The following is a 72,089-nucleotide window of genomic DNA, read 5'->3' on the forward strand; positions in this document are numbered from 1 at the left end:
AACCCACGGTGGGGGCTTGCCTTCACAGGGACTGGAAGCTACTGCCAATGGGAAGGGCCAGAAATCCCACCCAATGTGTTTCACACGGTAATACCACAGCAAAGAAGTTACCCTCACTCATCAACCAATGGCGTGAATGTGACAGGGATGGACATGTGAGAGAGATCCACACTGTCTATAATTCACAGGCTGCAATCAGTAATAATGCCCATTAATGATGCGTATATGGAGATTCTCCCAGTGTAATAAAGCAGTTGAATCAAGCTTCCAGGCATGGTGGCACAGTGGTTAGCACTGCTGCCTAACAACGCAAGGGACCCCGGTTAAATTCCGACCTTGGGTGACTGTGAGGAATTTGTACTTTCTCGCCGTGTCTGCGTGGGTTTCCTCCGGGTGCTCCGGTTTCCTCACATAGTCCAAAGATAGAAGAAGGAGAAGGGTGATTGAATACCTACAGTACAGGAAGAGGCCATTCAGCCCATCGAGTCAGCACCTACCCTCTGAAAGAGCACCCTAACTAGGTTTCTGCCCTGACCCTGCAACTCCACCTAACCCACACAACCCTGGACACGAAGGGACAATTTATCATTTGGTTACTGGGTGACAAGGATAGGGTGGGGGCATGGGCTTAGGCAGGGTGTTCCTTCGGAGGGTCGGTGCAGACTCAATGGGCCAAATGGCCACCTTCTGCACTGTAGGGATTCTATGATTGAATTCTTGTAGCATGTGCTGATGTTGTCACACACACCGAATCACACAAGGAGGCTTCTCATTTCATTGCCAGTGTGCTTTGATGCAAATTCAACCATCCTGCGCTTGTCCTAGTTGGCATCGTACATTGGCCACCGGAAACATTGAATAAATCCCAGCTCAATCTGGACCATCTTCGCTTTGCTGTGAAATACTGATTGAACCATGCTACAGCTGAGCGACAGTGTGTGTGATTCGTACAAAAAACAAGTATCTCGAGAAAGAAATTGATGGAGGGCATTGTGAACTAGTCTGGCAGTTCCAAAAGGAATCTCAGGAGCAATTCCTCGCTCAGTGAGAGGGGAGAATGAGGAACTCGCTAACACACGGGTCAGACAAGGCGAATGGCAGGAATGCCTTTTCGTGAAAGCGGGATAAGCACATGAGGGAAACAGGAATCAAAGATTGTGCAGATAGGGTTAATTGAGAGCAGCGGGTGGAGACACAGGCAATGCATAAATATCTGAGCCAGTTCGGCAGAATGATCCACTTCTGTGTTGGGCATTCTATGCATTTCCTCGGCTCTTCGACCTGGCTCTCTGCATTCCTCTGTTACTATCTTGGCTCGCACTCTCATGCTAGATTCCCCAGTGAAGGTAAAGGAAAAGACAATGAACTCCACCAACATTCGGAGCAGAATTTGGAATCAAGAATTTTTTTTCTCTACTCCTCCATAGGGCAAACAGATATGGGCAATAGCCTCGTGTGATATCGGTGCAAATCTCTGTTCTGTGTTGATTTTACTTGAATGTTCTTCGAGTGTTACAATTGGCCTCAGCACCCATAGAAGAGAGATGTGGAGAGTAGTCTTGTTTCTCTTCTACATGGATAGTGGGTGTTAGTTTTTAATGCAAATATTAAGAGAAATCAAGTGCAAGGGAGAATATTGGTCCATGAACGAGGATGGTAGTGACTCCAAAATAGATAATAAGGAGGAGATGGCAGTCTTATTGGGCGGGATTTTATGCCCCACACATTTTCAATTCTGGCTAGTTTGAATGCGAGATTGGATTTATTGAAACAGCGGAGGGGTGGAATTGGGCAATCCACACACCAATGGACCAGTTGAAACCCTAAAGTGAGAAGTTATTTGCCAATTAAGGTCCTCACCCCACTGCCACCGAACTTAACCAATGCCGCACACCAAATCTCAATACTGGCCTCTGATTGACTGATAGCTTAATACGACGGGAGCCCCTCTTCCAGAGGGGTGGGAATTCCACCTTCAGCCGAGGCTACAAGGAAGGCGATGCTCCCCTCGGAGGACTCCCCACTGACTTCTTAGTTGTGGGGGTATCGACCCGGAATCTGGTGCCTCATAAAATTCAGCCCCTCAAGTGAGTATTTTGTGCCTGTTTTTACAACAGAGAAAGAGACAATACTTTAACAATACTCGGGAATCAAATCATAAATCAAGGTGACGAACCTAGTGAAATTACTATAAATTATTGGCATTAAGCTACACAAATCTCTAGGATCCAATGGCGCAGATTGAAAGGTATGAAAAGAAGAAGGTAAGAAAATTGCAGATGCGATAATCACACTTTTGCAAAAGCTCTCTTGATTAAGGAACTGCGATCATTGATTGAAAAATTGCAAATGCCACTTGATTCTTTGAGCAGGGAGGGTACGAGTCTAAAATGCCAGATCCATCAGCTTAACATCAATTTTGGGAAAGTTGCCAAAATCTGTCATCTGAGGCAGAGTGTTTGAGAACGCCTGCATCTGCTTTGGTTCTGTCGGCAAACACACATTGGCATTTATATTCCTCCAATATTCCTATGGTAATGCCAGCTTTACCAGACATGACCTGCTGATATGGTAGCCCTGATAATGAAAAACTTACAAATGGAAATAATCTAGTAATGGATCCTGAAGATTTCAATTGATGGAACTGTGAATATTTCCTTTGGCTGTTTAATGTATTGTGCGTTGTCCTTGGCAAGAAAGAGACACCTTTATTTTATTTTATTTCATTTTTTATGATCTTTATTGTCACAAGTAGGCTTACATTAATAATGCAATTAAGTTACTGTGAAAAGCCTTTAGTCGCCACACTCTGGCGCCTGTTCGGGTACACGGAGGGAGAATTCAGAATGTCCAATTCACCTGACAGCACATCTTTCAAGACTTGTGGGAGTAAACCAGAAGCACCCTTGGAAACCCACGCAGACACGGGGAGAAGGTGCAGACTCCGCACAGATAGTGACCCAAGCCAGGAATCGAACCTGGTGCTGTGAAGCAACAGTGCTAAACACTGTGCTACCGTCCCACCCAACTAGCTACAAAAGCTCATGAATGGACTTAAGGCCACTAACTTTCAGTCGCGAAGAGTGCCCAGTTTACCTCAGGTTACCCTCGAAGGTTATGACATCCCAAAACATTGAGTAACAGGTGAAGCGAGCCATTCCAAGCTGCTACAATGCAGTGGCAGGACAAGTGATATTCTCCACAAAAAAAAGATGCTGCCGTCAAGTTAAAAAGGCCTTCTGCACATCATACAAATGAATAATGTGGCATATGAATTTCAGTGTTGGAGTGATGCCAGGTTTATAGGTCGTATGTCCCAACAACTGGTGGATTGTACAAAACAGCACATCCCATCATCTGTTCGCATCAAGCAAAGTACGGAATGTACTCAACGTGCTGGCAAAACCCAGAATATAGTGCCTAACATTTGACGTGATTCCATGATCTGACAACACTTCTTAATCATTCCCGATTGTGCTCAGAGTTGCACTATCAACCAGTTTAAGATTATCAGTTGGGCTCGCAGTATTGCTCACTTATGCATGATAGAAGCTCCATATATTCCCACACAGGACATTGTCCTTTGCAAACACCAGATTGTACATCCCAGTTAGATATCTCTCAGCTTTCTAAACACAAGGGAAGACAGACCAAATTTATGCAACCTGTCCTAAAACAATTAATCTCTAACCGCGAGAACCAGGCTGCAGTTGAGACCAAACTCATTATGGACGGATGGTGGAACAGACACCACATCCACAGTAAACTCGACAGATAATTGCTCCCATGGGGTAGGTAGCTGCTTCTGTAAGACAACCAGTGCACAGCTGTTGCATCTCACCGTCCTGTTATCTGTTGAGATGGAAAGTGGATGTCGAGTCTGTTTCACCATTTGTCACTGGTAACTTTGCTCTTGGCTCCAAATCTGCTTTCCTGGCTCGAGGTTAATTTTTTTAATGCAGGTCTTTTCTTGCATTTGGAAAGTTGCGGGATATCCAATTGAGATGTTGAAAATAATAAAGGGATTTGATATGAATCAGGCCATTTTGGAGTACAATCAAGAAGCGCATTCCCATTCCAAGGATAGTGGAAATCTGTTGCCAAAAGACTGTGAATGCTCGGGAACATTGGAATATAGAATTAGGTGCAGGAGTAGGCAATTCGGCTCTTCGAACCTGCTCCACCATTCAATCAGATCATGGCTGATCTCTTCCTGGCCTCAAATCCACCTCCCTACCTGTTCTCCATATCCCTTTAACCCGTTTTTAAAAAATCACAAAAATGCCTATCTCCTTCTTGAAACTATTTAATGACTCAGATTCCCCCGCACTGTGTTCCACAAATGCATCACGGAGATGAGTAGTTCCTCCTCATCTCCGTTCTAAATCTACCACCTCTTAATCTATATCTGTGACCTCTCATTTTAGATTGACCCACAAGGAGGAAAATGTGTTCTACATTTACTTTATCAATCCCTTTAAGCGTCATATATATCTTGATCAGATCCCCTCTCAACCTTCTAAACTCCAGCGAGTATAAGTCCAAACTGTTTAATCGCTCCTCGTACGTTAACCCTTTCATCCCCGGAATCAATCTGGTGACCCTCCTCTGAACTACCTCCAATGCCCCCACATCCTTCCTCAAATAAGGAGACCAAAACTGGACTCAATACTCCAGATGAGGTCTCACCAACACCCTATGGATTTGCAACAACACTTCTCTACTTTTATACTCCAGTCCTTTTGCAATAAACACTAACATTCCAGTTGCCTTTTTTTAAAAACAATTGACATTTTCAAGTCTGAGATTGATAGATTTATTTTCGGGAGGAGTATTAATAAATATGGGAAAATGACAGATAGATGGAGTTGGGACATAGATAAGCCATGATCCAAATAAATGATGGAACAAGCTTAAGAGACCAAATAATCCCCTCTCCAAACAATAATCCCATATTAAGAACATTCTTAGTCCACGCTCCTACTAATTTATTTCTTCTCAGTTTGTTCGTCGCCAGAAAGTAATGGTGGGATAACAAAAAGCCCCCACTCTGCTACTTTGGCTAACCTCAACAAATTCGCACCAAGAATTGATCCGTTTATTCCCAAACTGTCATCCTCATTTTTCCACTGGGATGGCCATTTATCAACTGAACTTTCCTATTCATAGAATTTACAGTGTAGAAAGAGGCCATTCAGCCCATCGAGTCTGCACTGGCCCTTGGAAAGAGCACCCTACCCAAGCCCACACCTCCACTCTATCTCCGCAACCCAGTAACCCCACTTAACCTTTTTTGACACTAAGGGTAAATTTAGCATGGCCAATCCATCTGAACTGCATATTTTTGGGCTGTGGGAGGAAACCGGAGCATCCGGAGGAAACCCACGCAGACACAGGGAGAACGTGCAGACTCCGCACAGGCAGTGACCCAAGGCCGGGAATTGAACCTGGGACCCTGGAGCTGTGAAGCAACTGTGCTAACCATTGTGCTACCTTGCTGCCCACATGGTTACAATTTTAACTTACTTAGCATGTGCTGTGTGCTAATCGGCCAAACTGTTGTGGAGTGTTAAAATCAAAATCAACAACTTACATTTAGAGAAACAAAATTTGACATCACGTGGAGCCACATGAGGATGTATTAGGCGGGTTGAACAAAACCTTGGGAAAAGATTTGGGTTTTAAGGAGTGTCTTCAAGAAGGAGAGAGAGATGCGCGATTTACCTGCCTCGTCCGCTCAACGTGTGACAGGTCCTTCACTCTCGGGATCATTCTTGTCAGTATCTCTGGACCCCTTCCAAGGCCAGCACGTCCTTCCTTAGATAGGGCGCCCAAAACTGCTCACAATATTCCAAATGTGGTCTGACCAGAGCCTTATACAGCCTCAGCAGTACATCCCTGCTTTTGTAGTCGTAATCGGGGATTAGTTAGGGACATAGACACTGTTCGCTGTGGTGAGGATCGAGAGTCCCGAAGGTTGTGTTGCCTATTTCGTGCCAGGGTTTGGGACATCTCATGTGGGCTGCAGCACAACTTGGAGTGGGAGGGGAAAGATCCATTGATATGGTCACCAATGATGTAGTTGGAACAAGCACAGAGGTTCTGCTGAGGGAATATGAGCAGTAGGGGCGAAATTAAAAAGTAAAAAGCTAATAATCTCTGGATTACTACCTGAGCCACAAGTTAATTGGTCCAGGGTCAATAGGATTAAATGGATAAAAGCGTGTTTCAAAGATCGGTGTGGGAGAAATGGGTTTGAATTCATTGGGCATTGGTACCAGTACTAGGAAAGGAGGGAGCTATTCTGCTGTGCTTCCTCCCAGCTCAACGAATTGTCAAGTTGCAACAGCTGACAGAGTGGCTCATTCATGACAGCTATTGGGGCAGAAACTTTTCGACTTTGTTTACCGTACCGATGAATCTCTGGAGCGCAGTCATGTTCTGAGGAGACTCCTTGATCGTTCTTGTCTTCTCTGGATCAACTCTGGCACCAGATTTATTCACGAAATGCCCAAGGAACTTGACAGTTAGCTTTGAAAATCCACATTTGTTGTTGAATGTAACTCCTGGGACCGATCGACTTTCCCAGCACAGCCCACATTCCAGTGTCATGTTCTGTCCGAGTGGATCCTTGCATCAAGACCTTATCCATCTGACATACGACTGCATCCAGACCTTCCAGGGTGCTTAACATTGGCCTCTGGAAGATTTCTGGCACTGATATGATGTCAAAGTGTTGAATCAAAACCTTCCAAACGGGGTACTAAGGTTTGTGAGCAACCTTGACTCTACACCAAAGGGGAGTTGCCAAAAAACGCTATTTGCACATGGCTTAGTGAAGATTGAACTCTACCAAATGTAGCTTTGCTCTTATCAAAAGATGGATAAGCCCATGGCCGGGATTCTCCCTTCTGGGGATTAAGTCCCCACATTGGCGGGAGAACCGGCGCCATCCACTCCGGCGTCAACAACCCCCGAAAGTGCGGAACTCACTTACATTAATAATGCAATTAAGTTACTGAGGGATGGGGCGAGTTTGCGTTTGCGCCGAAAGGCCAGCATGATCCCGCGCGTGCGCGGAACCGCCGGTGTGGTTCTGCGCATACGCAGACCGACCTGCGTATTTTGCTGCATGAGCGGGGGGGTTCTCTTCTCCGTGCCGGCCATGGCGGAGCCCTACAGGGGCCCGCGCGGAAGGAAGGAGTGCCCCCACGGAAAAGGTCCTCCCGCAGATCGGTGGGCCCCGATCGCGGGCTAGGCCACCGTGGGGGTCCCCCCGGGGTCGGATCCCCCCGCGACCCCCCGAGGACCGCCCCCGCCAACTTACCTGCCAGGTCCCGCCGGTATGTGAGGTGAGTGATTCACGCCGGCGGGATGACCAAAACCGTACGGCTGCTCGGCCCATCGGTGCCCGGAGAATTGCCAGGGGGGCCGCTGCCGCCGTCGGGGTGGCGGAGTGGGATTCTCGCCGCCCTCCGTGGATTCTCCAACCCGGCGGGGGTCGGAGAATCCCGCCCATTATGTTCAACTGTGTTATTCAGCTAAGCTATGGAAGATCTAATCAAATTCTGATAGATCAGTTGGACATTTGCACCAGGACCCTCACTCCACACCAGCTTTATCATCATAGAATTTACAGTGCAGAAGGAGGCCATTCGGCCCATCGACTCTGCAATGGCCCTTGGAAAGAGCACCCTACCTAAGCCCACACCTCCACCCTATCCCGATAACCCAGTAACCCGACCTAGCCCTTTGGACACTAAGGGGTAATTTAACATGGCCAATCCACCAATCCATCTTTAGATTGTGAGAGGAAACCCACGCAAACACAGGGAAAGAATGCAAACTCCACATCGGCAGTCACCCGATGCTGCAATTCAACCTGGACCCCTGGAGCTGTGAAACCGTAGTGCTAACCATTGAGCCAATGTGCCGCCCTTATCCCTGTCATCATTTAATTTACGAAAATGCTCTGACACAGGTGAAATGGTTCTGTCACAGGTGAAATAACTTCACTCTCGCCCAGAGGTGGTGGCAGAGCCAGTCAGAGCTACCGGTGGTACCAGCCACACCATGAGGAGACAGCTGGTGATCCTGTGGGGTGGGGGTCACTGGTACTGTGGGGTGGGGGTCTGCCTCTGTACTGACAGAGGCAGAGAACCAGCGAGTTTTCCAAAGGCCATGGTGCAGGTGTCCTCTGGTTGGGGTGAGCATGAAGTGTCCAACATCCTAATGATATTAAAATCCATGCAGTTTTTGCATGGTCCTGCGGCGATACTGTTGGGTTGCGTTCAGTTCTCCAATAATCTTCAGCTATGTTCCTCCAGCCTGATTTTTACACAAACGCTGAGGAGAACCTGTCTCCCACCGAGGTTCAACATCAGAAAGATGCATCTTTGTCTGGCTTAAAGTGTGTCTAGTTTTCTTCTATTAGGGTATCAGCACTCCAGTAGCATCTGCTTGGTACCTAGATCTCTCCAAGGAAAGGCATCTCAATATCACAGAGACCATCTACTTTATGGATTTTGCACCTTTCAAAGGATTCCCTTTGTACAGATTCTGTACAGCCTGGACATGATCCATATTTCTGCACCAATTGTACTCGATGGTCGCAATCTAATGGCCGCACCGCACTCCAATTAGGAGAGACCCCTCGTGAGATTTACCCGGCTCACCATGGCTCACGAGATCTCTTGAATTTAGGTTGTGAGCGGGACCTAAATTTGCATGTTAAAGTGTGCAGTAAGGCACACTTGGATATGCAATACGCAGAGTCACCCAATGCGTAGGTTCTAACCCCCGTGCCTCGGAGACCCCGAGCGAGCGCCGGTTGGCATTGGTCTCCACAAACGTGAACCAGGCGCACTGGCACCTGGGGGGGGATGTCTCCCAGATGATCGGGAGCCCTAGGGTTTTCAGGCTCTGGGCAGAGTGGTTCCCTGGCAGTGCCACCTGGGCACCGTTGAAGAGCCACCTTACCAGGGTGCCCGAGTGTGGCAGGGGTATTACTAAGGATTGGGCCTGGGGCTGCCTCTCCACCATGAGGACTCGAAGACCCCTTATAGGTGCGCTGGGGCATTGGGGATTCTGGAGACCGTGGTGGAATCTCTAGAGATCAGGGGGTGATTTTCAAATGACGCCCCATTCCCTTCCTGCACTAACAAGCTCTGGGACTGAGTCTGGCCTCAGCGGGGCATTCCTCACCGAGGCCTGACACAGTGCAATATCTGACAAATGTCCAATAATAATTCAGCCACATTTCTGCTTGGTTGAGGCTTGCGACATTCTCAAAGCTTTCCAGGAAGGGGGCAGACTTACATAGAACATTACAGCGCAGTACAGGCCCTTCGGCCCTCGATGTTCTCCATCACTATTCTTTCATGCGCCCCATCACACAATATTCTTGGTATTGTTTGGCTAATACAGAACATATAATGAGTCTGCAGAGGTATATAAAATACAAGCTTTATTAGAGAACATCTCACTGCTCCGGCTGTACGAAAGAGAGCAAATCTTGTGATTACCTTTCTCCGCTCACGCCATGTGGCTGTCACTGGCTAAGCCAGACTTTATTGCCCAACCCTAATTTCCCTTGAGATGTTGGTGGTGAGCTGCCTTCTTGAACCGCTGCAGTCCCTATGCATGTGATTATGCACACAGTATATGATTGGCATATTAAGCAATTAGAATTAACCCCTTACACTACAATATAGTACACCTGAGGCATTAGAATACAAAATATGCCAATGAGCCACATGAGAAGATGTTCGGTCAGATATCCAAAAACTTAGTCAAAGATAGATTTTAACTAGAGACTTAAAGGAGGAAAGTAAGGTTGAGATGCAGAAAGGTTCAGGGAGGGAAGGCAGAGGCAACTGAAGACATAGCTACCAATGATGGGGCGATTAAAATTTAGGATGCTCAAGAGGCCAGAAATAGTGTCATGCAGATACCTCTGTAATGTTCTTTGATTGGGCTGATGTTGAATCTTGATATTGTAGTGTGAACAAAGAACATTAGGCTTTGTTTTATAAACAAAGTTATTTATTACGAACACTAACAAATTGCTAAAATGTCTAAGATTAATGCAGTTGGAAATAATGGTCTTCCCCAAACTTACACTAAGATTCTACAGAGCTACTCTAATATGCGACTGCTACAAACTCCTTAATTACACCTTCTCCCAGAACACATGGCCCAGGATTCTCCGACCCTGCGCCGGGCCGGAGAATCCCCGGGGGTAGGCGCGAATCCCGCACAACCGTCCCGCCGCCCCGACACCGGCTGCCCTATTCTCCTGCGCCGTTTTTCGGGGGCCGGCGGGATTCCCCTCACGCCGGTCGGGGGTTGTTGACAGCGCCTGCCCCCCCCCCCCCCTGCCCGGTGATTCTCCGGGCCCCGATGGGCCAGTCCCACCGGCGTGAATTACTCACCTCACACACAGTGGGACCTGGCCGGTAAGTGTGCGGGGGCAGTCCTGTGGGGGTGCGGGCGGATCCGACCCCGGGGGAGCCTCCACGGTGGCCAGGCCCGCGATCGGGGCGTACTGATCTGCGGGCGGGCTGGTTCCGTGGGGGGCCTTCTTTCCTCCACGCCGGGCCCCTGTAGGGCTCCGCCATATTGCCTGGGAGCCAGCGTGGAGAAGGGAACCACCGCGCATGCGCGGAAATACACCAGCCTTTCTGCGCATGCGCGGAAATACACCGTCCGATCCGTGCATGCGCGAACTCGCGCCGGCCCTTTGCCGCCAGCTGGAGCTGCGGGGATGACTCCGGCGGCAACCTAGCCCCCTAGAAAGGTGAGAATTCCTAACTATCGAGGGCTGTTGACACCGGTGTCATTGGCGCCGGTTTTTCCACCGGTGTGGGGGTATAACCCCATTTTTAGAGAATCCCGCCCAAGGTGTGTCCGGGTCACATGTCTGCATACTCACGTCACCTGGCGGTCGGATGCTGGAACTACAACAGTTATACATATATTATTATTGACATGCAGATGATAATACAGATGACAATCTCCTTATTATCACAATCTCAGAGGATTTGTGGGCTGGAGGAGATATAGAAATAAGGAGAGACAAGTGAAGGGATGTCAAATCAGGGATGAGAATTTTAAAATCGAGATTTTGCTCAACCAGGGGCCATCGAGTGAGGGTGAATGGAATGGGAATTGGTGTGAGTAAGGATGCGAGAATCAGAATTATGTACGACCTCTCAAGTTTACAAAGGGTAGAATGTGGTTGGCCAGCCTGGGGTGAGATAAAACAGCCGAGCCTGAAGATAACAGATTACACTTGAAATTATTTTATTTAAAGTGCTTTCAGAGATGTGGGAAGGTGCCATCATTAATGGAAAACCAGCGAGCTGGATGTACAAGTTGGCTTTGTAACAGAAAGATGTTGGACAAATTTCTCTTTGCAAGTGACATTAACAAATTGAGTTGTGCCCGAGTAATGGTCATTTGGCACTCACATTTTCACAAACAATTTGAAGGAGAGGACGATAATATTGGAAAACTTGCTGATGACATCAAACAGTGTAGCCAAATGACAGGGATAAGAGAAATAAATGGCACTGAAAAATACATGGACCTATTAAGTAGGTGAACCTGGGAATAGCAAGTGGCTTTTAGAGCAGATAAATACACAATTGAAACATTTAAAACTCAAAGAGATCATTGCCATCTACTGGGCTTGTCCCACAGTGTGAAAAGCCCATTGCCCTCCAGTTTTTTTTTTAACCTGCCTCAATCATTTTCTTAGCCAAATGCCTACTTAGCTCATGGGCCGTGCTCAGACTTCAAGTCTAACAGGTTTTGGGTTCAAGTCCCACTCTGGAGACTTAAGTGCAAAATCTAGACTAAAACTGCAGCGTTGGGATGTTAAACCAATGTGCCATTTTCCCTTCGAGGTGCAGGTAAATGATTCCATAGCGTTATTTTGAAATTCTCACCAGTGTTCTAGCAGATATATTTGTCCCTCAACCAACTCACTGAAAATGGATTAATTGACCGTTAACTCGTTACTGCTTGTGGGAGCTTCCTGTGCCCAAATTGGCCATTCTGTTTCAATAGCGACTCCACTTCATCGTGCCTAAAGCACATTCTGAAGTCACGAATGGTGCTTTAGAAATGCAAGTCTTTCTTTTCTTTACTTGAGCCCAGAATCTCGGTTGACAATCAAGTATAGTAGTGAGAGAGTGCTGCTCTGTCACAGTTGCCGTGCTTCGGTTGAAACGTGAATCCAAGATCCTTTTGTACTCTCATACAAACTTACAAATGATGTACTGCAGTCTCCAATACAGTGAAAAGATTGCCAAGCACCACTTGAGGGAAGAGTTGTCTTTGGCCATCCCTTGTCCTTCAGCCAACTTCACCAAGAGATTAATTGGCCATTTGCAGTTCCTGTGCAAACTGGCTGTCACATCTTCCAACAGTGGCTGTGTGTCAATTGTACTTTGTTGGCTGTGGGGTTCGCTGTAACATCCTGCGGTGATGAAAAGTGCACGCTAAAGTTAAAAAAAAAATCAAAGCAGAAGGTAGACACTTGGCCCATCGTGTGCATGTTGGCACTTTGAAGGAGTCGTCCAATTATTCCCTTCCCTGATTGCTCTTTCCTCGCCGCCCTGTTGAATTTTGCCTTTTCAAACGCTCATGCAATTCAGATTGAAAGCTATTATTCAATCTGCTTTTGCCACCCTTTCAGTCGGCGCATTCCTGATTTTAAAAAGATATTGCAAAAAGAAAAAGCTCTCCTCATCTCTCTCTGGCTGTTTTGCCAAGTAACTTAAATTTGAGTGCCCTGGCCAAGTGAAAACTGTTTCCTGTACAGTTTCCGTCAGCGTTGGCTGAGAGATACGATCCCCTCTCCAATTTTGTCCTTTTTCACCATGTGCAAACATCTGCTCTCACTCGGTGCCACCTCTTAATACCATGATTACAACTGTCAATTTACTGTGGCAGACAACAAGAGCATGATCCCAACTCCTAGCCCTCTGTGCAGCCCAGTATTAATTGCACCAGTTGAAACAGTTTCCAATGAGGTCTTGCGAGGAGCTGTGTAAAAAAAACACCTTGGGCTGGATAAATTCACTGGGATATGTCATCTATGATTTGCACATCAGAATCCATTTGGCACATCTTCAGGTGATGAGTGCAAATGTGTTTTTCCAATCTATTGCGCTGTTAAAATGGAAAGACTACTCCAGTTAGTCACTGTTCGGATTTGACAGGAGTGAAAGGTGCAATGTTGCCTGCACGGAATGATGCTCACAACCTTCCTAATATTGAAACACTGTCATCCACTTTCAGTTAACCTCAGCGATCAAACCATCCGTGTCTGCATTAGGCATTCCAGTGTTGCCCAGCAGTAATAGTATTCACTCCTGAATCAATGAGCATTTAAACTGTGCATATTATTTCTGCAGTCAGTCCCTGCAAAGTTCTGCTCCACTTCACCAATACTTTTGGTGCTGCACGTTGAGTCACAAGATGCCATGGGCGGGATTCTCTGATCCTGAGGCTAAGTATTGACACCGTCGTAAACGCCGTCGCGTTTCTCGTCGGCGTCAACATGGCCTCAGGAACAGCGATTCTGACCCTCTACAGGGGGCCAGCACGGCACTGGAGCGACCCATGCCGCTCCAGCTGCCGATCCTGGCGTCAGATGGGCGCCGCGGGTCTGGGCACGCACAATGGGACCGGTGCCACCGCGCGCATGCGCAATGGGACTAGCATGATTGCCGCACATATGCAGCTGGCCCCGACGCAACATGGCGTAGGGCTACAGGGGCCGGCGCGGAACAGGCCACAGCGGAGGCCCTCCCCGGGGTCGGACCCCCCTCCCCCCCCCCACCAGGATGCCCCCGGACGCATTCACGCCGAGGTCCTGCCGGGTAAGAGCAGGTGTGAACGAGGCCGGCAAGCCTCGAGTTTTTTGCGTGGCTGCTCAGCCCATCTCGTGCCGAGAATCGCCGGACGTGGCTGTCGCATGCGCGAGATCACGCCGGCCCTTTGGCGCATGCGCAAAATCGCGCAGTCCCTTTGTCGGCAGCTGGAGCGGCGCCAAACGCTCTGGCGTCCACCTAGCCCCCAAGAATTCCTCACCTTGGGGGACCCGTTGACGCCGGAATAGTTGCCGCTGGTTTTCCCGCCGGCGTGGGGACTTAGTCCCCAGAAAGGAGAATCCTTGCCTAATGTTTTTCCAAGTTTCTTTCCAAATGCCCAGTAATTTTCTTCAGCTCTGCAGTCTCTTTCCTGTACCTGTGTAACCCCTCAACATTCATTTGTTCAGATCTTGAACAGTTTGGTTCATCAGTGACTTTAGTGACTCATGTGATTCCAAGTAAGAAGTCTTACAACACCAGGTTAAAGTCCAACAGGTTTGTTTCAAATCACTAGCTTTCAGAGCACCCAATACAGTCCAAATGCCACTTCTAAATAAAGTCAACAAACAGATTACTTGCTTAGTTATGTGGAGACCTTTGGAGTGATAGACCCTTTCAGGAGCAGAGCCTGTACACTTCTTCTCAACTTAGCAGCATTTGGCAAAACTGCTGTTCAACTCCAGTTGAACAGCACGACAGCACGGTCGCATTGTGGTTAGCACAATTGCTTCACAGCTCCAGGATCCCAGGTTTGATTCCGGCTTGGGTCACTGTCTGTGCGGAGTCTGCACATCCTCCCCGTGTGTGCGTGGGTTTCATCCGGGTGCTCCTGTTTCCTCCCACAGTCCAAAGATGTGCAGGTTAGGTGGATTGGCCATACTAAATTACCCTTAGTGTCCAAAATTGCCCATAGTGTTGGGCGGGATTGCTGGGTTATGGGGATAGGGTGGAGGTGTGGACCTTCGGTAGGTTGCTCTTACCAAGAGCCGGTGCAGACTCGATGGGCCGAATGGCCTCCTTCTGCACTGTAAATTCGATGAAAACGTAGAATCCTTCTTTGCTGTCAGGCTCAAATACTGCAAATTTACAGGCAGACCTAGCTCCTCCCATTAATTACATCATCTGTATCCCACTAAGATGTCACAAGACCTGCTTAGCTAGCGCTAGGACGATCACTAAATACAAACCCTCATAAATTATCTACTTCCCGGGTAATCTACAGCAATCAGAACAATGTTCCTTTAGCCCTCTATATGTAAACTATTGGAATCTCTATTTGGAATCGATCATGACCTCTCATTTTATGACCTCTCAATTACAGCTTTAGAAAGCACATAGACTGGAAACTTTAACCTAGGCTCTTTAATAATATCACTGCAATAGATATGTACTTTAACCCAGGGTTTTAAAAACATTACTGCCACAAATATAAAATACAATATATAACAATTTCTACAATCATTGCAATATACTCAGCTTGAATCTTGAGTTTTGATTCTGAAACAAACATTTTCTAAACTTATTTCATTTTCCTCTACCAGGGTTTGTTTATTTTGGGTTTCATCAGAAGGCTTTGCTTCATTTATAGCCAACTGCTGTTGCAGTTTAGGTAATATGCCAGGGTTTCCAAAACTATATATGTTTGAGACTTCCAGGAAGTTCCCTGTTTTTCTGGTGCCTTGTGTGGTTTACTTCAGTATTTGGGCATTTACTGGGTGAGGGTTTCTGTGCCTATTTTTAATTTCAGTGCATTCTACATCTTGAAGGTTAAAATATCCATCAAAGGTTTTTAATATTTCATCAACACCGATTGAGGGTTCATCAATGTATTGCATTAAGATTACTTAATCATCAAGTTAACCAAACCAGTATTAAATAAATGTACTAATCAGGACATGTTCTGACTTTCTACTTAGACCTGATGTACTATAGCCATTTAAAAATTATCTTCTTCAGGGTGCCCATTTTTCCATCAGCTCTTGGATGTGTCCAAACTGACCTGCTAAGTTGGGTTTTTGGTCAATGATTTTTAAAAATTTGAAGCGTAGCTTCAGCTTTAAGAAGTTGCTGAAATCCCAGATGACGCTGCTCTTCATTTAAAGACAAATGGTTCACCCGCACCTCCTGACCCTGGAGGGCTTTCGCTGCTCTGGTTCCTTGGTTCTTCCATTCAGTCTTTGAAATGTTTTGGATAATGGCTGCTTGGCTCGACAAGCTGCAGACTTCTATGTTTCAATGCTCCCCTTTAGGGTCAAACTTAAGCCTTTTCTGATCTTTAAAGTTGATTCTTTAGTCACAATTCTTCTGAATTAATGAATTCCTTTTTTTTCGCTTCTCCACACGACCTCGGATGCTGATTCAGGTGCCGATTCGGAAACCTAGTGCGGGATTCTCCACTCCCACGCCGAAGTGGCCGTGCCATCGTGAACGCCGTCGAGGTTCACGACGGCGCGGAACGGCCCCGGTCCCGACCGATTCAGGCCCTGACAATGGGCCCGGATCGGGGCCGCGTCATTTACACGCGCCAGGCCTTGTCGCCCGCATAAAAGCGGCGCCGCATAGATGACGCGGCCGGCGCCGCATAACGGGCGTCATCCGCGCATGTGCGGGTTGGCCGACACGTGGTTACATGCGTGGTTGCGGTCCTCTCTAAGTCCGCCCCGCAAGAAGATGGGGGACGGATCTTGCGGGGCCGCGGAAGGAAGGAGGTCCTCCTTCAGAGAGGACGGCCCGACGATCGGTGGGCACCGATCGCGGGCCACCCCACATTCCAGGTAAAGCCCGGTGCAGGATCCCCCCTCGCCCCCCCCCACACAGGCCGCCCCCCCCCAGCGTTCACGCACCGCCCACGACTGCAGCGACCAGGTGTGGACGGCGCCGGGGGGAACCCGCCATTTTGGCCTGGCCGTTCAGCCCACCCGGGTCTCAGAATAGCGGGGGTGCCGGAGAATCGCCATTTTCGGTGTCTCCGGCGATTCTCCGGCCTGCGGCCCGCGAAACTCAACCGGGCCGTTCCCGCCGCTTAGGAGAATCGCGGGAGGGCGTCGGACCGGCATCCCCGGAAATTTTGGCGGCCCAGGCGATTCTCCCAACCCCCTGTCTTTCCAACAGAGTTTTAAAATTGCAATTTCTAACCACTGAACTATTTACGTTTCTGAGCACTTGCTTTACCCTGGAATTTAAAAGCTCGCCCTTGCTAAGTCTGCTGAATTTGGGTATTGACGCCAACCTTACATGGAATGCAATGAATTCTTCTGCTCGAGTGAGAAAATTTAATAATCTGCCTTGAGCTTCCAAGCCTTTCTTTGGAGCTTCTCTTTGCGATTTTCCACTGTATATCGGTATCTTGATTTTCTTCAGGTCACTATGCTTCTTTGAAGTTTCTTTGTTCTTGCAGGATTTTAGTTTATATTTTGTGACATTTTGGGATTTTCCATTAGCTGCCACTATGTTGGATACTATTCGGTTGGTCTTAATGATGTCTTTGTAGTCGGATGTAGATCAACTTTCTGTATTTATTAGCTCCACAAATCATTTACATATAGATAGGGTTCAAGTTAGGAGCTGTCTCTATGATTGTTTGTAACTAGACTGAACCCTCAGTGCAAGTCATGTGTTCTCTTACATCATTGTATGGGTGGCACTATTCTCAGTCCCATACTAACCCTCTATATTCCAGACCCTTATACTACACTTACTATGTTGCCAGATCAAATTAATGATCATGACCAATGTTAATTATGCCCATTCATGTTTTAGATGCAAGGACATTAACTTCTTAGGTTCACCTATAAGTTTCCCTCCAAGCCATAAATTAGTTTGACAAGGAACTATATCGCTGTTCCTTCACTGTCGCTGGGTCAAAATTCTGGAACTCACTGCCTAACAGCACTGTGGGTGCACCTGCAACTGCCCCGGAAAACACGTTGGTTAGCACTACTGCCTCACAGCATCAGAGACCCGGGTTCAATTCCGGCCTTGGGTGACTGTCTGTGTGCACTTTACACTTTCTCCCCGGGTCTGCGTGGGTTTTCCTCCGGGTGCTCCGGTTTCCTCCCACAGTCACAAAGATGTGCCGGTTAGATGCATTGGCCATGATAAATTGCCCTCAGTTGTGGGGATAGGACAGGGTTAGGGGGATAGGAAGGAGGCGTGGGCCTAGATGGGGGTGTTCTTTCAGAGGGTGGCTGCAGACTCGTTGGGTCGAATGGCCTCCTTCAGCACTGTAGGAATTCTATGGTTCTATGGATTGCAGCGGTTCAAGCCATCTACTCAACACCACCTTCTCCAGGGCAATTAGAGATGGGCACTAAATGCTGTTCTCGTCAACAATGCCCACCTCCCATGAAAGACCTTTGAAAAGAGTTAATTATGAAAGATTGTAAATATTTAAACATATTTAATTCACTGAGAAATGTTTTACTATGCACCTATGATAAGTGCTTTGAAGCAATTTTCAGGTATTGAAATCAAGTTAATCCAGTTCTGTACTCTAATTAAAAATGTTTCTTTTGTGAATATCCGATTTCCAACTGCAATAGTCAAACTGTCCCAAGTTACCATTCTTAAAAATAAAAATTAGCGGTGATTAATGTGGCTTTTAAAAAAAAAATGAAATGAAATGAAAATCGCTTATTGTCACAAGTAGGCTTCAAATGAAGTTACTGTGAAAAGCGCCGAGTCTCCACATCCCGGCGCCTGTTCGGGGAGGCTGGCACGGGAATTGAACTGTGCTGCTGGCCTGCCTGGGTCTGCTTTTAAAAGCCAGCGATTTAGCCCTGTGCTAAACCATGACCGTCTTAATTCACTGCCTGAGTGTTCTGGTTCAGGGAAGATAATGCGGGTTTTGGGGGTGGGGGGGGGAGGAATTTTGTGCCAGCGTTCCCATGACCACAAATAGCAATGGGGGTACAAAACCCCATGAGAGAAAATGAGAATCTCGCCGGTGGGATCTCATTTTCCTATTTTGCCTGTCCCTCCCGCAAGTGTCAAAATGTCGGGGACCTCATTTTAATGCATTTAATTAGCGGACTTCCCCGCTGCATCGCCTCCGCTCCATCCCCCAACCGCACTTTGGAAAATCAGACCATAAGACGGTGCTCCTTCTCCCGGCACACAAGCAGGAACTTAAGTTCGGCTAAATACGGCTAAGAAGGTCGTACAGTGCTGGTCCGAGGAAACAGAAGAGCTCCTACATGACTGCTTGGAGACAGTGGACTGGTCCATGTTTAAGAATGATGTGGAGATGCCGGCGTTGGACTGGGGTGAGCACAGTAAGAAGACAATTCACATCATTTTAACCTGGGGTTATCCCTCTCTCTGGCTCTGTAAAGGCTAAATTACCCGCAAATGCTCGCATTCAAAATATTGTCTTGCATCTTTGACGTTGTCCATATAAATGTTTCTGGAACCTTCCTCTCCATTCACCTGAGGAAGGAGCAGTAATCCGAAAGCGAGTGATTTGAAACAAACCTGTTGGACTTTAACCGGCTGTTGTAAGACTTCTTACCATGTTTAAGAACTCAGCGACCAACCTAAACCACTGTCACAGACTCCATCCACAAATGTGTGTACGACTGCATTCCCCACCAGAAACCTTGGCTTAATCGGGAGATTGACTCCCTACTGAAGGACAGATCTGATGCGATCAAGTCAGGTGACCCTGACCTGTACAAGAAATCTGCAAAGTCATCCAGGATGCCAAGAGACAATATCAGACCAAACTAGAGTCACAGACTAGCGTTACAGACTCTCGTCGGTTCTGGCAAGGCCAAAACAACGTAACAGGCCACAAAGCGAAGCCGAGCAGTATCTCCGGCAGCAGCGCACGCCTCCCCGATGGACTCAATGCATGCTATGCTCGGTTCGAGCAGGAAACCATCAATCCGCTGTCAACTGTCCCGGCAGCACCGGACTCAGCCATACGCACAGTGACTGGGTCCCTGGTCGTGCACTCAGAGCCTGCACGGACAAACTGGGGGGTGTTCGCGGACATCTTTAACCTGTCCCTACTCCGTTCCATGGTCCTCACCTGCTTCAAGAAGACCACCATCATACCAGTGCCAAAGAAGAACCAGGCAACGTGCCTCAATGAAGAACCAGGCAACGTGTCTCAATGAAGAACCAGGCAATGTGCCTCAATGAAGAACCAGGCAACGTGCCTCAATGAAGAACCAGGCACCGTGCCTCGATGAAGAACCAGGCAACGTGCCTCAATGAAGAACCAGGCACCTTGCCTCGATGAAGAACCAGGCAATGTGCCTCAATGAAGAACCAGGCAATGTGCCTCAATGAAGAACCAGGCAACGTGTCTCAATGAAGAACCAGGCAATGTGCCTCAATGAAGAACCAGGCAATGTGCCTCAATGAAGAACCAGGCAACGTGTCTCGATGAAGAACCAGGCACCGTGCCTCGATGAAGAACCAGGCAACGTGTCTCAATGAAGAACCAGGCAACGTGCCTCAATGAAGAACCAGGCAATGTGCCTCAATGAAGAACCAGGCTACGTGCCTCAATGAAGAACCAGGCAACGTGCCTCAATGAAGAACCAGGCAATGTGCCTCAATGAAGAACCAGGCTACGTGCCTCAATGAAGAACCAGGCAATGTGCATCAATGAAGAACCAGGCAACGTGCCTCAATGAAGAACCAGGCAATGTGCCTCAATGAAGAACCAGGCACCGTGCCTCAATGAAGAACCAGGCAACGTGTCTCAATGAAGAACCAGGCAATGTGCCTCAATGAAGAATCAGGCAATGTGCCTCAATGAAGAACCAGGCAACGTGCCTCAATGAAGAACCAGGCAATGTACCTCAATGAAGAACCAGGCACCGTGCCTCAATGAAGAACCAGGCAACGTGCCTCAATGAAGAACCAGGCAATGTGCCTCAATGAAGAACCAGGCACCTTGCCTCAATGAAGAACCAGGCAACGTGTCTCAATGAAGAACCAGGCAATGTGCCTCAATGAAGAACCAGGCAACGTGCCTCAATGAAGAACCAGGCAACGTGTCTCAATGAAGAACCAGGCAATGTGCCTCAATGAAGAACCAGGCAACGTGTCTCAATGAAGAACCAGGCAATGTGCCTCAATGAAGAACCAGGCAACGTGTCTCGATGAAGAACCAGGCACCGTGCCTCGATGAAGAACCAGGCAACGTGTCTCAATGAAGAACCAGGCAACGTGCCTCAATGAAGAACCAGGCAATGTGCCTCAATGAAGAACCAGGCTACGTGCCTCAATGAAGAACCAGACTACGTGCCTCAATGAAGAACCAGGCTACGTGCCTCGATGAAGAACCAGGCAACGTGCCTCAATGAAGAACCAGGCAACGTGCATCAATCGGAATGAAGTGCTTCATGAGACACATCTGCCGGGATTCTCCGAAATCCTGGCCAAGTGTTGACACCGGCGTAAACACCGGAGTGGTGTGCTCCGGCATCAACGGGCGTCCTGGCCCAGCAATTCAGCGGTCTTCATGGGGCTAGCACGGTGCCAGAGTGCTGCGCGCAGCTCCTCGCCGAACGGCGGCCCTGCACGGCCGTCGCGGGTCCGCGCATGCATGCGATGGCCGTCTCCTCGCCGGCGCATGCGTGTGGTTGCCGCCTCCGCACCGGGGCGGAGCAACATGTCGGAGACCTACAGCGGGCCCACGTGGAAGGAGGTGCGCCACCTCCAGATCGCGGGCTCCCCCGATCACGGGCCTGGACCCCGTGGAGGCCCCCCACAGAGTCAGATCCCCCCGCACCCCCACAAGGAAGTCCACCGCGGCCGCGGGTCCGAGCTCCCGCCGGGTGGTACCAGGTTGAAACCATGCCGGCGGGACTCGGCGGGACTTGGCGGGGGTTCGGCCAGTCGCCTGCGGAGAATTGCGGCGGGAATTCTTTCAGCAGCCCCCGTCCGGCACCGCAGCGACCGCGTGTGCGCGATTGCCGCCAATTCTCTGGTCGGCGGAGAATCGCGTCCCGGCGTCGCAGTGGCGTGGTGGGAATTTCCTGCGTCCCCGGCGATTCTCCGACCCGGCACGAGCTCGGAGAATCCCGCCAATGAACTCCAACCTTCCAGATTGCCTTGATCCACTGCAATTCGCATACCGCCATAACCGGTCCCCAGCAGGCGCCATCTCCCTGGCCCTACACTTATCCCTAGAGCATCTCGACAACAAGGTCTCCCACATCAGACTCTTATATATTCACTACAGCTCTGCCTTCAACACCATAATCCCAGCCAAGCTCATCTCAACGCTCCAAAACCTAGGACTTGGCTCCTCAATCTGCAACTGGATCCTCGACTTTCTGACGCACAGACTACAATCAGTAAGAATAAACAACACCTCCTCCACAATAGTCCTCAATTCCGGGGCCCCGCAAAGCTGCGTACATAGCGCCCTACTATACTTCCTGTACACTCACGACTGAGTGGCAAAATTTGGTTCCAACTCCATCAACATGTACGATGACATGACCATAGTGGGTCGGATCTCGATGTGTCAGAATACTGGAGGGAGATAGAGAACCTAGTGGAGTGGTGCAACGACAACAATCTCTCCCTCAATGCCAGCAAAACTAAAGAGCTGGACATAGACTTCAAGAAGCAAAGTATCGTACACACCCCTGTCAGCATCCACGGGACCGAGATGGAGATGGTTGACAGCTTCAAATTCCAAGGTGTGCACATCTCCAAAAATCTGTCCTGGTCCACCCATGTCGACGCTCCCACCAAGAAAGCATAACAACTTTTACAGATGCACCATAGAAAGCATCCTATCGGGCTGCACCACAGCCTGGTATGGCAACTGCTCGGCCCAAGACCGCAAGAAACTTCAGAGAGTCGTGAACACCGCCCAGTCCATATCACACAAACCTGCCTCCCATCCATTGACTCTATCTGCACCTCCCGCTGCCTGGGGAAAGCAGGCAGCATAATCAAAGATCCCTCCCACCCGGCTTACTCACTCTTCCAACTTCTTCCATCGGGCAGGAGTTACAAGTCTGAGAACACACACGAACAGACTCAAAAACAGCTTCTTCCCCACTGTTACCAGACTCCTAAACCTTGTGTTGCCCTATTATGTATTTCCTTTTCTTTTCATGTACTTAATGATCTGTTTGAGCTGCTCGCAGAAAAATACTTTTCACTGTACCTCGGACAACGTGACAAGAAACAAATTCAATCCAATCCCGGCATTGGGTACTCCCCCCTCACCAACGCTTTACAAAAACGGGAACCAGGCAAGCAGGGAATTATTTCCGCCAAGAAGAGAGCGACCTTGCTGGGCAGGCATTGCCTGGCACTGCCCCGGCATTTACCCCCTGGACATCTTTGGACTGCCCCCTTCCCCCAGCACAGAACATTAGTACTGCTTGGTGGTGCCATCATGCTGGGGAAGTGCCGGGGTGGGGGGCGGGGGGAGGGGAGTCTCTGGGGCGTTCCAAGGGAAGGAGGGGGGGGTGGTGGAGTTCCCCTTATCCGTGGCGTCATTTCCCATGTCCATGTATTCTCCCGTGTGACGGGAACGGGGATTCTGTTTTTCTCCCTGAGTTTGGGGGACCATTTTAAAAGGATGCTGTGATCTTAGGCCGTGACGTTGCTGGCTTTTCCCAGCCCTGCCCCACCAGCGTGCCAGCGTGGCAATGCCTCACAGATTACTCCACAATTTGGCAGGAAAGGTCGACTGTGCCGCGATCAGCTGAACGCCAGCTTTCTCACCTCGCCCACTGTGCAGAAATGGAAAAGCTGTTTTATGCAAAGTAAAAATGTATTTGATTGGAAAGCTGTGCAAAATATGCAATTCCAGAAAATTAAAGCAATTTTGATTCTAAATTGTGGCTGGGCCGAGTAAGAGAGTCCTGGAGTTGTACAGCACAGAAAGAGGCCTTTCGGCCCAGCGTGTCTGTGCTGGCCATCAAGCACCTATCTATTGTAACCCCATTTCCCAGCACTTGGTCCACAGCCTTGTGAGCTATGACATTTCAATTGCACATCTAAGTGCTTCTTAAATGATGGGAGGTTCCTGCATCTACCATCCTTTCAGGCATTGAGCTCCAGATTCCCACCGTCCTCTCGTTGCAAAAGATATTCCTCACATCCCCTCTGAATCCCCTGCCCCTGACCTTAAATCTGTGCCCACTGGTTATTGACCCCACTACTAAGGGGAAAGCTCCTTCCTATCCACTCTATCTCTGTCTATCATAATATTGTAATCCCTGATCAGACCCCCCGCATCCTTCTCTGCTCCAAGGAAACAACCCCAGCCTAACCAGCCTCTCTTCACAGCTGAAACACTCCAGCCCAGGCAGCATTCTGGTGAATCTCCTCTGCACCTTCTTTAGCGCAATCACATCCTTCCTATAGTGCGGTGACCAGAACTGCACACTGTACTCCATCTGCGACCTAACGAGCATTTTATACAGCTCCACCGTAACCTCCCTGCTCTTACGTTCTATACCTTGATTAATAAAGGCAAGTATCCTATAGACCTTTTTAATCACCTTATCTACCTGTACTGCTGCCTTCAGGGATCTTTGGTCATGCACCCCAAGACCCCTCTGATCCTCTGTATTTCCCAGCGTCCTCACGTTCATTCTGTATTCTCTTGCCTTGTTCGTCCTCCCAAAATGCATCACCTCACACTTTTCAGAGGTAAATTCCATTTGCCACTGTTTTGCCGATCTGACCAGTCCGTCTATATTGCCCGGGAATCTTGTGAAGGATTTTGGTTGTTCCGGACCTGATAATACTTTATTAATAACCTATGCTCTAGGTTAACCCACCTAAAGAGGGAAACCTGTTTTCCTGCCAAGACTCACGAAGGGAGAATGTGTTTCCGGGTCTCAGACAGTTAAACAGCATTTCAGTTATTTTTTATGGGGAAAGTTCAGATGCGTCACTCTTAACTAAATATTTACCTCTATTGTCGTGGGTCCTAAGTCATTTAAGACTTCCTAAATGAGTGTCTGGGAGTTTAAACTTTGAGAGTAATTCTTACACAGTATAATTTTAATTAAAGTATTTTATTGTGAAAATACTCCCAATAGATACATACAGAATTGCAGAGTTAAAAATATAAGTTGACTAATAGTCTTTTTAGTTATCTGTTATGAATACAAAATTGTTAACAGTCCTATGTTATCTGCTAACACACTAACTTCTCTCAATGGAATGAGATATCTGAAACATGGAAAATCCTAAATTGTCTCCTATCAATTTTCTAATACATTTCTAAGAAGTTAAACAAAAACATACTTACAAAACCTGAGGTTTTGTCTGACGAGGCAAGCTTGAAGAACTGAGCTTTGACCCACACTCCTGCAGGGGAGTGAGAAGGCACCCCTCTGCCAAAATGCCCCTCTTTTTATACATAAAATCTTCTCATCGGTCAAGGACTGCTTCAGGTATCTTGTCACTTATTGTTGATTAATTGCCAAATGGCTAATTTGATGTATTATCATCAATATATGTTTTGATAATCTTAGTGTCTGTGTGAATGCCAGGTGTCTTAAGATATATTGGCAAAGGGGACTCGTATAGAGGCCTGTCTTTTCTCAGTGTTGTCATGTTCTTCAGATACCATGTTCTTTGAGGGTGTTTTTCTAAGTGCCAAGAGTTATATAGTTAGGAAGGATTAGTGTATTATTTATCTGAAGAATTTCCTGTCCTCATGGTTTGAATACTTATAGGTTCAGGGGAGTGATCCCAAAGTATTTATGGTGTGGCAAAGGAAGGTCTTTCTTATCCTGTAATTGTTTGTATTAATGCTCCTTTGAAACCAGCTCCGAGTTTCTCACAGCAGGTGGTAACCTCTACATGACCTTTCGCTGAAATGGTTTTATTCCACTTTGAATAAAAATGCTGATTGTATTAATTTATGTTGCCTTATTTCAAACTGAATTTTGCGACGAATGCGATATTCATCACAATCGAAGGTTTTCCACACAACCAAATTTTGTGTTTGGATTGCCAATTGCATTCAAACCTAGAGCTCTACATGGGGTATCTAGTGGAAGATATGATAACTTATAGAGTTAATTGCGTAAGGTAACATTCAAATCGCTTCAAAATCAAACAAACCAGTGATATAGAGGTAGGTTAAGACAGGACTGAAGAGGTGGTTTTTTAGAGGGTTTTGAAGGTGGGGAGTTTGTTAGGTGAAGTAATTTCAGGAGAGAATTGTAAAGGACAAGGGTATAATGCTGAATGACAATGGTGGAGCAGAAAGCACAGGGAGAACACAAATAGCAAGCTGGATTACAGATGTGGCGATTGTACGACAGGACATATGGGCAGGATTCTCCATTTTTGGGATTATGTCCCCACGCCATTGTGAAAACTGGTCTTTTACGCCAGGAAAACCGGCGTCAAAAGGCCACAGATTCACCATTTTGCAAAGGGCTAGCAGGCATCTGTCTTGGAGCTTGCAGCTCCAGCTGCAGATATGGCCCCCATGCACCTCCGGGTCAGGAGCCGCGCATGTGCACAGCGGTGGCCTCCAGCGGCCGCACCGTGCTCCATGGCGGACTCAGCCTGCGAACCTGAACCGCCGAAATAGTGCCCCGCATCGGCCGCTCGCCCGACCCAGACTGCCCACACACATAGCCCCCAGTCGCGAATGAGGCCTCCCCTGCCCTCCGATCAGCCCTACCCCGACTGAGGCAGTGGCAGACTAAGTCCACAGCCGCCGCACGAGTTTCCAGAACGGCAGGACCACATTAGAACCATGCTGTCGGAAATTCGGCTGGTCGGGGACGGAGAACAGCGGGCGCGCCTCAGGCAATGGCCTGAGATGGTGGATACTCGGTACGGAGTACGCTGCTTTTCGGGGGCTGAGAATAGCGGAACTGGCGCCGGTCCCGATGTCGTGCAGGAAAACGGATTCTCCGCCCCATCGCCGAACGCGATTTCGGCATCGGGGTGCGGAGAATCCAGCCCCCTATGACTGGGGCAGGGAAAGGTTTGAAGATTGCAAAATGCATTTTCCAGGAGCGAGTGGAATGTGGAAACATGGGTAATGGATTGGGAGGTGATGGCTTTTTCTTTCTGGAAAAAACACAAGGAAGGCAAGAATAGAGGTGCGAAAGGAGAGAAAGAGAGAAAAAGGAACAAAGAGAAATTGTTTTAACTTCAATTGAAATTAAGCCTCAAGACATCTAAAAGGGTTTTACAAGCACTGTTATCTGAATAAATGTGTCAGTCAACAACGAACAGCAAGTAAATGAAACAACCAGTTAACTTGCTTCTGATGGTATTTATTGACCAGAGTGTTTTGATCTTCAAATCACAATATAGCGATCTTTACCACTCCCGTGACCAGTCAGAAAAGGTGGTTAGCATTGCTGCCTCACAGCACCAGGGCACCTGGGTTCAATTCTGGCCTCGGGTGACTGTCTGTATAGAGTTTTACACTTCCTGCCCAGGTCTACGTGGGTTTCCTCCCACAGTCTAAAGATGTACAGGTTAGGTGGATTGGCAATGCTAAATTGCCCTTAGTGTCCAAAAGATTTGATGTTACTGGGTTGCGGGTTACGGGAATGGTGTGGGTATGGGCCTAGGTAGGGTGCTCTTTCCAAGGGTCGGTGCAGACTCGATGGGCCGAATGGGCTCCTTCAGCACCATAGGGATTCTATGATTGATGGAGAAGAGTGGCTGAATTTTACCTGGGGCTTCGGGACCCCCCTCTCGAGGTGAAAAGAGGGTCTCCAGCACCCATTGGCCGTGGACCATTTTGCCACAGGCAGCCTCTTAATTGGCTGTCTGTGGGCTCACCATCCAATTAAGGGTGATTGGTGGGGGCGGGGGCAGGGTGGCGGGTTGGGGGGGGCGGGCGGTGTTCCGCTGCTTCTGGCTCATGGATTTTGAAGCTTACAGGACTCCCTCGGTGTGGTGTTGGAGTGCCTGAATCAGATAAAAGTGTTCTGCACACTGTGCCAAGAATGGAAATTAAAGTTATATGTGAAGCATCGGTTGAGTTATTTTGTAGCCAGGGAAATGTAGTTTCTGTGTAGTTTGGCCTCCTCCCAAGGTCCTCAATATTCGCAGATGTCAGTTTTCAGCCAATTCAATACAGTGATATTAAGAAAGGGCTAAAGGCACTGGACATTGCAAAGTCTATTTGCCTTGGCACCAATTCAGCAATATTATTGAAGACTTGTGCTCCAGAACTTGCGGGGCCCTAGCCAAGCTGTTCCAGTACAGCTACATCCCTTGCATCTACCCGGCAATGTGGAAAATTGCCCAGGTATGTCCTGTCCACAGATACAACCCAGCCAATTGCTTGGATGAGTGCAACTCCATTGGAGTCCAACGCAAGAAGCTCAGCACAATCCAGGACAAGGCAGCCCGCTTGATTGGCACCTTATCCAGTACCTTCAACATCCACTCCCTCCACCACCGACGCACATTGGCAGCAATATGCATCATTTGCAAAGTGCACTGCAACCACTCAACAAGGCTTTTGCAGCAGTTCCTTCAAAACCTGCGACCTCTACCCAAGAAGGACAAGGGCAGTAGATGCATGGGAACACCATCATCTGTAAGTTGCCCTCCAAGCCACATACATTCCTGACTTCCAGTTGCAGACCAATTTCTCTTCTATCCCATGTGTGAGAAGCTGCTGGAGAGGATCATTCTGCACCGCATCCAACCATCTGTGGAGGATACACTATCTGTAGACCAAGCTGGATTCCACAAGGAGCACAACATAGAAGACCAGGGCCATGATTCTCCGTGATGCCGGCGCCCGGGGGTTTCCCGACGGCGTGGGGCTGCCCCACAATGGGAAACACCACTGACCGGCCGGCGTAACGGAGACTCCCGCCGGCCGGTCGGCGCAGAAATGTGGCGGGGCGGAGAATCCCACCCCAGGTCCTTGCCCTCACCACCCACATCAAAAATGGCTTTCAAAAGGGCCTGGAAACTGGAGTCATCTACCATGGCACTGTGAGGCACAAAGGACTGGCCAAGCTTTCAAGGGTCCTCCCACCCTGTTTGCTGATATCTTTGCTTCTCTTCTTAAACACACTACTTTTAGCAAACACGGAGTCCAAAGCCAACACATGGAAGAGGCAGCAAAATGGTCAACCTCAAGGATTAGCACTGGCTCCTGGGCTGTTCAAATTGAACAGAAATAACCTGCCAGCCACAAGCAGCATCAAGATCATTGACGCAGATGACACCTGCTGTGCTTGCGAAGGGAGAGATTTCAAGGACACTAACAGTGCTCTTAATGATGACCTTTGAGACATAGGCCAGGATTCTCCCCCAACCGGCAGGCGGGCCATACTGGCGCCAACGTCTGGCGTGAACTGCTCCGGCGTCGGGGACTAGGCCGGTGCTGGAGTGGTTGGCGCCGCGCCAACTGGCGCCGAAGGGCCTCCGCCGGCCAGCGCAAGTCGGCGCCTGCGCAGAACCGCTGGCGTGATCCCTGCGCGTGCGCAGGGGGTTTCTTCTCCGCGGCGGTCATCGCGGAGCTTTACGGAGGCCGGCGCGGTGGGAACGAGTGCCCCCACGGCACAGGCCCGCCCGCAGATCCGTTGGCCCCGATCGCGGGCCAAGCCACCGTAGGGGCCGGATCCCCCCACGTCCCCCACCCGAGGACTCCGCAGGCCGCCCTCAGAGCCGGTATGGACCTTCTGTATTTCACACCGGCAGGACCGGCTGAAAACCGGCAGCCGCTCGGCCCATCAGGGCCCGGAGAATGGCCGGGGGCGGGGGGCCACTGCCAACGGCCCCCGCCCATAGAGTCTTGAAGGTCTACAGCTCAGAAAGGTCCCTTGGACACATTGGGCTGGATTCTCCGTCTCGTGCACCAGATTTCTGGTTCAGCACACCGGCGGGATGCTCCGTGATGCCGGCTGGTCAATGGGGTTTCCCATTGTGGGGCAGCCCCGCGCCGTCGGGAAACCCCCCGGCTGCCGGTAAAACGGAGAATCCCGACGGTGGAGTATCCAGCCCGATGTGCCTGCGTCGGTCAAAAACAACCACCTAACTATTCTAATCCTGCTTTGCAGCACTTGGTCCATAGCCTTGTCTGCCTTGGCATCGCAAGTGCACATCTAAATACTTTTAAAATATTATCGGGGTCTCTGCCTCCACCACCCTGTCCGCCAGCGAGTTCCAGACTCCCACCACCCCCTGGGTGAAAAAGATTTCCCTCACATCCCCTCTAAACCATCTGCCCTGACCTTAAATATATGCCCCCTGGTCATTGATCATTCACCAAGGGGAGAAGTTTTTTCCTGTCTACTCTACCTGTGCCCCTGATAATTTTATACATCTCAAGCAGGCCTCCTCCTCAGTCTCCTCTCTCCAAGGAAAACAACCTCAGTTTATCCAATCTGTCTTCATAACTGTTAGAACCCAGTGCGGGTCTTATGGGGTAGGGGTGGTTAACCACCCCGTGGAACTCGCAGAACGCGAGCTCCCCCGATAAGAGGGCGGGGATTACTTAAGAATACTTGGTTTCGTATCAATAGATTTGCCAGTGAAGCACCGACTATAGAAGACCCAGTAGGGAATTACTGGAGCTGTATATAATAATAATTGTAAATAAAACAAGTTTTGTTTCTACCCACTCGGTGTGAACTCTTCGTTGCCCTTACGAAAGAAACTAAAATTCTCCAGACAGGCAAAATCCTGATAAATCCCCTCTGCACCTTTCCAGTGCGATCACATTCCTCCTATAACGTGGATTCCAGAACTGCACACAATACTCTAGCTGTATACAATTCCCTGCTCTTGAACTATATGCCTCAGCTAATAAAGACAAGTAAACCATATGCCACTAAGGCTAGACCGGGTGCAGCATGGTAGCATGGTGGTTAGCACAATTGCTTCACAGCTCCAGGGTCCCAGGTTCGATTCCCGGCTTGGTCCACTGTCTGTGCGGAGTCTACACGTTCTCCCCATGTGTGTGGGTTTACTCCGGGTGCTCCGGTTTCCTCCCACAGTCCAAAGATGTGCAGGTTAGGTGGACTGGCCATGCTAAACTGCCCTTAATGTCCAAAATTGCCCTTAGTGTTGGGTGGGGTTACTGGGTTATGGGGATAGGGTGGAGGTGTGGGCTTGGGTACGGTGCTCTTTCAAAGAACCGGTGCAGACTCGATGGGCCGAATGGCCTCCTTCTGCACTGTAAATTCTATGTAGTTTCCTAGTTTATCCCTTCCTCCCTTCTTGAATAATGGTACCCCACATTGGTTATCCTCCAGTCCCCTGGCACCTCTCCTGTAGTCAGAGAGGAATTGAAAATTATTGCCAGACCCCCTGCTATTTCATCCCTTGTGTCACTCAACATTTTATCCGGCATTGAGAGATTTATCTACTTTAAAACTTGCCGGACCACTGAGTTATTATCGCTGTCTGCTAAGTGCTCCCCCACTGACACTTCAACCACTTTCCCAGCTTCATTACCCCTAAACTTGAGTCCAGGATCTCCCCCACTCTTGCAGGACCTTCTACGTATTGGCTTAAAAAGTTCTCCTGTAAGTATTTTAAGAATTCCACTTCCTCTAAATCTTTCACACCATGTCTACCCAAGTTAATATTGGGAGTTTGAAATCCCCCCCCATTATCAGTATCCTATTACTTTTATACTTCTCTGAAATTTACCTGCATAGCTGCTCTTCTATTTCTCTTGGACTGTTCGGGGGCCTTCAGAACACTCCCAGCAATGTGTTCGATCCTTTTTGGTTGTTAAGTTCGACTCATATTGCTTCATTTGAAGAGTATTCGAAGATGTGTTCTAAGGTGGGTGGCACAGTGGTTAGCACTGCTGCCTCACAGTGCCAGGAGCCTAGGTTTGATTCCGACCTTAGGTGACTGACTATGTGTGTCCGTGGCTTTCCTCCGGGTGCTCCAGCTTCCTCGCACAGTCCAAAGATATGCAGGTTTGATGGACTGGCCATGCTAAATTGCTTCTTAGTGTCCAGGGGTGTGCAGGTTAGGTTATGGGGGTAGGGGGTAGGACAGAGGAGTGCATCTGGGTAGAATGTTTTGTTGGAGGGTCGGTGCAGACTCGATGGGCCTCCTTCTACACAGTGTGTGTTCTCTGATTCAATGTCGTTCCTCCTTACTGCTGTAATTGATTCCCAGGTCATAATTGTGACACTCCCTCCTCTTTCTAATTTTCTGTCTCGTCCAAAGATCCTACATCCTGGAATATTGAGCTGCCAATCCTGCCTCTCTTTCAACCATTTCTCAGACAGCAATGACACCATACCCCCATGTTTTAATTAGTGCCCTTAACTCATCTACTTTGTTTGTCGAATCCTTGCATTAAAATAAATACCATCCACTCTCAGCAATCTCCCTTGAGACTTTAACGTCTATGCCTTCCTGACTCACTTGCTGTCTCTTACAATTTTGGCTGTGCATCTCCCCCTGCTGAATCATCTCACATGATCCCACCCCCATGCCAAGTTAATTTATACCCTCCCCAACAGCATCAGCAAACCTCACTGCAAGGACACTGGTCACATTTTGGTTCAGGTGCAATCCATCCGCCTTGCACAGGTCCCACCATCCCCTAAAAGAGTCCAAATGTCCCTGAAATGTAAAGCCCTCCCTCATGTGCCATCTCTCCAGCCACGCATTCATCTGGACTAACCTTGTATTTCTATCCTCACCAGCACGTGGTACCGTATAAACTCTCTGGCTACTGTCAAAACTGGTGCTTCAAACCAAGTGCTGCCAAAACGTTATCATGTGTCTATCACCTCGACAACGCAGGAAGTCACCAAGACCTTGACCTCCACCTAAACAGCAGCCGTTTCAAACAGCCGTTTCTTTCAGCTAACTACCTTAGTGTTGTTTTGAAGCGCATGCGGGCCTTCAAGACGTACCTCCAGGAAGCCTCAGGTAAACTGAAGACTCAAAACAATCCCATCAGCAAACTAGTAGGAACTTCTTGGGAAGCCACCACCAGTAGGAACCTCCCCTATGGCTCCACGGCACTCGGTAGCTGAGCATTGCGCTTCTGTCTGGAAGAACTCTGCACAGTGCAAACTGCTAGATGTCCGCTGAATGAGACCACGAGGAACGTCTGAGAAGTAACCCGGTCAACAAACACAAATTTGTGCAGCACGGTAGCATTGTGGATAGCACAATTGCTTCCCAGCTCCAGGGTCCCATGTTCAATTCCCAGGTGTGTCACTGTCTGTGCAGAGTCTGCACATTCTCCCTGTGTGTGCGTGGGTTTCCTTCCACAGTCCAAAGATGTGCGGGTTAGGTGGATTGGCCATGCTAAAATTGCCCATACTGTCCAAAATTGCTCTTAGTGTTGGGTGGGGTTACTGGGTTATGGGGATAGGGTGGAGGTGTGGACCTTGGGTGGGGTACTCTTTCCAAGAGCCGGTGCAGACTCGATGGGCCGAATGGTCTCCTTCTGCACTGTAAATTCGATATTTTTATATTTCTAAATTGGCTACCTGTGCTCTGCAACATGGAGCCTCCACAAATCCGACATGTAGCTAGCACAGCACGATTGCTAGGAAGTGCACAAAAATCCAGACCTGCGACTGGTAGAAGACATCACCCACCCACCCAGCAAACGCCTCATCTCAAGGCAGTCAAGCTGGACCAACCTGCCCGAGCTAGGTAGTTCAGCTGCGGACCTGTGGCTCAAGAACTAAAACACAGCCCAGAATTAGCACGTGTTTGATAATCCCACATTGGAAATCGCGGGCTTCGACTTCCCGCACAGCGAATGGGTCAAAGCGACCAGGTTTCGCACGGGAGTCGGGCCCTGCCGCAGCAACTTCTTCCGATGGGGACACCATGAATCACCCCTGTGCACATGTGGCGAAGTGCAAACTGTGGTGTATATAATCGACAAGTGCCCCGCGCTGTTTTCAGTGGCGGTCTCCAGTGCCCTGCGCCAGGCTGATGAGAAGGCTGCCAACCGGCTGAAGAATTTCAAATTTGGCATTGAGCTTTTCATCGGTGCTTCTGGTTTCGCTCAGTTGGCTGGACAGCTGGTTCATGATGCAGAGTGAGGCCAATAGTGCGGGTTCAACTCCCGTACCGGCTGAGGTGATTCATGAAGGCCCCGTCTTCTCAACCTTACCCCTCGTCTGAGGTGTGGTGATCCTCAGGTTAAATCATCACCAGCCAGCTCTCCCCCTCAAAGGGGAAAGCAGCCTCTGGTCACCTGGGACTATGGCAACTTTACTTTTTATTAGTCTTTGTGATTAATTGATTGATTGATATTTATTGTCACATGTACCGAAGTACAGTGAAAAGTATTTTTCTGCGGCCCAGGGAATGTACACAGTACGTACATAGTAGACAAAAGAATAATTGACAAAGTACATTGACAAATGGTACATCAACAAATAGTGATTGGTTACAGTGGGGAACAAGGGCCAAACAGGAGCAGCATAGGGCATCGTGAATCGTGTTCCTACAGGGAACAGATCAGTCCAAGGGAGAGTTGTTGAGGAGTCTAGTAGCTGTGGGGAAGTAACTGTTCCTATGTCTGGATGTGCGGGTCTTCAGACTTCTGTACCTTCTGCCTGATGGAAGGGTCTGGAAGAGGGCAAAGCCTGGGTGTGAGGGGTCTCTGATAATGCTGTCTGCCTTCCTGAGGCAGCAGGAGGTGTAAACAGAATCAATGGGGGGATGGCAAGCTTGTGTGATGCATTGGGCTGAGTTCACCACACTCTGCAGCTTCTTGCGACCTTGGGCCGAGCAGTTGCTATACCAGGCTGTGATGCAGCCAGATAGGATGCTCTCTATGGCACTTCTGTCGAAGTCTGTAGAAGATGTAGTCAATGCCGTCCTCATTTAAACAGCATAACCTTACATTGAAAAAATCTATCAGTGGTTACAAATGCAGATATTTTCTTCACTTGATCTGTTACTGGAACCTGTCCATAACCTTTTAACAAGTCAATCTTATTCACAAGGTCTGCATTTCCAAGTTTCTCAATGCAACCTTCTAACAGTGGAATTGGATATGAATCTGCTTTTGTCACAACATTGACTTCCCTATTGTCGAAACAAAATCGTTCCAATCTGGTTTTTCACCATCACCAGCTACTCTGACTTGCTTCAATAATGCCATTGAGAGCTTAGTCTCTCCCTTTACTTGAGACAGTTTCCTTGGGTTAAGTCTGTAAGGTTGTTGTTTGATAGGTAGAGCATTTCCTACATCAACATCGTGTACAGATAAAGAAGTTCTCCCTGGCCTGCCTGTGCAGATTGGCTCATTTGCTTTCAACAGCTTGGATATGTCACCCTGACATATTTCTGGAAGGTAATGTAGTATCTTATCCAAATTTTTCAACACTTCCTATTATCCAATCTGATTACTGGAGCGTCAAGTTTAGAATTTTTGACTTCTTCATTAGAATTGGCTGATACATTCACCTCACTCTTTACCGCCCCGATTACTGTGAGCTTATTCTTCTCTTGACTATCCGCTCCATCAAAATATTACTTCAGCATAATAACATGAGATACTTGTTGAGTTTTCCTTTTATCTGATGCGCTGATCGTATAATTGACCTCATGAAGTGTTTTTCTGACATGATTAGATCCACTGAAAACACGTTGAGCTGCTCACCTGACACTGGCAATGACGCTAATGCTTACCTCCAGGTTTAAGATTTGGAGCTTCAACTGTTCTCTCTTCTCTGTCCTTCATCATTTGTTGAGAATATTTTAAATGTTCCTCAGCTATTTCAGATGCTTTAATTAGCCTCTCCTTTAATTGGTAGGCTAAAATAATGGTCTCTGATCCTTGAGATTTCTCCTCAATAAATTTAAGTGGTCCTCTCACTTCATGTCCTTGCGTAATTCAAAAGGATTGAACTATTGATGCATTGGGTGCATCTCGGATGGCAAATAATAAGAATGGAATGCCCTTATCCCAATTTCCAGGACATTCGTACCACAAGGCCCAAATCATGATCTTCAAGGTTTGATACCACTTTTCCAATGCTCCTTTTGATTGTGGATAGAATGCCCAAGATTTAAACTGTTTTATCCCTAAAATACCCACAGTTTCAATAGATATCTGTGTTATGTATCAAAGAATGGGTCGCACAGTGGTTAGCACTGTTGCTTCACAGCTCCAGGGTCCCAGGTTCAATTCCTGGCTTGGGTCATTGAGGAGCCTCCGGGTGCTCCGGTTTCCTCCCACAGTCCAAAGATGTGCAGGTGAAGTGGGTTGGCCATCCTAAATTGCCCTTAGTGTCCAAAAAGGTTAGGTGGGGTTACAGGGATAGGGTGGAGGTGTAGGCTTGGGTAGGGTGCTCTTTCCAAGGGCCGGTGCAGACTCGTTGGGCTGAATGGTCTCCTTCTGCACTGTAAATTCTATGAGATTCTATGACAATCTTGCCCTATGAGAATACATCCCTGCTGATGGAACGTGATCTGTACTGACGTAAGCAGAGTGTTCCAGTTCTTCATCTTACTTTATATGAGCAACATCTCCGAATAAGCGTTGCATCGGGTGTGTAAGAAATCCAAGCACTCAGAGAATATAACAATCTGTGATGTAATGTTTTACCCTTTAATATGATTGTACTTCTTTGGGTAATCCATACCCTGCCAAGTCGTGAACTAATCCTTTAACTTTTGCCACAATTTTTATCGAAGGTACCAGATAATCGTGCCGACGAATCCATGATGGTTAAAAGTTTTAATGCTTGCTTTTGGCTTTGGGTAGGGGTCCTACAAAACCGAGAGAGACGGGACTAAATGGTTCATCCATTGCTCGTATAGGAATCAAAGATGCTGCTTTCATTGGTGGCTGGCATTCACCAACTATTTGGTATGCATGATATGCCTGACAAATTTTAACCACATCTTTGTCAAACACTGGCCAAGAAATATGTTTCAGCTTGTTCTTTTTTCTGATGACCAAATGACCTGCCTTCGGAATTTGATTGACAGAATTTGATAAAATTGCCCTGCAGTAATCAGGAAGGACTACAATCTGATAGTTTACTGTGCACTCCTCATTTGTTGGCATCTGAGGTGATTTCTATTTCCTCATCAAAATACCATCCTTTCTGTAATAATGCTTCCGAACATTTTCTGATTCCGTCTCAGAATATAATAATGATCTTTAATAATAATCTTTATGGTCACAAGTAGGCTTACATCAACACTGCAATGACGTTACTGTGAAAAGCCCCGAGTCGCCACATTCCGGCACCTGTTCGGGTACACAGAGGGAGAATTCAGATTGTCCAAATTACCTAACAGCACGTCTTTCGGGACCTGTGGGTGGAAACCGGAGCACCCGGAGGAAGCCCACGCAGTAACGGGAAGAACGTGCAGACTCCGCACAGACAGTGACCCAAGCCAGGAATCGAACCTGGGACCCTGATACAACTCCCACAAACCAGGATCTGTCTGTTGGGCTTCAGTTAAAGAGGACTGGCAGGGCATGTCAGCTCCATCATTGTCAACGCCTTCCTCCTTACTGAACCTCTCAAGAATAGTCCCAGATAACTGAACATCAGAACCATCTTTCTTTTCCAAGAATCCCTCTTCCTCCTGCCTATCTTATGAGCCTGAGACCCATCCATCCACACAGTCTGGAAACAATCCAGAATGTTCCTCCTGCAGCATCTCAGTAACTCTCACCTCCAACGGTTCTGAGCCTGCCAAATAATTTCCCAGTATCAAATCTCCATCCGACTGGCAAACGATGAATCATTCCAACAGAAACCTTCCTATTGACTAAATCACTTAACTCAGAACACTGGAACAGATTTGTAACTTCCATGAATACCCTTGGTTAATATTTTCTCCTCCACCATCTGATTTGCTTCTTAACTTCCAAGTTGTTTTGACATGTCCAGGTTTATTGCGATGGAAACATGCTAGTTTATTTACTTCCCCTCTAGATTATAAATGATCACTTTTGATAATTTGATCCATATTTATCTCATCCTTAAAGCCAACAACTTTCCCATTGTGAAATTTCTATTTCCCCAGTTTCCCTGTTATGGACCAGGGTTTAGGGAACCCCAAAGTGTATCATGGAGTTCACCTGACCCACAACATTTAATAGATTGGGGTATGGGGAGCACACGGCCCACTCTACAGGTGTGGTACAGCAGAAATGGAAAAGTATTTTTAAAAACAAAATAATGTTTATTCTATGAACTCAAGTTAACCTTTTTAAAACATACAGTTAACATCTTAGCAACCATTAATTCAAATACAACCCCCAAAGAATACAACACTAAGTAATCCTTAATAACTTCCCAAACAACATCCAGAAGACAAAAGAAACACTTTTAACAGAAGCACATTAGGTTTACATTCACTACTGAGAACATTTATAATTCTGAATTCACCAAATGATCAAGAGATAGTCTTTTCATGGCAGAGAGATCAACAGTACACCTGCTCTGTCTGGCTTCAGCTCCAACACTAAAATCGAACCTAAAACACACCCTGCAGCAAACAGCCTAAAACAAAAGTAAAAAGCTGACAGACAGCCCAGCTCCACCCACGCTCTGACATCACTGCAGTAGTCAACACCCATTTCATAAAGGTACTCTCACATGACAGTTTCCATATGACAACTTTCCAACATGTTACCTCTTTGACTTTACATACCCAAAGCATATCCAGGGAGGATTGAATTGCTTTTGGAATGCTATTCCTGAATTCCTCCATGATCATGTTTCCCTCGCATTATCAAAAGTTTGCTCTAACTTCAATGAGCAAAACCATTGATTCCAAAAAACATTTATTTTTCCCTGGCGAATCCAACAAACGCTTGACTGGGTTTCTTGTGTACTGACCTAGACTTTAACTGATTGGCCTCAGGAAAAAGCTCTTAAGCATAAATATTTGACTACCTCATAACCTGAGGGTTGTTCTCCTGAAACGCTGGAATACACATCATAGCATTCCCAACCAAATTCCTTTGCAAAATGAGAGTACATGTGTCCTTTGACCACTTTTACTTTGCGGCCATCTTCTCAAATGAGATAAAGTATCTCTCACCCATGTTGTGGGTGAAATTAGATATGAGGTGAAGACACTTGGTGATATTAAAACTTCGAGGGAGACTCAATTCTTCATCCGAACTATTAGACTCTTTTTCATTTCGTTACTTAAACTTTTATTTTGAGAGTCATTGCTGCTTGAGTTTTTTTTCTCTTTGAATCTCTCTTTCTCTGTCATTATCTCTTTCATCTCCTGCTAATCTCTCTATTTGGAGTTTACGTTCAAACTTTTGCATTATCATTTTGTTTCTTCTTTCGCTTCCTTTTATATCTTTTTCCAATTTGAGCTTTTTAAATTTATTTTTCTGTTTCTTCTCTATCTCTTTCAGTTCTCAAGCCACTTTACCTCTGACTAGATTTTCGCTAGTTTCAACTGAATTAGCATCCAGACTAAATTCTCCTTCTAATTCCAGATGCTGTGCTATGACCTCAATAATGTCAGCTTCCTTGGCTCCAGCTTTTATTTCGAACTACAGCGTCTCTGCTCATGCTCCTAACCTAGCCTTGGTTAGGTTTTTGCAAGTGACTCAAGGACAGAGATTCCCTTTCCAAAAAGTTTCAGCAACTGACAAATCTATTCTGCTACTCAGTAAGTATAGAAAAATGGACCACAAAATCCTGGGCGGGATTCTGTGATCCTGAGGCTAAGTGTTGACACCATCGGAAACGCCGTCGCATTTCTCGACGGCATCAACGCGGCCTCAGAATCAGCAATTCTGGCCCCAACATGGAGCCAGCACGGCACTGCAGCAATCCACGCCGCTCCAGCTGCTGGTCCTGTCGTGAACTGAACGCTGCAGGGTCCGTGCTTGCGCAGTCGCACCGGCGCCACCGCGTGCATGCGCAGTTGCTCTCTTCTCGACGCTGGTCCCGATGCAACATGGCGCAGGGCTACAGGGGCCGTCGCGGAAGAAAGGAGGTCCCCAGCTAGAGAGGCCGGCCCGTCAATCGGTGGGTCTCGATTGCGGGCCAGGCCACATCGGAGGCACCCCCCCTTCAGTGTCAGACCCCACTCCCCCCCGCCCCCCCCCCCATAGGCCGTCCCAGGACCCTTCCACGCCGAGTTCCCGCCGGTTCAGAGCGGGTGTGAATGGCGGCGGTGGGACTTGGGTTTTTTACGACGGCTGTTCGGCCCATCCCGGGCGGAGAATCAGCAGGGAGGGGGGCCGCTCTGCGGAGAATCGCGTCCCGGTCGTGGGGATTCTCTGGCTCGGCCCCAGGCTGAGAGAATCCTGCCCCCTGTTCGCCAAATTCTACCATGCCTCCTCTTATTTGTCTTCCACTATGGAATCAGCGATCCCACTTAGACTCCTCAATTCTGTCAAGAAATGGATTTTTTAGATCCCAGACGAGCCCTCACTTTCCTATGATCCCAGTTGTGAGAATACTGGACAAGTTGGATAGTTGTTCAGATCTGGTTTGACAGGCCGAAATAATATAATATGTGGAAGAATGAAGGGTAAGGAAATAAATGGAAGGTCTCCATGATTTTGAATTAGGGATGGGGAATAAATGCTGGCCTAACCAGCGATGCCCAAATCCCGTAAAAGAATAAAAATAAAATGTTAAAAAAGTCATTCGGTCTGTTGTGTTTAACCAGAGAATTTGGCTATGACCAAGTAGTTCCGCAAAGAGAGGAGTCCAGCCATGGAATCGATGGCAATGGATTATCAATGTCGTGGCCCATGGTGTGTTCCTTCAGCAACACCTATACCTGGACCAGGAGGTCATATTACTGGAGATATATAAGGAACCTGAGCTGTGATCTCCACAGCAACCCCCCCCCAGAGGGAAAATAATCTGCCTTCCAGAGTATATTTATGTTTGAAAGCCTATCAGGGTGAAAGTCACAGTGTAAAGTCACAGCACAGCAGCGGTGACAGTGGTTAGCCTCTGCTGCCTCACTGTGCCAGGGACCCGGGTTCAATTCCCAGCCTTGGGCCACTGTCTGTATGGAGTCTGCACGCTCTCCCCGTGTCTGTGTGGGTTTCCTCCGGGTGCTCCAGTTTCATCTCACAGTCCAAAGATGTGCAGGTTAGATGAATTGGCCTTACCAAATTGCCCCTTAGTGTCACAAAAATGTACAGGTTAGGTGGATTGGCCACGATTAATGCCCCGAATACAGGGATAGGGTGGGGGAGTGGGCCTAGATGAGGAAGGCTGAGAAGATGCTCATCTGAAGTGTAAATGTCAGATTAGACCAGTTGGTTCCTGTGGTATATGTCGGGCAGCACAGTAGCACTGTGGCTTCACAGCGCCAGGGTCCCAGGTTCGAAGCCAGGCTTGGGTCACTGTCTGTGCGGAGTCTGCACATTCTCCCCATGTCTGCGTGGGTTTCCTCCGGGTGTTCCGGTTTCCTCCCACAGTTCAAAGACGTGCAGGTTAGGTGGATTGGCCATGATAAATTGCCCTTAGTGAACAAAGAAAAGGTTACGTGGGGTTACTGGGGTATGGGGATAGGTTGGAGGTGTGGGCTTGGGTGGGGTGCAGACTCGATGGGCCGAACGGCCTCATTCTGTACTGTAAATTCTATAAGATTGGTTGTCGATTTGTTATTGGCTGCACTCCTCAAACTCCCAAGGCCGATTTCTGCCCCCTATCTGTGGGGAATGAAGATATCAGAGGTTTAAATTCCTACTTTATACTTGCACTCACTACTCAAGTTGACCTCAACAAATTCCTTCCTGTGCTGCATTCCACCCATCTGTTGAACAAGCTCATGCCCCCGAAATACTGTGGCTGCTAGAAATCTGGTCAAAAAATAAAAATAGTCAGAAATCAAATAAGCGTGAATCTGTTGGGAATCTGGGTGAATATACCTCACAGCAAATTAAACCCAAAGCGTTACTGGCTCTATGCAACAGAATCAGCAAAACAGAAAACAGTCCGAATAACTCTCAAAAGAAAATTAAGCCTCAGAGGAGCATGATTTCCTTTGAATGCTGAGCATAACAGAAGTGTGAATATTTTCTTCATAAACATGGTCACGATTTTGTGCGACATCATTTGTGTTGAAATCTTTCTCTGCATTTAATATTGTCCACCTTAAGCACATGTGAACAACATCCATTTCAGGCAACAATTAACTGGCCGTTGCATTTCTCGCACACTGTTAATAAATATAAGTTTACGGCAGCACGGTGGCGCAAGTGGTTGCCTCACGGTTGCCTCACGGTGCCGAGGTTCCAGGTTCGATCCCGGCTCTGGGTCACTGTCCGTGTGGAGTTTGCACATTCTCCCCGTGTTTGCGTGGGTTTCGCCCCCACAACCCAAAATATGTGCAGGGTAGGTGGATTGGCCACGCTAAATTGCCCCTTAATTGGAAAAAATGAATTGGATACTCTAAATTTAAATAAATAAATAAATATAAGTTTTCATTTGTACTTAGACAAGATGCTGATGGAGCTGAGAGAGGGAGTTCAGAAAGCAGCTCCACAGGGCGACCCAATCTTGGGTTGTCCAATCTTGCTGTTGCCACATGCTGACAGTTGTCAAAAGTTAAGTTGAATAGTGTTTGCATAATTTGCACGGCTCAATGTTGGCAGGGGTAGTGATCAAAAACCACGAGGGCAGGATTTAAGTGTTTGTGACCAACAAGAATAAAACTCAATAAAGGTGCAGGGAATTTCCTTTTTGTTTGTCCTAAATACCATTTGTGCTTCTATCATAAAAGCAAAATACTGTGGATGAGGGAAATCAGAAATAAAAAGATAAATACTGGAAAAGCTCAGTGGTCTGGTGGGATCTGTCAAGAGAGAAACAGAGAAAGCGGGCGCTATTCTAATAAAAATAATCTTTATTATCACAAGTAGGCTGACATTAACACTGCGATGAGTTCCTGTGAAAAGCCCTCAGTCGCCGCATTCCGGCGCCTGTTCGGATACACTGAGGGAGAATTCAGAATGTCTATACAGCAGAATACCTAACAACACGTCTTTCGGGACTTGTGGGAGGAAACCAGAGCACCTGGAGGAAACCCACGCAGACATGGGGAGAACATGCAGACTCCGCACAGAGAGTGACCCAAGAGGGAATCGAACCTGGGACCCTGGCACTGTGAAGCAACAGTGCTAACCACTGTGTTGCGGCGTGCTCTCCCCGACAGCCGGATTCTCCGCTCCCACCACCTGCCATTGGGATTTCCCATTGTGGCCACCCCACGGCAACGGGAAACCCGCGGACATTGTTGCGCTGTCGGCGCAACAGAGAATCTCGCCGGCGGAGAATTCAGCCCAACGTTTTTGATCCCTGTTTAGAATCCAGTTATGCAGTTGCCTGGGATAAGATTCCGTGGATGTTGCTGGACTCTCCATAACCTCATCCCAGCTTAGGCTGTGAGTCTCAGTGGGTACTTCAGGTGCAGGAGGCATCACAATGCAATCGCAATCACGTCCACAAATTGTGGACTTCACAGTCGAAGTCATTAGGTGACACGTGTGTGAGGGATTTATGATTCATGTTGCCCTTTCTCGTTCCAAGGCAAGAGACCACTTGACATGCTTCTAGCACCAACTGACATACATTTGCTCCCTAGTCTAGGAGTGCCTCGATTTAAAACATTTTCATCTTCATGTTCCTATCTCTCAATGGCCATGCCTCGCCCTACCTCTGCACACTATTCGGGTCCAAACGTTTTCCAAAATCTCCAGTTCAGGACACTTGTGCATTTCCCACATCCTAATAATAATCTTTTTTTTTAAAAGAGTACACAATTCATTTTTCCAATTCAGAGGCAATTTAGCGTAGCCAGTCCACCTACTCTGCACATCTTTGGGTTGTGGGGGCGAAACCCGCGCAAACACGGGGAGAATGTACAAACTCCACACGGACAGTGACCCAGGGCCGGGATCGAACCTGGAACCTCAGCAAATGAGGCAGCAGTGCTAACCACTGCGCCACCATGCTGCCCAATCAGAATTTTTTATTATTGTCACAAGTAGGCTTACATTAACACAGCAATGAAGTTACTGTAGACTCCGCACACACAGGGAATCGAACCGGAGACTCTGGCACTGTGAAGCAACAGTGCTAACCACTGTGATCTGCGCCACCATGAGAGTTCAGTTGCTTTGGCCCTGAGATCTGCAATTGCCTCTTTAAACGTATCCACCACTCCACATTAATTTAGGTTATTCTGTAAAACTGGGGTTGGATTCTCCCAAAATGGGACTATGTCCCCACGCCTGCAGAAAAATGCTGGTGTTTTACACCAGAGATTCCTGTAAAAAAGATCAGCTAATCTAATGCCCTGCAGGGGCCTAGCAGTGGGCACTCCAACAGCACAGTGGTTAGCACAGTTGCTTCACAGCTCCAAGGTCCGAGGTTCGATTCCCGGCTGGGTCACTGTCTCTGCGGAATCTGTACGTCCTCCCCGTGTCTGTGTGGATTTCCTCCGGGTGCTCCGGTTTCCTCCCACAGTCCAAAGATGTGTGGGCTAGGTGGATTGGCCATGATAAATTGCCCTTAGTGTCCAAAAAATGTTAAGTGGGGGTTACTGTGTTCCGGGGATAGGGTAGATACATGGGCTTCAGTAGGGTGCTCTTTGTGAGGGCCGGTGCAGGCTCGATGGGCCGAATAGCCTCCTTTTGCACTGTAAATTCTATGATTCTATGGTGATTCTATGACCCGGAATAAATTTTGCAGCTTTAGCTGGGGTTACGGGCCCCCGGACTTCCGGTTTGGAGTCCGCGCATGCGTACGGCGGCGGCCTCCAGCGGCCGCATAGAGCTCCATGGCAGACTCGGACCGGGGAGCCAGATGCAAAAATTAGACCCCTCTGATTAGCCTGAGTCCGCAGCCGCCACGGCAGCATCCCGACCGGCAATAGGTGGTTCGTTCCACGCCGTCGGGAACTCGGCCGGTCGGGAGCGGAGGATCGCTGGGCGGGCCTCTGTCAATGGGCCCCCAGCCGCGCGGCGTACTCCGCGATCACGCCAATTCTCGGGTCCCAGAGAATCCCCGGACCGGCGACGGGCCCGATTTCGGCGTGAATGTGGATTCTCCGCCCCCGTGCCGAACGCAATTTCGCCGCGGGGCAGCGGAATATTCAGCCCCTGATCTGTTTGACCCAGCTTTTTCTCACCTGTCCTAATTCCTGCCTTTGGCTCAGTGTTGAATTCTATCTAACCACCGCCCTACAAAGTGTCTTGGGACATCTTACAACTTTAAAGTAACTTTATAAGACCGAGCTGAAATGGATCTGACATTGGGTCAGACATGAAATTCTTTCAGTTGTGGAATTAAAATCACAGTCAACAATTTTATGCTTGGTATCCTCTACATACTTAATCATCAAACTGTTAAAATTGTTTTCTTTCACTGGCACTTGTCCCTGGTGGGATTATGTCAACAAAGACTGAAGGATAATAATAAATAGTAATCTCCACCATTGTTTCAGTAAACCCTAATTCCCTCTTCTAATATATTATGTTCTCCATGTCTTATTGCATGGCACATTTTAATACTTATGACTCACTTATATCTGGCTGTTATTTTGTGACAGTATAGGGATTAAAATTTTGCTGCTGTCGCAAGAGTTTCAATTCTCTTGCTCAGTATTTATAGTTAAATTGTAAACTTTGCTTTTTATCATTTATTCCTTCATGGGGCATCACTGGCAAGGCCAACATTTATTGCCCATTTTAATTGCACTTAAGCAGGTGGTGGTGAGCTGCCTTCCTGACCCGCTGAAAGCCATGTGGTGTGGGGGCACCCACAGTGATGTAAGGGAGGGAGTTTCAGGATTTTGATCCAGCAACAGTGAAGGAACGATGAGGTGCATCAGGATGATGCCTGGTTTGGAAGGGAACTTGCAGATAGTGATGCTCCCATGCATCTGCCGCCCTTGTCCTTCTAGGCGGTAGGGATTGCTGGGTTGGAAGAAGCTGTTGAAGGAGCCTTGGTGAATTCCTGCAGTGCATCCTGCCAATGGTACACACGGCTGCCATCGGATGGAGGAGGGAGTGAATGCTTAAGGTGGTGAATGGGGTCGCCAATCGAGCAGCCTGCTTTGTCCTAAATGGTGTCAAACCTCTTGAGTCTAGTTGGAGCTGCGTTCATGCAGTGCAGGGTATTCCATCGCAAACCTGACTTGTGCTTGGTGGATGGTGGATAGGTTTCAGGGAATCAGGAAGTGAGCTATTCACAGCAGAATTCCCAGCCTTTGACATGCTTGTGCAGCCACAATATTGATATGGCTGGGTCATAGTTTTGTGCTTGCTTACCGACAATAGTATAGAGCCTCCAACATAGAAACAGACCATCTCAGCCCAGATGTTCGATGGCAACATTTAGGCACCACATAAGCCTCCTCCCAACCCCTCCATCTCACCCCATCAACATATCCTTCAATTCCTTTTAATCTCTGTCATTCATCTCAACAATTAATGTGGAACACTAGCAATGGTTGGTGTTCCACATTAATACCCTTTTGGTGGCAAAGTTTCTGCTGAGTTTCCTATTTGACTATCTTATTGGTGCAACTTCTACTTTTGGTCTTCCTATTCAGCATCAGAAGGATCTTTGGTGGGGAGGTGGATTTGAGACCAGGAAGAGATCCGCCATGAGCAGGCTCGAAAGGCTGAGTTGCTGACTTCCGCTCCTAATTCCTATGTTCCTCTGTTGTTTGCTGGGCCAACCTTAGGCTTCCCCTTACTTGTGAGAGCTCCAGTCTGTTCAGACGGTCCTGAAAAGTATATCCTCTCAGTTCAGATCTCATCCTCCCAAGTTATTTTGTACATTCATTTTTTCTGTTATAATATTGTATCACATGGAGACCACACGGTGCACAGTAATTCACGCATGTGGTGAGCAGAGCTCCATACAAGTTCAATATACTTTCTCAGCTATCCGACCTATTTCCCTAAAAATGAATCCCAGCCTTATTAACTAGAACCATTGCTTTTAGTGATCCTAGTTTTCCAGGCCTGCCGTGAGGGATGCGATAGACCGGCCAAAAATCCATTGACTTTTGGGAGGACCAGGTGGTGAGCAGGGCGGGAGTATCCTGGCTATCACATCATCCGATCCTGCTGAAAGTCATGGATTCTCCTGCGGCGATGGGGGGAGGGCCAGGGGGTAGGGGTAAGGGGGGGGGGGAGGGGGTGAAATCCCAATCACAGGGAATTCTCCTGCTGCGATGGGGCAGGAGGCGGGAAATCCCAGTCACAGGGTCCAGATTTCTCCACTCCGTGAATTTATATTGGGATCCAGTGGCAATATTTAATGGAGGAAAGATTGGAAAAGAACAGATTGGCCTTTCATTTGAGAACAAGAGAACTCCTCTACCGCCTTGGCTCAGATAACGAGTTGAAGGTCGAGTGCCGTTCCCGTATCTAGAGTGACTCTCCAGTGCATTCGAGTCAGGCATTGAAGCGAAGTCCATTGGATGACCATTAAAGAAGCTTGTGCAGTCCATCTTTAGGAGAATCTGAGATTGTCTTGGGATTATGGTCGACATTCGTCCCTTCACTAACAATGCCCACTGAGAAGGACAAGGGCAGCTGATGCATGGGTGCACCCCTCAGCTCTAAGAAACCCTCCAACTAACCCACGTTGCTGACTTGGAAGTTTCTTCTTTGGGCAGCACGGTAGCACAACTGATTAGCACTGTGGCTTCACAGTGCCAGGGTCCCAGGTTTGATTCCCCGCTGGGTCACTGTCTATGCAGAGCCTGCACGTTCTCCCCGTGTCAGCGTGGGTTTCCTCCGGGTGCTCCGGTTTCCCCCTACAGTCCAAAGACGTTGCAGGTTAGGTGGATTGGCCACGCTAAATTACCTTTAGTGTCCAAAAAAAGTTAGGAGGGGTTATTGGATTTCGGGGTAGGGTGGAAGTGAGGGCTTAAGTGGGTCGGTGCAGACTCGGTGGGCCAAATAGCTGCCTTCTGCACTGTATGTTCTATGTTCTTTGTTGCTGGACAATGAGGGATCACTCATTGATCTCCTTGTGGGGCTTGTGGAGTACAAGTTCCCGTGGTAATGTGCAGAGGCGTGTTCAGCTGGGACTTATTATTGAGCCTATTAAGTAACATCCCAGATCCTGATTGGGTGTGGCTTTACTTTTGAGTTAAAATAAACTTGGTTCAACCTTTATCTTCATGTATTCTGGATTACTGCAACATCATTACAGACCTCTCATGCTTGAGTTTACTTTAAAAAACTTTATTTTTACTTTCAAAAGCCTGGATATTCATCCCAAATGTTGTGTTTTGATGGTTATCTAACAGTACCAGTCACCCCTAAGAGATTGGGTAAACGCATTGTGGGTGCATTTATTAAGACTAGACACACAAGGACAGATATACATGGTTATAACACTTGAAGACACCAGCAGCAGAGCTGTCTGTGTGCATTCTGCTGAGATTAAAAGTGAAACTAAAACTGGTTCGCTTGACGCACTTCTTTTTTGTGATGTCATGCTGCCATCCCTGAGAGACATGTCACAATAGCCAACAACACTGTGGGTGTACCTACACCATAGGGGCGGCAGCAGTTCAGGAAGACGGCTCACCTCCACTTTCTCAAGGACAATTAGGTATAATAATAATAATCACTTATTGTCACAAGTAGGCTACAATGAAGTTACTGTGAAAAGCCCCGAGTCGCCACATTCCAGCGCATGTTCGGGGAGGTCGGTACGGGAATTGAACCCATGCTGCTGGCCTTGTTCTGCAGTACGAGCCAACTGTTTAGCCCACCGTGCTAAACCAGCCCCTAAACCTGGGCAGTAACAATGCTGGTCTTGCCCGCGACACTAACATCCCACGAAAAATAACATTTTTAAAAAATACATCTATAACCCAAGAGCCGATCCACTGCTGCTGATTCCCTACCACTGGTAGAAAATAAAAAGCTGGTCCATCTTGTTAAGTGCTTTGGGAAAGCGATAATGTCTTTTGTGGATTGCAAAATTAAATTTAAAAGGAGATTTGGCTGGAGGTTCTGACATGGGGAAAATCTCCACAAATACACTTGCTCCCACACTCGGTGATCAAAACTGAAGCAGTTATGACAATTCGCAAGTGTTTTAATTATAATGCTTAATCAAAGGTGACACCTCTGCTCTGCCACTCCCTCAAATAAAAATAGGCACCCTAAAGGGAAGATATTCGCTTCTCTTAGGACAGAGCTAATTAAACATTATAATCTCTGGATTGCAGCGAATTTTGCCATTCCTGTTAATTTATCTTTGCGACATTAGCTTTAGGACATCAAAGAATCAGTTTATCTTCTACTTTCACCAATTGTAGAATGGTTATTCCTCGCAGGGAAATTGGTGCTTATAAATGGACTAGTTTGCCTTTCAGAATTTTGCAAATTTTTCCCTCTCCTGTCCGAACAGCTGTGGAAATTGTTTTTTCGCTTTATTCTGTGTGCGTTGCTGGCAAGGCCATCATTTGTTGCCCATCTCTAATTGCCCTTGAACTGAGTGGCAGAAAAGAGTCAACCACATTGCTGTGGATCTAGAATCAGACAGTACAGACAGATCCTTTGGCCCAAAGAGCCATGTGTAGGACAACACATTTTCCTCCCCTAAAGGACATCGGTGAACCAGATGGGGTTTTTTTTAACGGGAACTGACAATGGCTCCATGGTCATCATCAGACTTGTAATTCCAGATTTTTGTTGAATTCAAGATTTCATGCTGGGATTCAATCCTGCGTTCCCAGAGCATTACCCTGGGTTCCTGGGTCCCTGGTTTACTAGTCCAGTGACAAACCCACTACGCCGCCACTTCCCATCCTCATGTCTGAATCCGATGATTGGAGGTTCAAGCCCCACAACAAAGATTGAAACACATGGGGTGGGTTTTTCATTGCCCAACATCGCGATCCATCGATCAATGCAGAAGAAGGCCGTTCAGCCCATCGAGTCTGCACCGACCCTACGAAAGAGCACTCCACTCAGGGCCACATGCCCGCCCTATTCCCACAAATTGATAATGGCCAATCCACCGAACCTGACATCTTTGGACACTAACGGGCAATTTGGCATGGTCAATCCACCGGGCCTGCCCATCTTTGGACTGGGGGAATAAACTGTGGCACCCGGAGGAGCCAAGGCCGGAATTGAACCCAGGTCCTTGGCGCTTTGAGGCAGCATTGCTAACCACTGAGCTATGGTGCCGCCCTTGTTTCATGTCTGAACTCTTGGGCGGGCATAAAACAGCTCTGGATACCACTTTGAAGAAGTTCAGGGGTGATATGGCTCATATTTACCCCCCAACCAAAAACCCAAAACAGATGATGTGATCAAATGACTTATTCCTGACTGTGCAAATTGGGTGTTGCAGTGGATGATTGTCCCCTTCTTAGATGCCATGGGTAAATGCTCCTTGCTAACTGAACTGGAACATCTAGGCCCAGTGCTTAGTTTGCATTCAGTGAACTGATCCCTACTGGGAATGCAATGAGGGTATATAGGATTTTCCCAAAGAATGCCCTTATTTAGAATCCCATGACCCTCTCAACAGCATTAGATGCCACTGTTAAACAAAATTGTTGAGTAAGCATTGACATTATTGGAATAACTGCACAGCAACATAAGTTCTGACATATCTTCTCCCCCCCCGCAGGTTAAACAGGTTCACCAGTCAGCTGACACAAGGCTCAACACATCTCAGAACGAGAAAATTGGCCTGACTGAATTGAGAGATGATGGCTCTACACTACCAAGTCATACATCAACCGTGACAGTGATGATGACAAGGCCTGCATCAGGGCATGCCCCTGCAGTGCTATTCAATCAATACTACAAATTTTCAATGTTAATGCATCTTCATACAGTAAATATGTTGACTGTGCCAAGGTGATTTAAACCTCCACTGAATTAATGCTGGAACTTATTTACGAAAAAAATCGCCAAGTTTGCTTACTCCTGAGGTTTATTTCTCATTTATTTTCTTATTGGATTTATGTTAACTGACCACTCATAAAAGTGACTAATAAGACCATCACAGCATTTCTTTTTCTGGAGTATTCTGTAAACCCCTTGAAACTCAATCTACAACCTCTAAATCATATCACCAAAAAGTGTTAAACGCTCACACAGAGCCAAGCAACACAACCAATATCACACTAATCTTCTTCTTTGGCATTCACTTGCTAACAAGTATGATTGTCTACCTAAGAAGTTCCGTGTTATTGGCCATGAGTTCTGTGGGCTCTTACGTGGCTGGTGAGTCCGATCCTAGAGCATCATCTTCAACTGCACACTTGACAGGTGGTTCCGGGAGGAGGATCAGTCCTCGGACTCTCGATTTCTTTCAAAGGCTCCTTTTCCAGGCTTTCTCTTGTTGTCGAGTGTCCTCGAAGAATTGTGTTCCTTCAATCAGGAGGTTCCTCTAAGTCGGTCTCTTCTGAGCTCTGGTCTGCCAGGCGTTGACCTCTATGCTGCATTTCTTGAGGTAAGGCTTCAGGGTATCTTTGAAGCGCTTCCGTTGTCCTCCTCTTGTTTGGGAACCTTCTTGAGCTGGGCAACGAGGATTTGCTTTGGCAGTCGGTTGGGACTCTGACATCCTAAGCACACGACCGGCCCAGCGGAGTTGGTTTCGGATGATCATGGTCTCGATGCTGGTGCTCTTCATTCCTTCAAGGTCACTGATGTCAGTGCACCTGCCCTCCCAGTTGATGCCGAGAATGTGTCTCAGCATCGTTGATGGTACATCGCCAGGGCCTTGATGTGGCGTCTGTGTGTTGACCAAGTTTCAAAGCCGTACATAAGAGTTGGAAGGATGACTGTACATAAGGATCTTGGTGTCAGCACAAATGTCATAATCACCAAAGACTCTCATCTTAAGTCGCCCGAAGGAGGTGCTCTTCGATTGGATTATGATGTTTGACCTCCGCATTGATGTCAGCCTTGGATGAGATGTGGCTCCCCAGGTAGGGGAAATGTTTCACATTTGATAGGGTTTCTCCATTGATTTTGATGGAGGGAGAGAACAGATCTTGCCCTGGGATGGGTTCGTAAAGGACTTGAGTCTTCTTTGTAAGGGACCTCATGTTTGTTCCTCTTTTCTTCGCTTGTTTTTTTTGTTTATTTTGCTTTTGCAGTTGCCATTTTGATTCATGGATGATTCTTATACCGGTGACTTTAAGCTAAAGCAGCTTATATGTGGCCAATGCCTTTAATTTTAGCATAAGATTGTAGCAGAGGTGGTGGGTTCTGACCTCACTGAGATATGTTACAGAGACAAGGCTGGCTTTCTAATTTCACTTTTGGATCTGAGGGTTGGATGCAGGAGCTCTAACTCCCCCTCAAAGATCTGATGAATTTTCTCCAGTGTAAGAGCTCTCTCTCCTCTCTCTTTTCAAAAAAGAAAAGCTCATGTGACCAAGAAACCAGAATTTGATGACTCTCTCTGCAGAACTGGCTGTTGTGGAGTTAGAGGTCTCTCCTGGGAAAGCTGTGAGTAAGATATACTGCTGAACTGCAAAGATGATCATACATGCTGTAAGTCAGAGACTTTAAACCACACTCATATGGGACAAGAGTGCACTGAAGAACGCATCATCTGAAGCAAGGACTTTTTTATCTTTTGATCTCAATCCTCATTATTTTTTCACCCTTTTCCTTCTCCTCTGTGTTTGTCTGTCTTGTGTATGTGTGTAGAGGGTGGGGCAGTTGAATGGGTGTCTGTTGTTGAAGGACATGTACCCAACTTTTTTCACTGCATATTTCATATTTGTTCCAATTATAAATAAACAGTTATTGTTTTTAAACCTACACCTCTGGTGACTGTGATTATTGGGCAGCTGAGGGATCCAAGGAGTTTGTGTATTTTTGTGCAAATTATTGGTTAATTCACTTGTGCTTTGACGCGAGGGCACGTGGGGCTGAAATCGACTTGCTCAGGGTGGCGTAACATCTTGAGATTGAAGCTGAGACTGACCCTTTGATATGTCTCTGTGAAGCTGTCAACCATGGCTTCGTGATTCTCCTCTGTGAGAGGAGAAATGGCAATTTCATCCCAATACTGAGGTTCCATAAGTGATGTGAGTGTCATTTTCTTCTTTGATTTCAACCAGTTGAACTTTAAAAGTTTTCCGTCCATCCTGCAGACGACGTCCACTCCACTGGGAAACTTGCTCTTGGCAAGGTGACGGATGGTGACGATGAAGATGGAGAAAAGGGTGGGGGCGGCGACACATCTCTGCTTGACCTCAAAAAGTTGTGTCTTATTTCCGTTAGTGAGGACTGTTGGCAGCATCTTGTCGTGGGGGGTGTTGATGAATTTCTCTGAACAGTTGGCCTTTGACAGGGTCTTCCATAGCATTTCCCTTGTTCAGATCGATGAAGCCCTTGTTCAGATCGATGAAGGCTATGTAGAGTGGTTGATTTTGCTTCTGGCATTCCTCTTCTTGTTGCCAAGCAGTGAAAATCATGTCCACTGTTTCACAGTTTGGTCGGAAGCCACACTGGCTTTCCGGAGGGATTACTTCAGAGACTGGAGAAGGTGGCTAGTGAGGATTCGGACGATGATCTCCAGGCAATGGAGAGCAGGGAGATTCCTCAGTATTTCCCACAGTCTGCTTTGTCTCCTTTCTTGAAAATGGTGGCAATGAGGGCACCCGTGTGGTTGGCAGGAATTTTTCCCCTGTCCCAGATTTTCAGCATCAGCTGATGGAGATGACGGGTGCTCTCTTCTGCTCCAGGTTCTAAAATCTCTGCAAATATCCCGTCCACACCTACTGCTTTTCCATTCTTCATGTATTTAATGGCGGCTTTGACTTCATCCACACTTGTCCAAGATCATCTTTGATGGGTAATTGTGGGATTTCCTCAAACAGACCCTCATCTATGGATGCACCATGGTTTGGAAGTTCTTTGATTTGTTCTCTTCATCGAAGGCCGATGTTCCCTCTGTCTCTCAGGAGGGCTCTGTCTTTATTCCGCACAGGTTTGGTGCCTCGGGTATTGGGTCCATATATTACCTTGGTGACACAACATATATTACCTGATGTCATGCTTGTCAGTGAGGAATTGAATCTCCTGAGCTTTCTAGGTCCCCCATTGATTCATGAATTCTATGATTCTTCTTCGTACCGGCACCTTGGCTGATTGATGAGCTCTCCTCTTTGCCTTTCTGGTTATGTCGTTTTGCCAGGTGCAGAGAGTTTTCCTCTTCTTGTCAATGAGGTCTTGGATGGTGTGGTCATTCTTGTCGAACCAGTCTTGGTGTTTCCTGGTCTTCCAGCCAATAATTTTTTCACAGTTTGGGATGATTGTTGTCTTCAGCTCTTTCCAGTTTTCCTCCACGGCAGTAGAATGGACACTTCGGAAATTTTGGACAGGACATCGTTGGACCTTCGCTCGCATGCTTGGCTCTTGAAGCCGCTCAATGTTGATCTTTTTCTGAGCTGTTTCTTCATCTTCCGCTGCTTCTGGTGGAGTTTGATTGACATAGAGGAGCAGGTGAGCCGTGGGTCTGTTTGGCAGTCATCTGCGTTGGTCATCACTTTGGTGATGAGGGCATCATTTTGTTTCCGGGATCAGACAATGACGTAGCGGCTCGTATGCCAGTGCTTTGATCGTGGATGTCATCAGGAAGTCTTGAGCTTGGATATTTGGTGGGACAGTGTGTTAGTGATGACATGCTGGTGTTCCATGCATTTGGCAAGCAGAAGAACTCTGTTGGAGCTGCAATTTCCAACTCTTTCCTCCGATGGTTCCTTTCCAGATTTGGGAATCCTTTTCAACCCTGGTGTTGAGGTCCCCAAGGGAATGATCTTATCTTCCTGGGGAATGGGGGAGAGTATGGTGTCCAATGTGGAGCAGAATTCTTCCTTGGATTAATCATTGGTGTCAAGAGTTTGGGCTTAGGCACTCATGCCCGTTGCCTGCTGGTTCTTGGCAAGTTGTAGTCGGAGGGTTATGAGGCGCTCATTGATGCCAACAGGGAGTTCTGAGGGTCGGTTGATGAGTTTGCTTTGATGGCGAAACCAATCCCATGCGTCCTGGATTGATCCTTGGATTTTCCTCTCTGGAAGAAGGTGTAACCACCACAATCCTCCCTGAGCTGCCCATTGCCTATTCTTCAGGTCTACTGCAGAACAGATATCAATGTTGAAGTGCCTGAGTTCACGGCAATAAGGGCAGTTCTCTGTTCTGGTGATTGTTTTGCTCATTATCCATAAGGGTTCGTACATTCCAGGTTCCAAAATTCAGTTTAACTTTGATTTTCTGACTTCAGGTAGATGAGCTGCTGGATGGAGTTTTCCAGCTAGGTTGGGGACGGAACTGACTATTTTTAGGGCACCTTTTCTAGCCCTTTCCCCGTGCAGGGTGAGCAGAGTGGATCCTGAAGAGGGCTGCTCAGTTGTGACGGAACCTGCCAGAACACTCTCCTGTACCTACTCTAACAGCGAGATGGCTGAATCAAACTCCACCACCTACGTGCCGGTCCGAAGCTAGGGACTTCCAGATCTCACGGTCCTGTCCCCATTACCTCTCACTGGTCACCTCAAGGTTTGTCTGTGTGGAGTGTATGCTGGTTTCCTCCAGGTAGACGCCTGGTGTGGGACATCTGTTAACATGGGTAGGCTGTTGCACATCAGCAGACATGCGGTGTGTGACCGAAGGTAGGTCTTGTTCCAGTGGCTCGGGAACTTTGATGGCTGGGAATCTCCCCACTGCTGCAGCCTTCATCCTCCATCGCAGTCGTTGATACCAAAAGAGTACCTTCCGCCTGGTGCACTGTTGGGAACTTGTTTTGGATTGCACTTTGCCACGTTCCCCCTCTTGACCTCACCATCATGGGTGACCCTGCCAGGAACATAAGGCCCCTGACAGCATTGCCCGAGGGATCAATGGAATGTTTAAACCTCTCATGGCAATCCAAGGAAATTATCACACTCATACTACATATGTATATATTATATACACTTGAGTCAGAAATGGCCAGGATTTTCCACCCTACTGGAATTTTCCAGTCCTGCTAAAAGTCAACAAACATTTAGCTGGCCTCTTGCATCCCCTGCAGTGGGTCCAATCACGGCGTCTCTCTCCCCCAGGACTGAAGCACATTGTTTCTTTGCTGAGAGCCACATTAAAGGATGGTTGCATTGGCAGAGAGACATTCCTCTGGATGGGACAAATTTTGGATGGTCATCAAAGATCTCATTGCACATTGTCAAAGACAGGGGCAGGATTCTCCGTTCCTACGGCTAAGTGCCGGCTCGAATGAAGAAATCGCGGGAGGTATACGCGAAAACAATCAGCGCGAACTCCTCACCGATTCTGGAACTGGTGAGGGGCGAGCACCGGCGCCGACCAAAACTCCCGCCTCCGGCGTCGAAAACGGCCGGAGAATGGCCGGGTCTCGAGCCGCGCTAGCACACGGCTAACGACCTGCAGGCACCGCGACCTACAACATGGCGCCTGCCGTGTGTGGACCGACCCACCATCCGCGACCCCACAGCCCATCTCTGGTCACCCCCGACCAGTCCCCCCAGCCCACCCTGAAGTACCCCCCGGCCAGCGGCACGGATCCCGCTGAGTGTGGCGGCGCTGGAGACAGTCCGCAGCCGCCACAACGGTTTCCCGATTTGTGTGAGGACACGTGTCCCGCACCGTCAGGAATTCGGCCCATCGGGGGCAGAGCATCGCAAGTGGGCCGGCCAATGAGGTGCCAACGGCATCGCGACTGCGCACAGCGCGTGTCTGCATGACGCCATTTCAGAGTGGGCGGAGACTCGCAAACTGGCGTCAAACCGCGCCGACCCCAATTCCAGCGTCGTAATTGATTTTCCGCCCGATCGCTGATTACGATATCCGCGTCGGGCAACGGAGAATCACCCCCGCCACCCCCCCATGATCTAACTATCATTCTCTCAACAACAAACTCTCATTCCTCAAACAACACTCGGTGTTTAATCAATATTTCCACATTAGCTGGTCAGTTATTTACTGCCAGAATTTTGCTATACTTTCTTTGTTTCAGTGGTCTACACAATTAGTTAATTCACTCAGGTACTTCAGCAAAATAGTTCGAAAAAGAGAAGGGGAAAGTAAAGTAGTAAAAACAGTGAGACAAATTACATTTCCAATCCTAATTGTTTATTTTTAAGGGTAAAGTCCCAGATCTCACTCATATCCAATATGGTTTCCCACTGTGTATCATTGCCATCATTCACCCATGTACTCATATCACGCCAACTATTGCTTAACTTTTCATCCAAACCACTTTTACATCTTTAAACTTGATTATTTCAATGTCCTCATTGCCACCAATGCATTTTCCACCTTCTAACCCATGAGAAATTCAGTTGCTCACCTCATGTTCCACGTTAAGACATCCTTTATTGATCTGCCCCATCCTCATTGGTCACTTCTTCCTGTTTATGCATTGGATTTATTTTGCTCATCTCCAACTTCCTTCCCTTCAAACCTGCCCCCTGGCCATCTACGCACTACTACCACATTCACCCACTCCTGGTGACAGAGGACTCCAGCCTGCTTTATCCTGGTCTCTGGCATTCCACCCACTAATGTGCAGCAGACTGTTCAGCCGCATGCAGTGGACAGATTGGAAATCCCATCTTGAGCGAAAGTCTCCGTTATCGGCGGAAAGTCCGCCGATCGGAGCAATAAACGGCGCAAATCCGACTTGCGTCACGTCGGAAAAATGGGTCGAAAGTCTCCGGCCCGAAATGGGCTAGCAGCGACGTAACGGGATCCGCGCTTGCGCAGTGGTTCACGCCGTGCAGCGTCATACGTGCCGCACGGCGTGACGGCTCATAAGACCGCGCTGCTCCCCCCCACCCGACCGGATCACCCGACCGGAACACCCGACTGGATGGCTGGCCGCCGCTCAGCCCCGAGGTTCGAGTCACGGGATGTGGAGGCGCTCCTGGACGCGGTGGAGCAGAGGAGGGACGCCCTGTATCCCGGGCACGGCCGCAGAGTTGTCCCACGCCACAGTCGGCGTCTGTGGAGGGAAGTGGCAGAGGCCGTCACCGCTGCGGCCCTGACACCACGGACAGGCACCCAGTGCCACAAGAAGGTGAACGACCTCGTCAGAGCAGGCAGGGTGAGCCTCCCCCATATCCCCCATCCTCTATATCCCCCCTCCCCCATATCCCCCCTCCCCCATATCCCCCCTCCCCCATATTCCCCCATCCCCCATATCCTCCCCTCCCCCATATCCCCCCTCCCCCATATCCCCCCTCCCCCATATCCCCCCTCCCCCATATCCCCCCTCCCCCATATCCCTCATATCCCCCCTCCCCCATATCCCCCCTCCCCCATATCCCTCTCCCCCATATCCCCCCTCCCCCATATCCCCCCTCCCCCATATCCCCCCTCCTCCATATCCCCCCCTCCCCCATATCCCCCCTCCCCCATATCCCCCACTCCCCCATATCCCCCCTCCCCATACCCCCCTCCCCCATATCCCCCCTCCCCATATCCCTCATATCCCCCCTCCCCCATACCCCCCCTCCCCATATCCCCTCCCCCTTATCCCCCCTCCCCGTATCCCCCCTCCCCCATATCCCCCCTCCCCCATATCCCCCCTCCCCATATCCCCCCTCCCCCATACCCCCCTCCCCCATATTCCCCTCCCCCATCCCCCATATCCCCCCTCCCCCCATATCCCCCCTCCCCCCATATCCCCCCTCCCCCATATCCCCCTCCCCCATATCCCCCCTCCCCCATATCCCCCGTCCCCCATATCCCCCATATCCCCCCTCCCCCATATTCCCCCCTCCCCCATGTCCCCCCTCTCCCATATCCCCCTTCCCCCATATCCCCCCTCCCCCATATTCCACCTGCCCCATATTCCCCCTCCCCCATATTCCCCCCTCCCCCATATCCCCCCTCCCCATATCCCCCATATCCCCCCTCCCCCATATCCCCCCCTCCCCCATATCCCCAAGTGAATCCAGCCCTAACCTTAACCTCTGTAATGCACGCGCAACCGATGGCGTGCATTCATATACCTGCCTAACAGTGTTGCCTTTTACCCCTACCACCGCCCCCCCCCCCCCACAGGAGAAGCGCGCACACAACAATAGGGAGCATGTGAGGACTGGAGGAGGCCCCGCTGATGAGAGGCCACTGACCGAACACGAGGAAAGGGCCCTGGAACTGGCTGGCGGACCTGACGACTGGGAGGTTGCTGATGCAGATGTCGGGGGCGTACTAGCAAGTGAGCACCAACAGCCCGTCCCCATATCCCCCCTCCCCTATATCCCCCTCCCCCATATCACCTGATCACTGCCTGATGTCTAACCATGCATGCTTCATTGTGTATCGCAGGACCAAACGTCCAGGCACCCATCCCCGCAGATGCAGACCGCCCGCAGGATGCCCCTCGGAGGCCACGGGAGACGGAGAGACCCGGACCCTCCAGCATGCGACGCCCGCAGGATGCCCCTCGGAGGCCATGGGAGACGGAGAGACCCGGACCCTCCAGCATGCGACGCCCGCAGGATGCCCCTCGCACACCACGGGAGACGGAGAGACCTGGAGCAACAGGGAGACGACACCCCCGTCACGTGCGGGAGCGACCACCCAGCGACGAGGGGGGCAGCCACAGGCCCCCTTCACATCCTAGCAAGGACACCACTACCCAGGACACCACTACCCAGGACACCACTACCCAGGACACCACTACCCGGGACACCACTACCCGGGACAGCACTGCCCAGGACACCCCTACCCGGGACAGCACTACCCAGGAAGACGAAATACCGGACAGTGACTCAGAGTGGATGGGCGGAGACGAACCCCCACCCCAAAGTGCCATGGACTCAGAGTGGGACGAAGAGCACGACACAACGCCACTGCTGTCACCAACACCCTCCACCATCGCAGAAGCACTCACCCTGGTTGGGCACTTTAGTGATGAGGCGTCTGGTACACTCACTGGTGCGCACAACACAGCCGTCCCGGTACAGCAGGTGGAGGTAGGAGCAGCAGAGGGGCCGGGCGGTCGGAGGGCAGCCCAGCCCAAGCGAACATCTGCCGCCCAGATGGATCCCGGGTTCCTGGAGTTACCACATCCACACATAGATCCGATGCAACCACCGACCCGGAGACAAGCGAAGAGGGTGACGGCCGGCTTGCGGCGGCTGCAGTCGCAGGTGGAGGAGTCCACCCGCGTCCAGGAGCTGGGAGTGGTGCCGGTCATGCGTGCCACCCAGGCTGACACCGCACGGGTGGCGTCCGCGGTGGAGGCAATGGGTGCGACGGTATCAGACATGGGGAACGGTTTGCGATGCCTGGGGCTTTCCGTGCAGGCGGCGTCTGTGGCCCTGGACATGGCTGCCCTCTCACAGGAGGCCATGAGCCAGTGCCAGTGCCAGACGGCAGAGGCGCTCAACGCCATAGCCCAGTCTCTGCAGGCCATGGCCCAGTCTCAGCAGGCCATGGCCCAGTCTCAGGCCATTGCTGAGGGCATCGGCGCCAGTGGCCATGTGCGAGCCGGCGTCGCACTGTCACAGACAGGGTTTGCCAACCCCCTGGGCTGCATGGCTGCAAACCTGCAGACCCCTGTCGATACCAGCACGGGCCTCCAGGACTGGCAGCGCCAGATGTCGGGGGGGCGTCGGATGGCCAGTCCGTTCGCATCCCCCACCCATGTAGAGGCCTGGGGGCCATCGGGCACCCCGAGGGAGGAGGAGGTGGTGTGGTCCGTCCCGGCTCCCCCTGTAGGGGAGGTCCCGGTACACCGCGACACCTCGGTGTAGCGCACAAAGACTCACGAGAGACGAATAGGGATGAAGTCGATGAGGCTTTATTAAGCGTGACTTGTTCCCTGCAGTTCAGTAACAGACTGGCCTGCGGGGGAGAACTCCTGGTTCTTATACTCCGCCTTCAGGGTGGAGCTAGAGGTCAACAGCCAACCAGGACCCGGGATCTGTCAGCCAATGACATCACGGCTTCACAGTCCCACATGACCCCTAATGCATACTACCACATTCACCCCTTGTTAAAAATGAACCCGGCGGGGTGGTGCTTCGCATGGTGGTAAGAGTTTACAAGGCTGGTCCTGGGAGGAAAACTTTTGCATGTCATCACAGTATGTACAGGTTTTTTTTTTTGTTTTGCACTATTTACAGTAGTCGTAAGGGGGAAAAGAAAAAAGTTCTCGTTAAAGTCCACAACATTGTAGTGTTACATCCAGCCACGAGTCGGTCGGGCGGTCTGGTCGTCCTTGTCGATCGCCTCGGCCCCGCTGGTGGTGCTTGTTCCCGTGTTGTCGTCTCCCCGAGCCTTACGGTTTCTGCTTCAGCTTCACTTCTGGTCGGACCTGGGAGGAGGACCGATCCTCCCGGGAAGGGGGCGGTGGCAGGTGCGCCGGTGGCAGGGAGGGGGTGATTGGTGTCGGGGGGTGTGCGTGTTGCCGGCGGGCGCCAGATCTCGCAGGGAGACCGTGTCCGGTCGGCCGTCGGGGTACTCCACGTAAGCGTACTGCGGGTTCGCGTGGAGGAGGTGAACCCTCTCGACCAACGGGTCCGACTTGTGCGCCCGCACATGTTTTCGGAGCAAGATGGGTCCTGGGGCCGCCAGCCAGGTCGGCAGCGACGTTCCAGAGGAGGACTTCCTGGGGAAGACAAGGAGGCACTCATGAGGCATTTGGTTAGTGCTAGTACACAGTAGCGACCGGATGGAGTGGAGAGCGTCCGGGAGGATCTCCTGCCACCGTGAAACTGGGAGGTCCCTGGACCGTAGGGCCAGTAGGACGGTCTTCCAGACCGTGCCGTTCTCCCTCTCTACTTGCCCGTTCCCCCGGGGGTTGTAGCTGGTCGTCCTGCTCGAGGCTATACCGTTGCTGAGCAGGAACTGGCGCAGCTCGTCACTCATGAAGGAGGACCCCCTGTCGCTGTGGACGTATGCGGGGCAACCGAACAGTGTGAATATGGTGTTAAGGGCTTTAATGACTGTGGCCGCTGTCATGTCAGGGCAGGGGATGGCGAAGGGGAAACGGGAGTACTCGTCCACCACATTCAGGAAGTATGTGTTGCGGTCGGTGGAGGGGAGGGGCCCTTTGAAATCCAGACTAAGGCGTTCAAAGGGACGGGAAGCCTTGATCAGGTGCGCACCATCCGGCCTGAAAAAGTGCGGTTTGCACTCTGCGCAGATGTGGCAGTTCCTTGTGACTGTACGGACCTCCTCCACAGAGTAGGGGAGGTTGCGGGACTTTATAAAGTGGTAGAACCGAGTGACCCCCGGGTGGCAGAGGTCCTCGTGGAGGGTTTGGAGGCGGTTAATTTGTGCGTTGGCACATGTGCCGCGGGATAGGGCATCAGACGGCTCGTTCAGCTTTCCGGGACGGTACAGGATCTCATAGTTGAAGGTGGAGAGCTCGATCCTCCACCTTAAGATCTTGTCGTTTTTAATTTTGCCCCGCTGTGCATTATCGAACATGAAGGCTACCGACCGTTGGTCCGTGAGGAGAGTGAATCTCCTGCCGGCCAAGTAATGCCTCCAATGTCGCACAGCTTCCACTATGGCTTGGGCTTCCTTTTCCACTGAGGAGTGGCGGATTTCTGAAGCGTGGAGGGTTCGGGAGAAAAAGGCCACGGGTCTGCCCGCTTGGTTAAGGGTGGCCGCTAGAGCTACGTCGGAGGCGTCGCTCTCGACCTGGAAGGGGAGGGACTCGTCGATGGCACGCATCGTGGCCTTTGCGATGTCCGCTTTGATGCGGCTGAAGGCCTGGCAAGCCTCTGTCGACAGAGGGAAGGTCGTGGTCTGTATTAGGGGGTGGGCCTTGTCTGCATACTGGGGGACCCACTGGGCGTAGTATGAAAAGAACCCCAGGCAGCGTTTTAGGGCTTTTGAGCAGTGCGGGAGGGGAAATTCCATGAGGGGGCGCATGCGTTCGGGGTCGGGGCCTATTATCCCATTGCGCACTACGTATCCCAGGATGGCCAGCCGGTTTGTGCTGAAAACGCACTTGTCCTCGTTGTATGTGAGGTTCAAGGCTTTAGCGGTCTGGAGGAATTTTTGGAGGTTGGCGTCGTGGTCCTGCTGATCGTGGCCGCCGATGGTTACGTTGTCGAGATACGGGAACGTGGCCCGCAACCCGTGTTGATCAACCATTCGGTCCATCTCTCGTTGGAAGACCGAGACCCCGTTTGTGACGCCAAATGGGACCCTTAGGAAGTGGTATAATCGCCCGTCTGCCTCGAAGGCTGTGTACTTGCGGTCACTTGGGCGGATGGGGAGCTGATGGTAGGCGGACTTGAGGTCCACGGTGGAGAAGACTTTATATTGGGCAATCCGATTGACCATGTCGGATATGCGGGGGAGAGGGTACGCATCTAGTTGTGTGTACCTGTTGATGGTCTGGCTATAGTCTATGACCATCCTTTGCTTCTCCCCTGTCTTTACTACTACCACCTGTGCTCTCCAGGGACTATTGCTGGCCTGGATTATGCCTTCCTTCAGTAGCCGCTGGACTTCGGACCGAATGAATGTCCGGTCCTGGGCGCTGTACCGTCTGCTCCTAGTGGCGACGGGTTTACAATCCGGGGTGAGGTTTGCAAACAAGGATGGGGGCTCAACCTTGAGGGTTGCGAGGCCGCAGATAGTGAGTGGGGGTATTGGGCCGCCGAATTGGAAGGTTAGGCTCTGCAGATTGCACTGGAAGTCTAATCCCAGTAATGTGGGCGCGCAGAGTTGGGGAAGGACGTAGAGCTTGTAGTTTTTAAACTCCCTCCCTTGCACCGTTAGGGTTACTATGCAGAAGCCTTTAATCTGTATGGAGTGGGATCCTGCAGCTAGGGAAATCTTTTGCGCACTGGGACGGGTGGTCAAAAAACAGCGTCTTACCGTGTCGGGGTGGATGAAGCTTTCTGTGCTCCCGGAGTCGAGCAGGCGTGGTGTCTCGTGCCCATTTATCAGCACCGTTGTTGTCGTCGTCTGGAGCGTCTGGGGCCGTGCTTGGCCCAGCGTCATTGAGGCCAGACGTGATCATAGTGCTTGAGCGTCTTCCTCGAACCCCGTGGAGCCGTCGACACTGGGGTCCGTTGTTGCCGTCCAAGATGGCGGCGGGGTGAACAAAATGGCCACCCCCATGCATGGCACATGGCTGGGGGGTCACAAGATGGCGGCGGGGGTGGACAAAATGGCCACCCCCATGCGTCGCACAGGGCTGGGGGGTCCCAAGATGGCGGCGCCCCTCCTCCCCTCGTGGTGGCCGGGACCCAAAATGGCGGCGCCTGCGGGTCGCACATGGGGCGCTGGGGGGGTTGGGGAGCGTTTGAAACGCGCAGGACTCCTTGTTCTCCGGGGACAGCGGTGGCCGGGACCCAAAATTGCTGCGCTTGCAGGTCGTACATAGGGCACTGGGGGGGGTTGGGGAGCGTTAGAAACGCGCAGGACTGCTTCTTCTCCTGGGACAGCGGCGACCTCCCGGGACCGGCACACAGCCGCGAAATGGCCCTTTTTCCCGCAGCTCTTGCAAATCGCTGCGCGGGCCGGGCAGCGCTGCCGGGGGTGTTTCGCCTGGCCGCAGAAATAGCAGCGGGCTCCCCGGGACGACTTGGAGTCTGAACCGCGCAAGCCTGTGGGGTGGGGGGGGTGGGTTTGTCGCGACGGGGGTCCACGGAGCCCAAGGGGCTGCCGCGCGGTCGGGGCCGTACGCGTGGGCGTTTCGCGCGGCTACATCCAGGGAGGCTGCAAGGGCCCGTGCCTATGAGAGTCCCAGCGACTCTTTTTCCAGAAGTCTTTGGCGGATTTGGGGAGAGTTCATACCTGCGACAAAAGCATCGCGCATCAACATGTCCATGTGTTCAATCGCGTTTACCGGCGGGCAGCTGCAGGCCCGTCCCAAAATTAGCAGCGCGGCGTAGAATTCGTCCAGCGATTCTCCGGGACTTTGCCGTCTCATTGCGAGTTGGTAGCGTGCGTAGATCTGGTTCACTGGGCGAATATAGATGCTCTTTAGTGCTGCGAACGCCGTCTGGAAATCCTCTGCGTCTTCGATGAGAGGGTAAATTTCCGGGCTTACCCTCGAGTGCAGGACCTGTAGTTTCCGGTCTTCTGTGACCCGGCCGGGGGCCGTTCTGAGGTAGGCCTCGAAACACGTCTGCCAGTGTTTGAAAACTGCTGCTGAGTTCACTGCGTGGGGGCTGATCCTCAGGCATTCCGGGATGATCCTGAGTTCCATAGTCCTTTAAGCACGCTTAATAAATTGTAGCGCACAAAGACTCACGAGAGACGAATAGAGATGAAGTCGATGAGGCTTTATTAAGCGTGACTTGTTCCCCGCAGTTCAGTAACAGACTGGCCTGCGGGGGAGAACTCCTGGTTCTTATACTCCGCCTTCAGGGCGGAGCTAGAGGTCAACAGCCAACCAGAACCCGGGATCTGTCAGCCAATGACATCACGGCTTCACAGTCCCACTTGACCCCTAATGCATACTACCACACTCGGACTCCCCCCCTTCCGTCCCAGGTGCATCGGGTGGGCAACGGGCAGGACAGGCTGGCAGCTCGCCATCCCAGTCGCCCGGGCCGCAGCCTGGCCCATCTAGGCCAGGACGCCCCAGGAAACGGCCGCCAAAGGGATCCAGTGTCAGAGGGCAGGAATCACAGGAGTCCACCTCCAGTTCTGCTGTACCGTCTGGGGAACCACGTAGACGTAGTCAAAGGGCCCGTAAGGCCAAACAATTAGACACTGAGTAAGTTGGCACGGGTGCAGGGCACAGATGAGTTTTAGGGGCTAGGGCACGTGCATGAACTCGTTTGGTTATTAAAGTCAATGTTACACCTACAGAGGCTGCCTTTGTGCTCTGTCCAAAGCGTGCGGGTGTGTCATGTACGTTGAGCGCAAGTGTGTGTGTGAGGGGTGGTCTTACCTCAGCCCCAGGTGAGTCTGCCCCCTTCCCCCTGGGCCGCCATCAACATCGCCCGGGCAGAGGACGGGACCGTGCGCTGCAGTGTCACAGCCGCATGCAGGGATGGTCCGGGTGGATGGTGGTACTGTGGCCATGGGTCAGACATAGTCCAACGATGTGGAGACAGGAGCTCACCGCAGGGCGGGTTGTCATCATCCTCCATGGCCTGCAATAGACACGCGTCCACCCGCAACTGGGTGAGCCCGGCCCGTTGTGCCGCAGGTGGATCGGCAATGGGGGGGTGGTGTGCATGCGGGTGGGGTGGGTGGGATTGGGAAGGGGGGTGAGGGTGCTGGGTGGGTGGATGGGTGGGGGGTGTGGGTGGTCGGCTGTTGCCATGGTGTGCGGTCTGTGGCCATACTACCTGATTCCCACGCCCATCTAGTCAGTGAAGCGGGCGGCTATCAGTCTGTCCCGTGCCCGCTGGGCCAGCCGGTAACGGTGGACAGCCACCCGCCTGTGTCTACCCCGTCTGCCCTGACCATTACCCCCATCCCCCTCATCTGGGGAGGACTGCGCCTCTTCCTGCTGCTCCTCCACTCCGCCCTCCTCTGCCTGCGGCACATCGCCCCTCTGCTGGGCTATGTTGTGCAGGACGCAGCACACCACAATGATGCGGCCGACCCTATCTGACCGATACTGGAGGGCGCCCCCAGAGAGGTCCAGGCACCTGAAACGCATCTTCAGCACGCCAAAGCACCTCTCTATCACTCCCCTTGTCGCTACATGGGCATCATTGTAGCGGTTCTCCGCCTCATTGCGTGGCCTCCGTATAGGCGTCATCAGCCACGATCGCAATGGGTAGCCCCTGTCGCCCAGCAACCAGCCCCTCAGCCGGGGATGGCGTCCCTCGTACATGCCGGGGATGGATGACCGCGACAACATGTATGAGTCGTGTACACTGCCTGGGTGGACGGGCGCAGGCGTGCAGGATCATCATGCGGTGGTCGCAGACCACCTGTATGTTCATCGAATAGGTCCCCTTCCTATTGGTGAACACGGCCCTGTTATCTGCAGGTGGCCGCACGGCGACGTGCATCCCATCGATCGCGCCCTGGACCATGGGGAACCCGGCCACGGCAGAGAAGCCCACGGCCCGGGCAGCTTGGCTGGCCCGGTCCACGGGGAAGCGGATGTAGCGGTGCGCCATGGCATATAGGGCATCTGTCACTGCCCGGATGCACCGATGCACTGATGTCTGCGATATGCCGGACAGGTCCCCACTCGGTGCCTGGAATGACCCCGTTGCATAAACGTTCAGGGCCACCGTAACCTTGACGGACAGGGGGAGAGGGTGTCCCCCGCCAGTGCCACGCGGTGACAGGTGTGCCAGCAGGTGGCAGATGTGTGCCATGGTTTCCCGCCTCATCCGGAGTCTCCTCCTGCATTCCCGGTCCGTGAGGTCCTGGTATGACTGCCGGGGCCGGTACACACGGGGCGCCCTCGGGTGCCTCCGTTGCCGTGGGGCCGCGACGTCCTCCTCCCCCTCCTCGTCCTGTCAGTCAGGTGTCCCTCCAGCCTGGGCGGCTGCCGCCTGTCCCTCTGCGGCAGCCTGCGCCGCCTCTCTGGCACGCTCCTCCTCCTCCTCCTTCTCCTCCTCCTCATCCAGGGCAACATAGACATTAGCGGCTGCCGCCACGGCGGCCAACATCGCTGGATGATCGGAAAACATGACGGCCTGGTGGGGGGGGGAGGGGAACGACGACATGTCATCATTGCCCATATCCCCTCCTCCCCCCAGACAGGTGGCATGGACCGCATGGGTCCAACTGTTGGAGGCTGGCACCTGGCCAGGTGGACCAACACACTTGCCCTCGCATCCCCCTCCCCGGCACGGACCCCCTATCCCCCTCCCCGGCACGGACCCCCCCCAACCTCCACCCTGGCACGGACCCCCCCCATCCCCCTCCCCGGCACGGACCCCCCCCCCAACCTCCTCCCCGGCACGGACCCCAACCTGCACCCCGGCACGGACCCCCCATCCACCTCCCCAGCACGGACCCCCCCCCAACCTCCTCCCAGGCACGGACCCCCCACAACCTCCACCCCGGCACGGACCCCCCATCCCCCTCCCCGGCACGGACACCCCCCAACCTCCACCCTGGCACGGACCCCCCATCCCCCTCCCCGACACGGACCCCCCCCCCAGCCTCCACCCCGGCACGGACCCCCCCCATCCCCCTCCCCGGCACGGACCCACCCCCCAACCTCCTCCCCGGCACGGACCCCCCCCCCAACCTCCACCCTGGCACGGACCCCCCATCCCCTTCCCCGGCACGGACCCCCCCCAACCTCCACCCCGGCACAGACCCCCCCCCATCCCCCTCCCCGGTACGGACCCCCCCACAACCTCCTCCCCGGCACGGACCCCAACCTCCTCCCCGGCACGGACCCCCCATCCCCCTCCCCGGCACGGACCCCCCCCCCACCTACACCCCGGCAGGGACCCCCCATCCCCCTCCCCGGCACAGACCCCCCCCCCAACCTCCACCCCGGCAGGGACCCCCCCCATCCCCCTCCCCGGCACGGACCCCCCCGCCAACCTCCTCCCTGTCACGGACCCCCTCCAACCTCCACCCCGGCACGGACCCCCCCACACCCCCATCACCCTCCCCAGCACGGACCCCTCCCCAACCACCTCCCCGGCACGGACCCCACCCCAAACTCCACCCCAGCACGGACCCCCAATCCCCTTCCCCGGCACGGACCCCCCCCAACCTCCACCCCGGCACGGACCCCCCCATCCCCCTCCCCGGTACGGACCCCCCCACAACCTCCTCCCCGGCACGTACCCCAACCTCCTCCCCGGCACGGACCCCCCATCCCCCTCCCCGGCACGGACCCCCCCCCCACCTCCACCCCGGCACGGACCCCCCATCCCCCTCCCCGGCACAGACCCCCCCCCCAACCTCCACCCCGGCAGGGACCCCCCCATCCCCCTCCCCGGCACGGACCCCCCCCCCCAACCTCCTCCCCATCACGGACCCCCTCCAACCTCCACCCCGGCACGGACCCCCCCACCCCCCCATCACCCTCCCCGGCACAGACCCCTCCCCAACCACCTCCCCGGCACGGACCCCACCCCAAACTCCACCCCGGCACAGACCCCCCCCATCCCCCTCCCCGGCACGAACCCCCCCCATCCCCCTCCCCGGCACGAACACACCCCCAACCACCTGCCTGGCACGGACCCCCTCCGATCCCCCTCCCCGGCACGGACCCCCCCTCAACCTCCTCCCCGGCATGGACCCCCCAACCTCCTCCCCGGCACGGACCCCAACCTCCTCCCCGGCACGGACCCCCCATCCCCCTCCCCGGCACGGACTCCCCTCCTGGCACTCCCCCGGAGCCCAGCCCACTCTAACCACCCCACCCCCCCCCCCCCCCCCCCCCGCCGCACACACACACACACAACCCGAGACACACCTCTCCTCACACATTCAGACTGCGGCCACGCCATCGCCTGCCCAGAGCCAACCCCCCAGGCCGTCACTCACCTCCACACTGGTCGGCGTGAACCTGGAGCACAGGGTCACGCCGATGAATAGGAGGTTTAATTTACGCCGAGGTGAACGGTCATCACGTCGACGGGACTTCGGCCCATCCGGGAGGGAGAATATCGGCAGGCCGAAAATCGGCTGCCTTGCGCAGACCCGTGACATTCTCCGACGGCAGCGGCGACATTAACGCCCCGCCGACTTTTCTCCCTTCGGAGACTTCGGCAACCGGCGGGGGCGGGATTCACGGCGGCCAACGGCCATTCTCCGACCCTGAATGACGCCCCTTGTTCCAGACAGTCACCTGAACAGTTTCCTTAATGAACATAAGGGGATGTTAAGTCGAGACAATCTGTTTTCTCGTTCCCTCCCTGGATAAGCCTTTCGGAAGTTGCAAACCGTCCAAGAGGTGGCGGTATCTGGCGTTGCCCTCGGCGAACATAATTTTAAATCGCACCCTTACCTGTTTCCACCCCTTCCCATTGGCAATCGAAAATCCAGCCCCAACTTTCGACCTGCAAAAAAATTCCTCCTCAAAAGCTACTCTTTCAAAGGAAGCTTTCAGTGACATCTGCTTGGCTTCAGGAATAGTGACACATCATTCTAGAATCGCCCAGCAGGTCACGGAAGGTCTGTAGAGAGAGAAAGAGAAAGAGAGAGAGAGAGAGAGGCAATATTTCAGGTCAGAAGTAGATGATTTGAAAGAGATGTAGCTGATTTTAATCGATACAAGGGGAGAGGAATGCAAAGGGTCCGTTCTGGGACCTTTGTTGTTCGTAGTGTATAGAAATGATTTGGAAGAAAATGTAGCTGGTCTGATTCGTAGTTCGCAGATGATACAAACATTGGTCAAATTACAGATAGTGAAGAGGATTGTCAGAGGACACAGCAGGATATAAGCTGGTTGGAGTCTTGGGTGGAGAAACGGCAGATGGAATTTAATCCGGCCAAGTGTGAGGTAATGCACTTTGGAAGGTCCAATGTATGTCGGAATTGCACAATAAATGGTAGAACTCTTGTGAGTATTGACAGGCAGAAAGATCTGGGCGTGCATGACCACTTGTGGTAAACCACTGTGTTCTGATATTAGAGGTTGTACGGTAGAACCTGCACTACAGGTTCACCTGGGCCTGTGCATGCTTTCTCCGCTCAGGAGGCGGGTTATAAATATGCGTGGCCTCCAGCTCGCAGCCATTTCGCCAGCAGCTGTGGGAGGCCACACATCTGATACTAATAAAACCTCAGTTTGGATTCAACTTCGTCTCCAGTCAAATTGATCGTGCCTCAATTTATTAGTATCAGATTCAGGAGATGGACTTCCGGATTAAACCAGATCGCCTGCAGCTGGATCCACACGCAAGCGACGCCAGAAAGGACTTCCAGCACTGGCTAGCTTGTTTTGAAGCGTATATCAACGCGGCGCTGACCCCTGTTCCAGGGGCTCAGAAGATTCAAATATTGTACTCCAGACTCAGCTCCAAAGTCTTCCCGCTGATCCAGGATGCGCCCAATTACACTGATGCCATGACTCAACTCAAAGAAAGTTATGAGCAGAAGACGAACACGCTCTTCGCCAGACACGCGCTCGCAACGCGTACTCAATTACCTGGTGAGTCAATCGAGGACTTCTGGAGGGCCCTGATCCCACTAGTGTGGGACTGTGACTGCCAGGACGTTACAGCTAAGGAGCACTCAGATCTCCTTATGCAGGACACTTTTGTAACTGGGATAGGGTCCGATGTTATCAGGCAGCGGCTCCGAGAAGCCGCTTTTCTCGACCTCGCAGAGACTAAAACACTAGCGCTTTCCATGACGGTCGCCCTGCGCAATGTCCACTCCTACGCCCCCAACCACGCGGCCCACTCCTCCTACGTTTCATGGGCTCCACAGGCAGCCGCCCCAGCGGGGGCCCTACCCACCCAATACGCCTGCGCTACGAGCCAGCCAGTGATCTCCGGGGGGCCCCGATGCGATTTTTGCGGCCAGCAAAGACACCCCTGCCAATGCTGCCCGGCCCGCGCTGCCCTTTGTAAGGCCTGCTGGACGAAGGGCCACTACGCAGCGCTGTGCCAGGCCCGCTCAGCGGCCGCTGTCGACCCCACTCCCCCCACCCCCCCCCGGTCACGGACAATGGACGCCGCTATCCTCCTTTCCTCCCCAGGCCATGTGCGAGCAATGGGCGGCGCCATCTTCTCCCCCGCACAAGTCCTGCGTTTCATGGGCACCGCCACCTTGCTCCACCCCCGCAACATGTGTTCCACGGGCGTCGCCATTTTGAAATCCCCAGGACCTCCGGGCGCCGCCATCTTGTCCACCCCGCAGCACATGGATACCGACGGCGTTTCAGGTCCCCAACTCAACGGCCGCCTCACTACCCGTCAATCAACCACGTCTCGCATCCATGGCAATCGACCAGTCCCTACCACATACTCTGACCAACGCATCCACCAGCGTGAAAGTCAACGGCCATGTGACCTCCTGCCTACTGGACTCCGGGAGCACCGAGAGCTTTGTACACCCGAATACGGTAAGGCGCTCCTTTAAGGTACACCCTACCAATCAAAGTATCTCCCTGGCCTCCGGATCCCATCGCGTAGCGATCCGGGGGTACTGCACGGTCACGCTCACAGTCCAAGGTGTAGAGTTCCACGGTTTTCGCCTCTACGTCCTCCCTAACCTCTGTGCTGCACGTATCCTTGGCCTGGACTTTCAGTACAACCTCCAGAGCCTGACCCTCAAATTCGGCGGACCCTTACCACCCCTCACTGTGCGCGGCCTCGCGACCCTAAAGGTCGATCCTCCTTCCCTCTTTGCCAATCTAACTCCAGATTGCAAACCAGTCGCCACCAGGAGCAGACGGTACAGCACCCAGGATAAGGCCTTCATCAGGTCCG

This window comes from Scyliorhinus torazame, chromosome 10 (assembly GCF_047496885.1).
Source record: "Scyliorhinus torazame isolate Kashiwa2021f chromosome 10, sScyTor2.1, whole genome shotgun sequence".
NCBI lineage: Eukaryota > Metazoa > Chordata > Chondrichthyes > Carcharhiniformes > Scyliorhinidae > Scyliorhinus > Scyliorhinus torazame.